This window comes from Cibotium barometz, chromosome 9, assembly GCF_041138505.1.
Source record: "Cibotium barometz isolate CiBa-2024 chromosome 9, ASM4113850v1, whole genome shotgun sequence".
NCBI classification, from domain to species: Eukaryota; Viridiplantae; Streptophyta; class Polypodiopsida; order Cyatheales; family Cibotiaceae; genus Cibotium; species Cibotium barometz.
This window is the reverse complement of record NC_141054.1, coordinates 33,456,474-33,528,562: the sequence shown is the minus strand read 5'-3', so window position 1 is coordinate 33,528,562 and position 72,089 is coordinate 33,456,474. Positions and strand designations below refer to the sequence as shown.

At 44.2% G+C, this 72,089-nt stretch overlaps 1 protein-coding gene and 1 pseudogene across 1 annotated transcript; both read right to left on the bottom strand.

Moving 5' to 3' along the window:
- Positions 1–21,941: 21,941 nt before the first annotated feature.
- On the bottom strand, positions 21,942–64,150 carry LOC147635498 (uncharacterized). The gene is made up of 9 exons (XM_086802198.1): positions 63,880–64,150; positions 63,765–63,782; positions 63,124–63,369; positions 23,674–23,787; positions 23,372–23,572; positions 23,091–23,267; positions 22,672–22,735; positions 22,427–22,516; positions 21,942–22,341 (listed from the first exon to the last, which is right to left on the bottom strand). Exons 1-9 carry the CDS (start codon positions 64,051–64,053, stop codon positions 22,226–22,228), a joined length of 1,200 nt encoding a protein of 399 aa, XP_086658324.1. The 5' UTR covers positions 64,054–64,150; the 3' UTR covers positions 21,942–22,225.
- LOC147635499 (uncharacterized) lies at positions 36,447–39,972 on the bottom strand (annotated as a pseudogene).
- Positions 64,151–72,089: the final 7,939 nt, after the last annotated feature.

The window sequence follows — 72,089 nt, the reverse complement described above, 5'->3', positions numbered from 1 at the left end:
GTACAGATCTCCAAAATTATAGGCAAATACAACAAAACAACTGACCTGTTCAATTCATTCAAATGTTTGAACACATTGATGCCCGGCAATCAAGACCAACTTTAGAACCTTGAAAACAGCCTTTATCCAAGGCTTTTCAAGACAAGGTGATCGGTGGAGTGTAGCGAAACAACTCTATTCAATTGAGCGTAAACCAAACGAAACCATTAGAGACTTTATCCTTCGGATAAAACTCTTGGACTCACGATGTGAGTCATGGGAAAAATTAAACGATTCTGAATTGAAGAGATGTTTCATGATGGGTTTAAAGAATAACAACTTACACAGCTTGATTATTCTATCCAACTCAGAAACATTCGATCACTGTTGTAAAGAAGCAGTACGTTTAGATGACAACATGCTGGAAGATGATCATGCTATGAGATGTTCTTCATCTAAACCAAGTGAAGCAATGGCAAAAGAAAGATTGATCTTGAAATTGTCTTTCCCAGAATTCTATGTAGCCTTGCTTAAAAGCTTTCAATCGACATCTCTAAGAGAGGATGAGATTCTTCAAAACCAACCATACTTAATGCCTCTACAAGTGAGGAGCGAAATGCCTTGTGTTAAGTGTAATCACTAACGATCATCCCAATCCCCATTATGCATACAAGGCACCTATCTTTATGTATTGCAAATATTGTAAATCCTTTGGTCATGATACTACAAAGTGTCCCAATTCATCAACAATTGACTCAAAACCTCCATCTCCTATGCACCAAACATAAATAATCGAAAGGGTAGAAACCGCTCAAGAAGCAATTAATCGAACACTTTAGTGTTTCTATTGTCATAGACCTCACAAAGTGGTAGACTGCATAGTTTGGAATACTTCCATGCCCATAGTCACTGACACTTTGCAACCCATGTGTGAACGATGTGACATTTATCACATGTTCTAAGATCGCCCACCAAGGCGAGTTGCTTCAATGCAACTTGTCTCACAAAATCCAACTACATCTTAAGTGTACAAAACGAGCAATTGTCCACGGCACCCTTGAATGTGCTTACATACTTACAAGCTAAGGCACGAGAGACAATAAAAAAGAATGCAAAAGATAACACTTCGAAATGGGTAGAAGAGCATGTCTTAAAGCAGAAACCACAAGAGAAAACAAAACCTTCTAAACCCAAGAAAAACAAGGGGAATCAAACTATCCAAACCAAAGCTGAACTAAAGGATAGGGAAAAGGAGCTTGTGGAGGACATAACCCAAAAGGAGACATAAACCCAAAAGAGCTAAAAGCTACACATGATGCAGAAGCATCCACCTCAAAGGCCACCACACAAACCATAAAACCCATATGTGCGACACAGGATACAAAAGCCCAAAATAAACTTTGATCTCGTTGCATGGGCAAACATAATGAAAACTTGACTATCCAAAGAAAGTTAGAAGATGAAACATGTTCTAGTACGTCGTTAAGTGAGGATGAAACAAGCTCTGACTCTTCACTCAGTGCACTTCCCAAACCAATCCAGAAACTAGAACCCATCCAACCACCCCAAATTGAAAATCATGATCATATGACATATGCGGAACGCAAAAGGCAAGCTTAGGAGAGCATGCTTAGCATGGTTGAATGTCTTACAGGATCATCGCTGGTTGTGATGGAACCTAATAATGCCAATCTTAAAAAAAGCAGCCAAAATACAAAACCCAGAGGAGTACCGCTTCCCCTTTCAAGAGGAATACATACTCTCTACTGAAGAGTCATTAGAGACAGATTTCATGAATTATGCGGTTAAGAAAGCACGTGAGGAATTTGATGAATCCCGTATGAAATGAAATCAAAGCAGTCTCTCAAAACCTCATTTGGAGGAATGCTCTTCTCTGGTGAAGCCAGCATAGCGTTAGCACTTGCACCTTTAAGGGCTCAACATGAGTTATACTAAGACATAAAGAGCTAAATAGAACAAGACTATAAGGATTCACAGGTTTCCAAACAGAACTCAGTTAGAATTGCCAGAGGACCAAGTGTGCCGTTGTACACATTGGGTACTCCTTAAAAAGTTGAGAGCCAAAAAGAGGACGAAAGTGAATGGGAATATGAAACAGAAACGAGATCTGAAGCTAAAACATAAACACAAACATCCATGGTTCCTCTTGAAGATTCTATCATGGTATGGTTAGATTTCCCTACAGGCAATGATGTTAAGTGTAAACGCACATTGATTAGTCCTTGAGCTAGTCATTAAATCATGACAATAGACACTTGGGTGTTTTGGGATAACCAAAACTCATCCCTACAGACAATGGTCTTGCAAGAGGAGCCAATGAACAAAACTTTGAAGTTCCTGGTTACTTTACCTATGCTACTCAAACAATCGGTGGAGATGTGGAAATTACATTCTATGTTATCCTAGATTTCCTTGCGTATGATGTCGTCCTTGGTGGAACTTAGATATGTGACTCGTATTCAATTAATGAATCCATGCAAACAATCAGCTTGAACACTCTTACAGGCATTGTACAATTGCTATTACGAGAGGAAGAGACCTTGGAGGAGCTGGAACTTCCAACATATCTTATTGAAAAGATCCCTTGGATTCTAGTTGGATTGGAACTTTCCAATAAAATCACCACAGCTCAAGCATAGCTTTATCCAACACGAGAACACAATCTCATGACCCTTGAGTTATGGGATTTGTTAGGTCAACCAACACTCACGGCTCAATCTAAAAGAATTACCTTTACACAAGACTTGAACATGCCATGTTTGGGATACTTTAAACATAAAATGTATATTGAAACTAAGCCCCTTACTTGCAAGTTTTTGTGGTTGATTAGAGGTAGATTTGATCTTGGGACGTAGATGGACTATTGCTACCCAAGCACCACTGTGCTTTGCCAGTGATAGGGTCATCATAATAGTCAACGACACAAAGTTGACAATACCATACTGCAAGGAAGAGGATCCAATCCTAATGGATTTCTATGATGCTGAATGCAAAAAATTATAAGCCTCTTCCACCACGAAAAACCCCTCTACATAATGACCTACCATCTGCATCAACGACCGACTTCGATAAAGTATCTACTCCTTCAACCCATCCTCACCAATGAAGTTTGATGCCAAAACCTCTCACTGAGCAACTATTCATGAAGAAGTCCCCCCCGCGCAACCATCAATCTCTAACAAAGGAACTCAAAGGAAAAGCCCCAAAGCCTATGCCTCTTCATCGACAAATCTCACTAAAGGAGATGGCAATATGCTCAAAAGCCTCATCATCGAATTCCACTCTGCAAGAGACTCGAACCTCATCATAACAACGCCCATGAGTCTCAAACCTGCAACCTCAGCACCAACTAATGTGAAGGAGGGCTCACAACCTCCCACTTCAACCAAAAAGAAAAAATCCAGCAAGACAACCAAATTCAAGGTATCTTAATGGTATCAAGATATGGGTGGAGAAGCAACTACTTATAGCTTAAGGCTACTACGAAGGTGCCAACAACCTTTGGATGCCTTGACAGTCAAAGCCTCTTCCTCAACGCAGTACTCAGGGCCAAGAAAAAAGAAAAGTACTCCACAACACCATGCACAAAAGCCTATGCGAGTTCCTCAAAGAGCTCAAAAATCTCAACAAGTGTGGATACCAAAAAGTTTACTGCAAGCACAAGGATACTACCAAGGAAATACCAAAGCTTGGGTTCCCAAGCACATCAAAAGGTCCCATATGCTTGCACAAAGGAAGAAGCCTTAGCACCCCAGTGTCATCCACCAATTTATAAAGTTCATCAAAGATGGGTGTCTGTACATGTGCTTCAACAACAAGGGTATTATGAGTGAGTAATCCCTTCATATGGTTACCAAAATCAAACAACGTGAATATAGATAGCCTCACCACGACTTCAATCCCAAATGGCTTCACCTACAGTTCGACAAGAATGGAGGCCCAAGCAACACCAAGAAAACCACTCAACCCCTCTTGTGTCTTCAGCACCTACACAAGAGCTTGTGTGTTTAATCAACCCCAATGGTAACCAACCAGAAGCTTTCCCTACAGTCTCTTGACAAATATTGAGCAACAAATTCAAGAATCAATACCCACATCTGCAAAACGAAGACTTATGAGCACATCAAAGAAAAAATAACAATGCTCTTGTCACCCCTCTAGATGTGAAGCATAAGTGCACAAGAACCTATTGCTCGTAAGTCATGCCCTAGCTGACCCATAGAATCATTTAAAATAAAAACCATCAAGTTCAAACCTTGCAATTTCACGGGTCAAAACCTGAAATTTCATAGGTCAAACCCTGCAATCTCACGGGCCAAACCTGCAATCTCACAAGCCAAAACTTGCAATTTCACGGGATCAAAACCTGCAACTTCATGGGTAAAAAACTTGTAATCTCATGAGTTCAAGCTTCTCAAGGGTTAAGAGCCCCACGGCTTAAGACCCTACACTTTCACGAGTTAAGCTTCTCATGGGTTAACCCCTCATGAATTAACAAGCTCACAGCTTAAGAACCTGCACTTTCACGAGTTAAGCCATATCAAGGATTAAGCCATCTCACACATTAACACTTTCCCAACGATCTTCCATAGCCATTATATATTTGTTAAGCTTATAATCATGATAAGATCAGATGCCCGATCGAACTTTCTAGTGATGAAGAGACTCATTTTTTAAATGAGGTGATCTCATAAGACAACTAATAAAACAACACATGGTTGAAAAGATGCAGGGGGGAAGAGAGCTTGAGCTCTTGCAAGCACACACACACACACACAACCCTAATAGAGAACACACAAGGTGAGAGGCTGAAAATCTTCTTCTTCTCTACTCAACACTCAACACACCATATACAAGATAAGAGTACACACAATATGAAAGGTACTCAACCAAATACATACACGGGTTCTCTATAGTGTGAACCCAACTAAATGAGTTGGGGCTATAACTATGCCAGTCTCTAGAATGGCTGTCGCACAGCCTGTCATCCCACTGGCCGCATATCACCCATGATCTCACCAACCATGCCAATGGTGTAAGTGTGGGGCCTATCCCCCAGGCGGGTCATCAGTGTCCACCGCCTCACTGGATGAGCTCGATATCTCAACACTCCCCCTCAAGCTCAACTCCATCTCATGTACACCAAGCGAAGCCTCCCAATGCTTTGGTGAAGATGTCAGCTACCTGATCCTCTGTGCTGACATAAACAAGGTCGAGGTCTCCTGCCAAGACCTTCTCTCTGACGAAGTGGTAGTGGACCTTTATATGCTTCGTACGAGCATGAAAGACTGGGTTCCTGGCCAACTGTATACTGCTAATGTTGTCACAGAAAATGACAACTTGTTTATCCACTGATAGACCCAAATCTGCAAGTAGCTTTCTCAACCAAGCTACCTCACATGCTGCCATAGCAGCTCCTCTGTACTCGGCCTCTGTACTAGATAGAGCAACCGTAGGCTGCTTCTTGCTACTCCAAGTCACAGCAGCACTCCCCAAAGAAAATATAAATCCACTGGTAGATCTCCTATCTAAGATACTACCAGCCCAATCAGCATCTGTGTACCCATGTACACATATCTCTGTCCCAGTCTCATAGAATAGTCCACAATGCAAAGTAGACCTCACATACCGCAGTATGCATCTCACTGCATCCAAATGCGGTTTCCGTGGAACCTGCATAAACTGACTCACCAAACCAACAGCATAGCTCAAATCTGGTCTGGTGATCGTCATGTAGATCAAGCTTTCTACTATGCATATAGTAGGATCCTCCAAGATCTCTCGTGAATCTGCACTCAACTTGCCATTTTGATCGAATGGCACTGAGATAGGCTTACAGCCTGTCATACCATACTTGGACAACATGTCCAAGCCATACTGTCTCTGCAATAATCCAATACCATGTGGTGACCTAATCACCTCAATGCCCAAGAAATATCTGAGTTCACCCAGATCCTTCATCTCAAACTTCTGTCTAAGTAAGATCTTTACATCAAAGATCTCTGCATCATGGTCCCCCGTAATGATCAAGTCATCTACATAGATGACAACAAGCACAACCCCTCTATCACCATGTCTCACATACAGCGAGAAATCTACATTGGCTACATGAAAGCCAATAGTGACAAGATATTCAGAAATCTTGTCAGACCATGCTCTTGGTGCTTGTTTTAAGCCATACAAGGCTTTCTTCAACCTGCAAACATGCTCGGGGTGACCCACATCCTCATAGCCAGGTGGCTGTAACATATACACCTCTTCTTGCAAATCCCCATGCAAGAATGCATTCTTTACATCCATTTGATGTAAAGACCATTGCTTTGACGCAGCCACTGCTATCACAACTCTCACTGTTGCCATCTTGGCCACTGGGCTGAAAGTTTCCTCATAATCAATGCCATATGTCTGCGCATACCCTTTGGCTACCAATCTAGCCTTGTACCTGTTTATGCTTCCATCAGTAACTGTTATGTTTTACTTTGTACACCCACTTGCATCCAATGGCTTTCTTGCCTTCAGGCAATTGCACTAAATCCCAAGTTTCATTTCCATATAGTGCATCCATCTCCTCATCCATAGCTTTCTCCCAACACACATTTCCAAACAACAGCCTCATCAATGCATGTGGGCTCAACAACCTGCACAACCTTTGCCATATATGCATAGTGATGTGCCACATAACCATCTTATAGGTAAATCTCTGCACAGGATTTTTCACTCTCCCAGATCTTCGCAGCTTTTCATTCATGGCTTCCATAGCCTTCTTTACACCAGGTGTTCTCATAGCTGGGATCCCAAGCTCCTCATCAAGGCTCATAGCTGAGCCACTAGACTCTCCATCAACATGAGAATGCCCTGCAGAAATGTCAGGCATACCAAGGGGCTCAACCACTTTCTCTTTTCCTTTACATGATGTCCTAATCACATTTGCAGGGCTGGTATTATGATGCAGCATGCCACTCCATGGTCTATCAACAGACCCACTAGATGAGGACTTTCCTGGTCCACTCAAAGACTGTGATTGCTGACCTGCATTCTGTGCAACCACACTTCCACTCACATCGGCCCCAATAGCTTCTTTTTCAGCAGCATACCAGCTGCTCATCTCATCAAAGACAACATCCCTGCTTACCCTCAACTCACGTGTAGCAGGGTTATAACACATGTATCCCTTTTGCTCAAGGGAATATCCAATAAACACACATTTTTCAGCTTTCGGATCCAGCTTAGTTCTCAGCTCATCTGGCACATGCACATATGCAATGCATCCAAAGACTTTCAGATGAGACAAATCTAGTTTTCTGCCAGTAAACCTCTCCTCTGGAGTTACATCATGTATGGCTGCAGTTGGAGTCCTGTTCATAATGTATACTGCTGTAGAAACAGCCTCAGTCCAATAGCTATGCGGCATATTTTTCTCTTCCATCAATGCTCGCGCAATCTCAGCAATGTGCCTGTTTTTCTGCTCAACAACTCCATTTTGATGCGGAGTGTATCTGCATGTAAACTGTCTCCGAATACCATTCTTCTTCAAAAATTCAGAGAATTGGAGAAGTACTCTCCATCTAACCTTAGGCACTTTACATATTTCCCTGTTTGCTTTTCAACCAAAACTCTGAAATTCTGAAAGTGACTGAACACCTCACTTTTCTTCTTCATGAAATATACCCACACTTTCCTTGTGTGGTCATCAATGAATGTCACATAATACCTGCAGCCTCCCATAGACATGGTCTTCGTAGGACCCCATACATCTGAATGCACAACATCTAGTGCATTTCCGCTCACATATCTGTTACGTGGAAATACATGCTTTGTTTGTTTTCCAAATCGGCATGCTTCACATATTCTCTGCATACCTTCCACTTTAAATTTTGGCAGCCCTATCACAATTCCTTTTGTCTGCATAGACTTCATTCTCTGCACATTCACATGTCCAATTCTTTTATGCCATATGTCTGTGTCTGCAACAATTATTGAACCATTTGCAAACATCGCAGCACTCATTTTAGGCATGTCTACATTCAACGTAAACATTCTGCCTACTCTATTGCCTTTTGCAACCACTTCAACATAACAACCATCAGGGTTAAACCGAACCTGCAAACCCTGCTCAATCATCTGGCCAATTGAAAACTGATTTTTTGTTATGTTCGGAACGTGAAGTACATCTGCAAGATACTTCACTTTGCCATCATGTATAGACAATGGCACATCTCCAACATGGGCAATTGGATGAGCAGTGTCATCCCCTGTTTTCATAAAACCTGGTCTTTTCGGGTTTTTCATCTCCTTGAACCACTCCCCATGACTTGTCATGTGGTTCGAAGCACCTGAATCCACATACCATACATCATCTTTTTGTGCTGCATCAACATTTTCAGACATGGCATTCACGACATGCTGCATAACAAACAACCTTTCATTATCCTCATTATTTCTGCTTGAGGATGCATAGTTGTTTTGCTGCACTTTTCCATTTTGCATGTCAGCTTGCTTCTTATAACATTTTGCCTGCACATGTCCAGGCTTACCACAATAATAACATTCACGTACATCATTATACTGCCTTTGCCAATTTCCACGGCCTTTTTGACTCCCCTTGCCTCTGAATTTTCCTCTTCCACCTGCGTGTTGTTGTTGTTGTTGTTGTATATTTTGGGACTGTTGTTGCTGCTGCTGCTGTCCATAATTTTGATTACCTGCTCGACCACCTCCTTGACCACGTCCACGACCTCCTCTACCTCTTCCTCTTCCTGAACTTGTGTAGAAGGCCTGTTGCTCTGAATTGTTTTTGTTTTGTGAAGACTGTTGGTCTTCACCCAAGCTCTTCTCTTTTATAATTAGCATAGACACCAAATCTGTAAAGTTGGGAATGTTTTCCCGAGTCTGAATAGACATCTTGAATGCCTTGTATTGTGGCCCGAGACCACGTAGACAAACCTCCACCTTATCATCATCATCTACTGACACACCAATAGATGCAAGGGATTCCACAATACCCTTTATCTTCAACGCATAATCATTCACAAACATGCTCTTTTTCTCCACAGTATGAAGTTCATTCTTCAACTGTATCTTGCATGCCTTGGTATTTGTTTCATAGAGCTTTACCAAGGTGTCCCATGCCTCCTTGGGGGACTTGGCATCCTGAATGTGCCCAATCATAGTGTCTTGTATACTAATGGAGAGCTAATACATAACTTTCCTGGCTCCTTGGTTCCAGTCTTTAAACTCTTTCACATCTGTAGCAGTCGGATTTATGTCCGGTATCTCCGGTGCCTCTTCATGCTCACCTTCTATGTAGTCCCAATAGCCCTTTCCCATCAGGAAATTCGTCAACCTGAACCTCCAAGCATGGAAGTTATTCTTATCTAGCTTCTCAGCCACAATCTGGGTTATCCTATCATTTGACATCTTGCCAAACACACAATTTTACCAGAAACAACACTCTGGTTTATCCTGCACAAACTGTTGTATTTCCTGCAGCGGTACTGTAGTACTCTCAAATGTCACAACCAATGACTTTAATGTGCATACATACACCCAATGGCAACTATTGACCTCTTTGCAGCACCCACAGTGTCTGCACAGTCAATCTGTCTTCCTGCAGTTCTTAAAACAGAGTTCTGCAGAGAATCGATGACTTACCCATAGTGCTCGAAATCGCCTGCTTTCTGAAAAACGGAGGTCCAGACGCGCCCGAAACACATTTTTCGGCCCAGAAAATTTTGTCCTATAGCTTTACTCTCGCGAAGAAAGCTCCTCAATCAGAGATCGTTTGCCGGTGCCTCCCGTAGAGCTCCCGGCAAGGGTGTAGTCACCAACACAAATAGGGAAGAGTAGTTGAAGCTCTTACCCTTGTACCGCTTCCTGTGGTTCTCTTGCTTGCAGCTCAGCCCTTAGCACGAACTAGGCTCTGATACCATGAAAAGATGCAAGGGGGAAGAGAGCTTGAGCTCTTGCAAGCACACACACACACACAACCCTAATAGAGAACACACAAGGTGAGAGGCTGAAAATCTTCTTCTTCTCTACTCAACACTCAACACACCATATACAAGATAAGAGTACACACAATATGAAAGGTACTCAACCAAATACATACACGGGTTCTCTATAGTGTGAACCCAACTAAATGAGCTGGCGCTATGACTATGCTAGTCTCTAGAATGGCTGTCGCACAGCCTGTCATCCCACTGGCCCCATATCACCCATGATCTCACCAACCATGCCAGTGGTGTAAGTGTGGAACCTATCCCCCAGGCGGGTCATCAGTGTCCACCGCCTCACTGGATGAGCTCGATATCTCAACAATGGTAATACATAAGAAGTTACAAATGTACTACCCATAAGTCAACGGTGGTCAAGTAGAGTCTAATGAGATGAATTTTGATCAAGACTATGAGAAAAAACTAGATAGATTGGGACACAAAGTTAAACTTTATATTATGGGTATTCATAACAGCTTACAAGATCATCATAGAATTCCATGGGAACCACTACCTCTAATCACTACTAACATATAAAAGGTACCCCGGCCCATTATTAGCCCACACATCACTACCATATAAATGGCTACAAATCCACCCTATACTGATAATGTGAACATGTATAAGGATTATGTGGCTGATCAATCCCAAAAAATTAATAAGCCTAAAGCTTTGCACAAAAAGCTTCGAACTTCTCTCATAAGAGAGCCTTCATGAACATATCTACCACATTGTCATGTGTAGAGACATAAGCTAGGCTAATCTCTCCTGCAATAAAGCCTCTCCCTAGCATAATGATAATACACCTCAATATGCTTTGTATGAGCATGAAACACAGGGTTCCTTGCATAGCCAATGTCGTTGGCTATGCACTATGGCGGTTAGTGAAGATGGATGTGGGGGAATTCTATCTAACACCAAGATCTACCAAAAGGCTTCTGAGCCATACACACTTCACAGTCATTGTAAAAGTTACCTCCTATACTCATCTTCACAACCTAAAGTGGCCCCACTATCTCACGAGATGTTTCTTTTTGCTGAGCCCTGATGATATACATGAATGACTAAAATGAAAGCAAAAGCCACGAATGGACACTCACATATCATAACAACATCCAACCCAGTTGGAGTCTGGAGTCACTGAAAGCGTGCAACTGAATGTCACCCCCCTTAGGATAGAATAGCCCAAGGGACTTTGAGTGTGCCCTGTAAAAGTGTGGGAATACTCACTTGGCAGCCTACCAATGCTTACTTCTAGGATTGTGCATAAACCTACTCCAACTGGGAGATCCCAAACTGAATGTTTGTCCTCGTATTACGTAGATAGATGAGGGACCCAATAGCTTGCTAATAAAGTGATTTATCAAATGGTTCATGTGCATCTTGGAGATTGAGCCTAGCACTTGTCTCTACTAAGGTAGCAATAGGCTTACGGTCTTCAAGACCAAACTGTGTAAGCAGTCTCTGTATATACTTTGATTGCAACATCACAACACCATCATTATTTGGACTGTTGTAAAAACCATTTGCAACCAAGGAGGCATTTATCTTCTCATACCATGCTCTGGAAGCCTGCTTAATGCCATATAAAGCTTTTCTTAGCCTACATACTTTAGACTCTTGTCCCTTTTCAACAAAAACACGAGACTGAGATACATAAACCTCCTCATGCAAATCACCATTCAAGAAGGAAGTCACCCAAGTGTGTTTGGAGTAGTCATTAATAAAAGTCATAAACTAGAGATATCCGCCAATCCATGGTGTCCTCATAGAACTACATATATCACTATGTATAAACTGTAATTTTTAGATCCATATTTTTGGAATGATTCTTAGTGCATCTTGCCTAAAATGTACCCCTCACATACATGTTTGATAGGGGCCCCAAGGGCTTACAATACAAGATACCGTAGTGATGTCTCCATTACTCTATCATGAACTGTACACCTATCATCAATAAATATGACCACGAGGCTTGCCCCCCTAGCAATGGTAGAGACTGAAAACTTGTTCTTTCTAATGCTTGGCATAAATAAGAGTTCTAAGAGAGTGATTATCTCACCATTTATAGTAGTGAGCACAACCGTATCAACACCTTTCAACTAGATATGAGGAGTTTCTTGCACATGTAGTTATGCCTCCTTGAGGAGCAGACTCAAGGGAGGAAAACAAATCATGTTGAGAAGTAATGTGCTAGCACCACTATCAAAATACCAGACACGCTGATCATGCACACATCACATGGACAGAAGGGTCATAATTGTAGTGTGTACAATAAATGCCCAATCATCATATGTATGGTTGACACTTTTCAAGCACTTGGTGCTCAGCACACCAACCACGCCTAGATTTTGATAATAGTTACATTTTCCTTTCTTCTTAGGATTCTTAACTTGCTTCTTAGGATTCTTAACTTGCTTCTCGATATCCTTGCCAAAACACTAGGTTGATTTTGCCTTTGCCTTGTAGCCACCCTAAGAGAAGGCTTTGCATTTACCTTTTTGACTGGCATCCTTGTTTGCAAAAACACTTGGCCAATTCTATCTTTGGCTTGTAGCCACCCTGAGAGAAGGCTTTGCCTTTACGTTTTTGGCTGGCAATAAATGCACGATCTCTCGCATATACAACACTTTGGTTTTACTAGATTACTCTTCTTGTAAGAAGAGAACTATGCTCAACTCATCAAAGGTAAGGGCATTGGGGTTACCCTTCATCATAAGCCAAAGTGTGCATGTAAAATCCTTATATGAATTTGGCAAAGTTGTGAGAGAGATAGAAACCAATGAACTATTCTAGATAGGCCTCATCAATGCATGCAAGTTGCTCTCTGAGATCTTTGATCCCTTTGTGAGAAACTCATCCACACCTAGTCTTTTGCTCATTCATATGCTTGGACTCTAACTGCTTGTGCAAAAATAGGTCACTTTACCACATGCCTCATTATGTGCCTCTAAAGCACAACAAATGTATCCCAAGCCTACTTAGTAGTTTAACATATGCGATATGAGAAATACTTCTCCTTTTCAATGGAAAGTCCCACAAATGCATATGCTTGTGCAACATCCCTGCTATCCCACCTAGCTTGTACCATGATTGGATGTGCAGAGGTGGATGCCATAGTTACATCTGAACTAGTATCAGCATCCACAAAGGACCTGTACTATCCTAAGACAGGGTGTGCGTCAATGCCAATAGTAACCTTCTAAAGTCTTTGGCCATTATATAAGATCACAATAGGTAGTTGGTCCCGTTAAGCTAATGCTCAGCAGAAAGCATCACAAATACATCACTACCTTCCATTTGAGCCTTACATTTGAGCTTGCAAATATTGAATCTAACACAAAATTCAAATATCCCAACAACTTGCAAGTACTATCAATGTAACCACTGAATACAACCACTACTGCATGGAACCACCACTGAACGCAACCGAGATGGCTGGTAGATCATCGATGATAAAGAGACCTTCAAAGTGTATGAAAAATGGCAAAGTGTGGTGTGTATAAATGTTACTAGGCAAGAATGCAAAAGTCGATGACAATGATGATGATGTTGATGAAGTCATTTTGATGACGACTATGTAATACTTGTGACATATGTACACAATGTCTACACTGTTGAGAAATATGGTGCTATGGAGCACAAGAAAAGTATGGAGTGAGTGTGAGAAGGCACATCACCAAGTGAGAATTATCCCACATGCAAGAGAAAAGCTAAGTCGTACTCTCCTCATATAAAAGGAGGACATTTCAAGCAATGGAATACAAGCACAACATCTCAAGTCTTTTTATGAGTACACGTTTCCATCTTGTAACCTAACTGAACTTGAGTCTAAACTTAATTAGCACACACTCATCACAATGAGTCTCCTTCATTTCTATCCACCTTAGATTAGCCATGTCATTAGATTAGATTAGTGTAGTAAGGAGAGCTCGATCCATGCTTTTAACATGGTATTAGAGCTTAAGCTTAGCTCTCCTAGTTTAGGTTTAGTTTATTAGAAAAGATTAGAAAATCTAGTAGCATATGATTAGGACAAAGGATTTCATGTATTTTTCATTAGGATTAGTGTTTTTCTTTCTCCTCTCATGACATTAAGGTTGCATTACTAAGAGGGGTTTGCATTCAGTGTTTTGTCCTTTATTTGGAGAGAAAAGGGTAGAGCTTGATTAAGCATCATTGTAGAGCTGCAGTGAGATAGCACATGATGGCACTATAAATAGTAGCTATGGAGCGTATAGCAGTGTAGAAGCAAAGAGCAAAGCAGTGCAGCTATAGTGGTGCAATGCAGCAAGCAAGAAGCCTACATAGCAACATGGCTGTTGGGCAAAGTAAGAAGCTACATCATCATCATCAGCATAGGTAGCAAGCAGTAGCAGCATAATAGCATCTCGCCGAATAAGTGCTAGAAGAGTTGACGGTTGCAGTCCTCAAGCAAAAAGAAGAAGCTCACAGCAAGAGGGAGAAACCTATAGAACTAGCACAACTACATAGAGAGTGTGTGGCGCCACAGCCAGCCGAGCCAGGGACCTAAACCACCAGCGACGACGATAGTTGCAAATAACCAACAAGTAGCATCGCCATCGCCAAGAAACACACAGTAGAAGACCACCAACGTGTGTGAGCGTGGGACAAGGTTGTGCGTAGGCTGCAGACCTGTTACTACATCAAGCACCTCGCCGAGTAAAGCAAGTGGTAGAAGAGTTGACGGTTGCAGTCCTGTAGACTACAAGCCCAAGTAAAAAGACGAAGCTCACAGCAGCAGCAAGAGGGAGAAACCTATAGAACTAAAACTACATAGAGAGCGTGTGGCGCCACAGCCAACCAAGCCATGGACCTAAACCACTAGGATAGTTGCAAAAAACCAACAAGCAGCATCGCCATCGCCAATAAACACACAGTAGAAGACCACCAACGTGTGCACGCGTGGGACAAGGTCGCAGCATCGCCATCGCCAATAAACACACAGTAGAAGACCACCAACATGTGCACGTTGTGTGTAGGCTGTAGACGTGTTACTACATCATTCCCACCTAGCGCCGTGAGGAGAAGGATCTGGTCAAGAAAGAAAAGGAAGCGGAACAGACACGCGATCGCCATCCCTTCTAGATAAAAAGATAAGGTTGATTTTTTTCTTTAAAAAAAGAAAAGAACAATCCTAAGGTTTAAATATATTCTCTCTTCCGAACATCCTCTTTCTATTGTTACATTAGAATGCTCCATGGATATGGGGGTGAAAAAAGAGATTTCTTTGCCTAGATGGAGGCTAGACGAGAATGGCCTTTGCACAGTGATTCTATAGAGGTGGGTGGAGAAGAAGCTAATGAGAGGGAGTATCCTATAAGTAAACCTATTTAAGCAAGCAAACTATCTAGCATGCAAGAATCCAACACAAGCAAGCAAGAGTAGATAAGAAGGACATCGCATAAGTATTCTACTGTTACAAGGAGGGAATGAAAGTATATTACTTAATGCCAAAATTAACTTATATACAAGCTTTCACACTAGGCCGTGGATAAAACTTAAAAATAGTCAATGGGTACTAGTTCTCATCTTAAACAACTATGTATATGAAGTTTATCCTTTCTCATTTAGCATTAATCTCAAGGTAAGGCTGCATTACAAAGTTCATTGCCATCTTACAAAATATGTGTTTTCGTCACACGACGCAAGTTAGTCCCATGTAAGATGGTAAAACCATCTTACACTAGGGTAGGAGGCGAGTGATACAATATTAACCTGCAAAGTCGTTAACATTAGGGTCACCATCATCAGGGTCTTTGTGACAATAGAGGATAGGCTCTATTTGGGATAAGATCACTTTATAGGACCATTAAAAGGGGTGGGTTATGCCTATATGGATGAATTTGTTGACTTGAAAAGGTAGACCATCTTGTCATATTTCTCAAGCAAAGAGAACCGTTTATAATAAATAGAGACTTCCATGGATTAGTACATGTACCCAAGGAGTTATCATCATCACCTTTGGTAAAGGAGTGTTTAGAATTCAATAAGTAGTTCCTTAGGTAAATCCAAAAAGGAAAGGATGAGGACTCATAATTTGTGATAAAATAGACCAATAGGATAGGTATGTTACCTTAAACAATGCTGAAAACACCTCAATAAAAATTGCTATTATGAATGGTTAGTAATCCTAATGAAGAAATCATATAGTGTGTACATAAATTACACCATCATGCGAGAGAGCATGAGAGTCCCATCGGAATTCCATTAGTTTGAGTGAATACTTGGCTAAATAGTTGTAGATGTACATTGTCTATGAGCCAATTATTCATTTCTATAACTTCCAAACACTTAAATGAAAAGACCATTGGAGTATCTTTTATTAGTTCAATTACCAATGGTGTAATGTGTAGGCATTTTACTAAATGCAACGAAAGTATGGGTTGTGAAGGCCACTTTTATCTAATGCCAAATGGGCATGTATATCTATGGAGCTTGAAAATTCAAAATAAGCAAACGAAGTTTCTCCTATGTTGAATGAGTTGTCTTTTACCATTTACACGAGCCCAAGCATCACTGAAGCTTTATCTTTCTCATTGATAAGGAGAAAAAGCATCTTCTCATTCAAGGGAGAAAAAGGTTTATCTTGTGACTTACTTAAATTGTCTTGATTGTAGGGAGTAATTTGGTTGCAATCTTGAAGTTTCCCTAGGTAAAAGTGTCCAAATCCTGCAAAGCCTATAAAAGAATGTAAAAGAAAAAATCATATTATAGAGCATATAATCAAGACTTACAAATCCATGACCCATTAGTTGTCAAACATGCCATGCTTATCACATGTGGCATGTCTAAGGCTCCCTTTGAATGCCATACCTACATTGCTTGCATGGGCATGATACCCTCTGATGAGCCTAATGTGTATTTCTCCCTTCATGAGGCCTTGCTGGAGATGCCCTCTACTAAATCAAGGTTGTCAAGAGAAAAAATTTAAACATACACAAGAAGAGAAGGAGATAATGTCACTCATTGTAATGGGTAAAACCCTCATCTATTTGGTTGCAATAAGCCTTATAAATTTTTATGGAATGATGCTTATTTCAAGGATTATAGCGAGACTTCTTAAGGTAAAATTTTTAAGCTAAAATCATTAGCACGTGCTAAAGTAGGGTTGTTTGTTTTTCTTCAATTTAAACTAGTTTTAGTGGCACAAAAATTACCATATGAATGTGCTTCTCTCTACTTCCCTCTCCTATTTTTCTATAGTTGAATATAAGTTCTCTCTCCTACCCTCACCCTCTCTCTTCCACTTCCATTAAGATCATTGATTAATTCTTTTCCTCTCCTCTTCTTCTTATATGCATGTTTCACTTCTCCTTGCTTTGAGTTTTATAATATCTCATATTACATTTTAAGAGCTAAAGAAAGTAGACAAGCAATAAAGCAATAAAACAAGGAAGAGCTAGAAAGCAAGATAAAACAAGCAAGAGGTACTACACAATCAAACAAGAACGAGGTATTAAGCACTATAAGTGTAAATTGATACTAAAACTTGCCTTTCTCTATTCTTTCTCCTTTGTTTTTCTTCTTACCATTGAGCTCATTCTTATTTTAGCATTTTTTATGATGGGTTAAACATATTATTTTATAAATTTTTTTAAGTTTTTATGTTCTTCTAATTTGGTTTTGTTGTGTATATTTTTCTCCATTTCTTGTAGCTTATTCTCCAACACGCCTTACTGGACACTTCCACTATTTTTACTAGGGTGACTTGTGTAGCTTGTCTGTATGCAAATGTATGCCATGATCTCTTCTTTGATAACTCAATGAAATGCAATGAAAGCTCATAGATTCGGGAAGGTTCATGCATAGCCTGTGTTGTATAAGGCCAATATTCATAGCGTATGCAAGGGCAATATGCATAGTCTAAACACAAGGCCATTATGCATAGCCTATGCACAAGGTCACTATGCAAGGGCAATATGCATAGTCTATACACAAGGCCACTATGTATAGCCCATGCACAAGGTCACCATGCATAGCTTATATATGAGGTCAATATCCATATCCGTGACTTGACAAGCCAACGAGATGTACATTTGTTAGAGAATATTTCCAAGAGGTATTTGTATTAATTGATTATGGATATAGAGATGTACATTATCACCATTATCCAAATAAACTCATATTCATGAAAATTTTGCCAATGGCAGCAAGTCCATCTTCACTACTATGGATCATTCCAAAATCGAAGGGTTCCAAAAATTATGATATATTTATATGCCCAAAAAGGGTTTTACAAACTTGTATCGTCAATACTACCATATGTAAGTAGCCCTAGGGTATCAACCCTACTTACAAAAATATCCTAAATTTTTTAGAATCATTTGGGAAAAATTTTAGGATATTTTTATATCCAAAAACCTAGGGGTGATGCACTTTAATACACATTTTTTTGCATTTATATAGACAAATTATCTAACTTTGCCTAAGTAAAAATCATTAAATGCATAGACATTCTTTAGATCCATGCAAATAAAAACAAAGAACTATACCTTGTTTGATGGAAAATTTATTTGATTATGGAAGCCTTTGACTTCAATAGTTTTGGATGCCTACTATAGGTAACAAAGGCTTTACCCTCATGAAACTCAATGCAAGGGACACCTAGTTGTTCTTTGTATTCTACCAAAATTATTTATCGTGGTCCATCAAACAATCATAGATTATGGTGATGAGAACACTGAAAATCTTTCTCCTCATCCAACCGGATATTCTAACTTGGTTCAATCTCTGTGTTCTATCCTAGAGTGATGCAAGCTCAATACTCTCTCTCTTGGAACGTGGCCATAGGCTCAACAATGATCCTATGATCAAGCAGAGACACCTCCCATGTCTCTCCTATTCATCCTCCCTTTCTACTTAGAGATGCCCTCATCCCTTCCTCCTTTTAACAGAAGAGGAAGCATAAGTGTTGGTGACAATTATCATCTCCTCAAATCAAAACCACAAAATTTTATTTGACTTATACATGGATCCTTTTATTCCTCCTAGGATTCCAGGTAATGCTTGTGGGGGAGGCTGTGGCCACAAAGTAATTTTTGGAAAGCAGTGGCAACCATCCACCCATATGAAAGTGTGGTTATATAATATATCTAAATATATATATTTAGATATTAATTGTGTATTTAGAAGAAATTGTGTGCATATTTTTTGCTATCTACTATTAAAATTTGTTTACTATAAAGCTCTAAAATTAATTTGTTGAAACAAATCACTTTGTAGATTACAAAATCTAAGATTATATCATTGGAGCCATTGAACTCAATTCGACATAAAAGATAGATCTTATCAATCTTTTGAAACCTTAGTTATTCATTTAAAGAAATTTTGATATTGTTGTGAGACCCCATACTCCCCTATCTATACAATAACTTAGCAATGTAAATCACACAAAGGGTAAAGCGACTTGCTCGAGGCAGTATATCAAAATGTCCTAACACTGGCTATTCCGTCAGCTCTCCGCGGTCTGACTCAAATAATCTTTATATAAGGAAATCTGAATGATTCCTCCACATATTTTTCCTTCTTAGTTCTCACAAGCCAATCACATTGAGCAACTCCCCAAGGCTCAAAAAGATAACCTGACTCCTCGAATATGAAGGTAACTTCTCTAGCCTTTTTTTTTCATGGCTATTGATCTAGACTACTCATCAAAAGTTTCACGTTCTAAAATGCAATTTGGTCTCATTTTAAAAAGTGCCCGACAAGCTCGGATCTACCTTGCCACCCACTTTGTAGTGTTTGATCCTTTTTCTCTTAAGACCAGTTCCATAGACTCAAGCTAGCCCCAACCAATCCTATGGGTCTAGTCTTCCACTCGACCACTAGACCTATGAAGAAAGTGTGAACTCACACACCCATAATTAAAATTGCTTCTTTACTCATATACGCACTTCTTTGAAAACAATCCTTTTATTTTTTTAAAACATAACATCATATAAATCTTTTCACATATCATGCTTCTATATGTCTAATCATATAACACAAGGTAACACATCAATGTCACATCATCAACACATCTCATTGCACCACAACTATGATCCTCAACAAGGCATCACGTACTGCCGAGCACAATCTCAGCATGGAGGAGTCCATAAATGTCCCACATCCACAAAAACCATGAAATCTCACTATGCAGCTTCACCTAGCCTTTACTAGTCCCAAAAGCACGTACACACCCCAATGCTTGGCATCAAGGACCACGTATGTCTAATCCTGGCATGCATACATAGTCACTCTTGCCTACAATCAATCTAGAGCAACTTCCTTCTTATCACACCAAGAGTCCACCCACGTTCAATCGAGAGAGATCAAGTTCTTAGATGACCATAGATGACATCCACACAAAAAAATCCATGAACCTATGTGGTACCTTCACAGAGCTCCACAAACAAACAATACATATATATCACATAAATACAGTGTCCAAAAAGCAATGTAAACCATCATAAGCTTGACAAGGCATCATGGCTCTCCAGTTCGATACTGTGAGTAAGCCGAATCCCTCCAACGACATATATATCTTGGTGAGGTCTTCTCAAGATGTTCCTTTCTAATTCTTAAGATCATACCAAGATTTCCTTAAGAGATTACAATCTTAGTCAAATGACCATTGGAATCTCTGTGTTTGAAGTCTTGTGAAGAGATTTAATCCCAAAAAAATAAACAAGATACTCTAAAATTTATCAAGATTGATTTATCCTTTGAAAAAAAAGATCTAAGTGATATAATTGAGCTCTACAAGCGTTATTATCAAAAAAAACTAAGATGAGTCTTGGATGCAACGCCTTAATTTCATAGAGAATAATTTATTCAAATAATTGACCTGATAGAAAAGAAGATTAAAACCATTCATATATAAAAATTAACAAGAAAAATACATAAATTGACTAATTGTACATGATGTACCTTGTAAATCTAGCTTGGGATTGATAAGAATGCTTATTTGCAAGATGTTATTGAGCCTCCAATATGCAACCACAAACTCCACGCACAGACTTTGAGGTGATTTGAAGTACCTAGTTTAAGTACCAAATTATGTACAAAATTTATTTCCAATCAAGATTCCAAAAAAATAATATATTTGCAATGAGAAAAGAAACCTTTTTATACATAAAAATGATGACTAAGAACTAATAATGCACTCCCACATGACTCATACATGTAGTCCACCAAAATCTATGCAACTCACCCTTAGTCTTCACTCCTCTCATTTTTATACATTCAACCACTCCACATACATCTAACCCTTGCATCAACTTAACTCTCTTGTTAGCACGACAAGTTTTTTATTACTTTTTTACCAAGCTTATTCCTTTATTTAATTCAAATTTTTTAACTTCAAAAATCAAACTTATACTTAAACCTAAAGTTTTAGGCTTACCCATTCAACCTTAGTCTACTAAATGTGGACTTTCCCATTTACAATTTACCAAGACTAAGGCTATTACATCTAACCACATGTTTTTTTAAAGTTAGTCAAAATTATTTTTATTTACTTAATTATCTCCAAATAATTTGTTTCACAATATTCTCTAATATCATTTTTCTCTTTCTAACCCTAATGTACAAAGAAAGTATACATATGCAAATGAGAAAACCCCAATTAACCTTGTAAACATACCAATTTAGCCAAATATTTCAAATTTTATTTTTCTCAAGCTTTTAAATTTATTATTATTAAACACACATTCTCTCACTGGAAAATGCATTCTAGACATTATTGCATAAAAAGAAGAAGCTTACAATCCCTATGCATACATAAAGAGAGACAAACACAAGAAAAGAGAATTTGGAATTGCAAGCTAAGATTTGACATGGATTATTCTTTTGGTTCTTGGATTTGCTCAACTAAGAAGAAAGACATCAGTAGAATCCAAGAGGGCAAAACAAAATAAACACCTTTCCAAAAAGGACACTCATCCATTCACTAGTGTGCATCAAACCAAACTAAATATGATAAAGAAGAAGCTCTGCATTCACATACTAACTCCTCTCATCCTCAGGCCTCTTCCAAATCCCAAGGGGGTTTCCAAGAATAACTTTAATTTGACTTCAGGCTTTGGTACCTAGATAACTACATCTTCAAAATATGTTACTAAAAGGGCACACCAATCACTTGTAGCTTGCAGCACAACTTCATGGTCCACTATCATGCACAAATTGAATGGATAGTTTACAATGGCATGTTACAGAAAAACCACCACCCCTTAGCCTTCCATTTTTGACAGATATGGATGTAGTGAAGGTGGCCTGAAGCGCCTTGACAAACCTATGACCCGGCGATGTAATAATGTGGGTGATTGAGCTTGAAAACCCAACATACCTGACTTGTCAAACCCACAAGACCTGTCATAATGCCATTTTGACAGGTTCCAAAAAAATAATATAGATACTGTTTCCAGTTTTACCTGAAGACTCACAAGAAGCATTGTCAAAGAGTGATGCCTTGTCAAATAGTGCTGCCTTCTTTTGCCTCTGAGGTTCTATAACAAGGGCAGCTTCAAAAAGGACAAACACGCTATGTGTGAAGTGGTAATGACAAGTATTTAGAGTAATGACAGGTAGTACTGACACAAAATTATAGTAATAACCAGTAGAAATGACAAATATTTCTCTGGCTCCTTTTTTTTGCTTGCCTCAAGGGAGTACCTACTTTGACAGTTTTTTGCAAAGCCTCCACTCTTTCCGGTTTCCTGGAGTTCTTTGGAGTTACAAGCCTGCACATCAATGGGAACCAACCATCACATAATCTGGTCAGCACTGTAATGAAGGTGTACATCACCTACAATTTAGAACACTTGTGGTTATCAAGGGGAAACAAAAGTTACATGTAACCCCAATCTATTCCCCTACGTGTAATCTTCTATTACACATGCGCCCATGCATGCATGTGTGCACGTGTGCATCAGAAACGGCAGTATCTCATGCATCATTACATGAGATCAATGTGGGCTTGCTGACTGCCACTACCATGAAATTAAGTGCAGAAGGGCTACGGTGCAACAAGGTGTACAGTGGTGATCTGCTTTCTCCTTTTTACCCTCACTCTCGCAGACTAAAAGAATGACTTACATGATTTTTTGGAGCCTTGTTTGTGGTGGTGGATGTATAACTTGTTGGAACATTTTCTTCGGCGTCTGCAGGTTTCACATGTATTACTGGTTTCACTCCAACTGGTTCAGGACAGGACCACTTTTTTGCAGACAACAAAGCCCTTGCTTTTGAGACAGGCCTTTCACTTCGAGCTTTCTGTAAATTCATGAAAAGCAAGTCAAAGCAACAGGACCAGGTAAGCTCGAAACACCCACCTGACAAAGAACTTTACAGTAAATGTAGGAAGCGAAAATAAAAACCTTCAGTTGGGCTGTCTTATCATTGATTGCTTTGTGGCCAGCAGCAGCCTTTTTGCCCTCCAGTGGGGGATTTACTGGCCTCTTTCTCTTGCATCCCAAGTCTTCTGAAACATCAGAGCTTTCATCTCCTGTCACATCCTCATCATCATCATCTTCCTCTTCACAGGACCAGTCTAGATCCTTTTGGATCATTGCTTTCTCCTAGATACAGTACAAGCAAAGCATCAAACAAACTGAAATCCTCCTACTGGGACATCTAAAAGTTTGCCAGAAACACTGCATTCTCCATCCATATACATTACTTCATCTCCAGAAGTTTCTCTGTTCTTGCCATCCTCTGGATCCACAACACACTTCACTCCTTGTCTTGATGGTTCTTCATCTCCATGCAAGGTTCCATTCAGAGGCATTGGCATCTGTTCCAATGGCAAAAAAGCATGAAAACAGCAGTACAATTAGCAGCAGAAGAGGCATTTGGTTTGAAAATAACAAGTGCATCATCTGTCACAACTCCTTTATGTCTACAATGATATTGTTCCATTGATGTGGCTTAGCTTGCTTGGCAACTGTAAGACCTAATTAATCATGGAAATTTCATAAAGAGGTTTCTGTGCTGGACAAATTGTGCCACCAAATTATCAAATGTGGCTCTAATTTAAAAATTGGTTACTAAGCTGCAAGGGATGATCCAGCACGGGAATGGGTAGGATGTGTGGATATGCCAAAAAGTGTCGACCAAGCCCATGCCCTACAATTGAAACACAGCACACTGAAAAGCAGGCCTTAACATAGCAGCATAGGCATTTGCATGTGGGCTAGTCAAAGTTTATTACTGAGCTACTGTTGCATGCCATGGCAGCATCTGAAGGATCCAAAAGTCTGGCACCACCCACTCAAGCACTATGGCCACAATGTAGAGAGCACACTGGCAATTATCTGCTTCTGCCTTTCCGTGCCACAGGCATCAAGCCATCTTGGCCTCTTTACTTGCTTAAGCTGAAGCTCCTGGTGGTCTCGACACAGCTCCCCACCCCTGTGCGCTTTCCCTGCTGTAGGTCAGCCCCCTTGCCTTTCTGCCTTCCACCCTTCCTTGGGTCTCACACTTCCCCTGTATCCCACCCCACCCCACCCTGCCCCCATCCCCCCCCTCCTGCACTGCTGTTCGCAACCCCCTCCCCAGCTCTGTTATGCCCGCTAGCCCTCCTTTGTGCACACCCCCCCCCCCCCCCCCCCCCCGATTTTCGTTAGTCCCTTCTGTTTTGCAACAAGCACACCCCCCCCCCTCCCCCCAATCGGTCATTGTGCTGCCCCTGTCCCTAGCCATTGAGCCCTTCTTTCTGCCCTGTTCCCCCGTTGCTTTCCCCTATTTTCAGGTCCCTCTCGTCCATCTTTTCCGTTGCTTCTTGTGCTCTTATTGACAATTGGCAGCTTTTGGCTCTTCCGTTTCGGTGGACTCCATGGCATCCAGTCCGGGCCCACCCTCAGCTAATCAACTTTCTGATGCAGACCTTTAGCTCCTCGCCTCCTCTATGGCTTCAGTTGGAACCAAAACCTTGGTTTGTAAGTACAGTGGTAGCAGCCCCATCCAAGGACAAATCTGAGACCTCCTGCAAGCCGCCTAGTCGGTGAGCAAGGACATCCTGTGGATGTCAATTCTTGGTAATGAGGAATCGCTAGGCATCAAGGGAGGTTTTCCGGAGAGAAAATGACGAATCACTAGGTGTCAAGGGAGGCTACCCTCACGATGGTGGTGGCCATTGTTCAATGGGAACTCAAGAACATGGCCTAAAGAGCAACCAATTGCCAGGAGAAGAGCCAAATACTCCTTGGGAAAAGACCGAGAAAGCAACCTGTAACCAGGAAGCCAGTCATACCCGCCAATAGGTCCAAGTCCAAAACAGAAGCAGTGCACACACTTGGCGAAGTACACAAGGGAGCCTTGTACTACAGCATGACTCAATGACAAGGTCTTCCCCCAAGAGTGGCCGCATTAAACTCTATCAGGACATGTCCAATTGGATGGCACCTACTTTTTGCAGAGGGTCAAGTTCTCAGAGCTCTCCCAGCACTATTTCGTCTGTCGCCAAACGGCCACCTGGATGGCACCTACTTCTTGCAGAGGATCAAGTTCTCAGGGCTCTCCCGGCACTATTTCTTCGCCCTAGAGCCTTGACAACCCACAGCGCCCAGCAACAATCACCTCGCCATCTGCAGCCTTCCCCAAGCCCCTCTCCGTAAACGAGGTGATGGGCCTCACGTCCCCAAGGGGATAGAGCCCGAGGTAACGATTCCCACAGCAAACCGTTACAAGCATTTACCGAAGGATATTCCCTTGAAGATGACAGAGTATACTGTGGGCCAGACACCAGCAGTTGATCCTGATAGCCTCTCCCTGTGCCCCCTTGAAGACCCACCCTCGCCCCTTCCCTCCTAGCGGCAATCCTCGGATCCAATGGAGAAAAATCCCTGTTCTTCCCTCATCTTAGCACCTTTCCTGAGACAACGGGAGCCCTACCTCACTTGACGTGGTATCAGGTGGATACTTTTTCATACTTAATAGAAGTCTCCAACCGATCCCAGATTAGATGATCTTTATGAGCGCACCATCTAGTGGTAAAGCGGCTATTCTAGGGCGGAAGGAGAAAATCTCCCAGGTCTCTCCTTGATATGAGTGTACACCTCGACGTCTTTAATAAGGGAGTCTAGAATCTTGGCCATCTGCTTGTAAGCCTGCCACTTTCAACCACAAATATGGAGCAAAATTGGGGCATGATCCACAAAGGTGGGGCTACCGTGCCAAGGCTTGCTCTAGATCACAAAATTGGGGCAGTATCCAAAAAGGTAGTGCCGGCTTGGAAAGCCATTGTGCTGCCCTTGTCACAAGCCCACTCATCCGAATAGAAACAATCAAAGTGGGCCAGATTTGAATTCTGAACATGGCAATTCGATTTGGAGAAATGTAAGCTATGCAGAGAGCGATTAAACTCCAGCAAGTGCCAGGCGTCCTGGTCTCCAATAGCAAAGAGCAGCTCTTCCCATGCAACACACTCAGCTCTTGTCAGTATGGAGTCTGTGTTGCCACCTCTCGAGACTCTACATGTTAGAGTCACCCCCCATCCACCAAAAGTTTGCAGGGGGCAGACCTTGACACCCTTGAATCCGAAAATCTGTGTGGTCTCTTGTTCCATTAAGGGCGTAAATACTGAGGAGGCCAACATGGTCCTCCCCAATGGAGAGTATTACATACGGGGCTTCGCCTGGGACAATGGTGCCTAAGTTGGTCACCTGGAAAAGAAGTTGGCTTCTAATGGGGTCCAACCACGGGAGACCAAAACATGTGGCTGTGTCCCGAGAGAAGTTGGCGGTTAATGGAGATGCACACTCCACCCTGGTTGTCCAAGGGTCCAACCACCGGAGGCCAAAACATGTGGCTGCATCCTGAGAGAAGCTTCTTGCAGCACATGGTCTTGCCTGCTATCAAATAGTGCTCTTGTACCATAAGCACATGGAGATTCCCCTCTAGGGCACGTTGAAGTTCTTGACCAATCATCTTGCGCCTACAAACTGTAGGTGTCATCCAGACCACAAACGTTTCAAGAGACTATGGGCATGTGGCCAGGGAAAGAGGCTGCAGACCTAGAAGGCCTCTCCTCAGCACACGAGGATTTGGGGACAGGTTTGGATGGGGAGTAATGACAGTACGTCCGAGGCCTCTAGGTGAGCATGGATGTGCACCACCAAATGTGTCTGGTATGTGAAGACCGGCTTCTGAGATGCGAAGCTTAGGTGAAAGAAAAGGAAAAGATGGACCTCATGCACCTGTCTCAAAGGCTTCGAGCTGGATCCTTGTTTCAATCAAGCCTAGCCAGTAGCATTTGTGATTTGAAGGTTGCTTAAGAGTTGAGAGAAACCGGTGGGTGCTATCCACCAAAGTCCTGTGACTCGCCCACTCTGGGGAGGACCAGGGCTACTCTCGCCCCCTGGTGGGGGAGGGGGTGATGAAGAATGACACAAATGTGGGGTGGGTGGGTAGAGGTGCGGGAGGGGGGGGGTGTGTGAACTGCTTTTTGTCCAGCCCTAAAAGGGAATTTTCTGGACATTTATTGGTTTCATTTAGTATTTTTGTGTCTTTGCTGCTGGCTGACCAGCAGTCCCTCATCATATATATAGGGTAGCCTCATCATTCACCACGGTGTACCACTTCTTGACCATATCCGGTACCATCTTCTGCTGCTGCTGCTGCTGCTGCCGGACTCTACACCACATTGCTTTATCATCATCGCCCGACAGGAGGCAATGAAAAAGATGCCATGATCCCACTCTCATAAACTGGCCACGATTTCTCTCCCGCAGCCCTCAAAGATCCTTGGATTCTTGCCTAAGTGGCCATGAGGGTGCGGATGATATCACTACAAACCCTACAAATGCTTTGTGTATCATACACCAATGTACCCTCCGTGGCATGCATTTGGCCTTCAAAATGTGTCAGGCTGCAATGCCAGCAATAATCTCCCATGCATTGTCCAACCTTTGTGCAGGTGGGACGTTTCCTATGTTGGATATCAATGCTCCACCCTCATATTGTATTGTCTAGGCACCGGCTGGCTCATGCTTGTACATCCCCCATTATGTAGAGTAGCCATGGTTGAGCAGCCCCCACCATCCTCATATTCACATGGGAAGGTGACCTAGGAGGCCATATGGTTTAGAGATGTCACATGCAAAAGCTATGGGAGTCTTCTTTCAGCCCTAAGCACCATCCTGGAACATGCTTGATGCAAAACGCATACAGAAGATAGAGAGAAGAGAGAAAGATAGCTGAGTATTCAGTATATTCTATAGTACAAAAGGGTACATCTTGGCCAGCCATAGGCTGCCATCAACAAGTGGTAAAACACCTAATCTAAGTCTAAATCCTTGACTCGGCTCCTAGAGAACTGAATGATCTAAGCCTTGAGCAAATGTGCCCTTTTATAGGGCTGAAAACCCCTTTATGGACTGGCCGACAACAGTCCAGGACAAAAAAACCATTAAATTCTGCAGTCGACAGAGAGTATGCTTTCGTAAGCTGGCCGACAGCCTCCTGTGTCCTCCATAAAAGTCTTCCTGCCCCAAACCAGTAACACGCTCCAAAATCTGGTCCTTAACAGGTTCTAATTTGGTTCTTTATCTGTTGCCCCTTCAAGGATTAGCCCTGGGATAAGCCAGCACATGTCTTGCACCTGACATCCCGCTCTACTAAACTTGCTGACAAGATTCCAAATTTTATTCTTGGATGATTGTCATCATCCCATTGTCCATTCTTGGATTCATTCCCAAATCTGTCATTCATCCTTCCCTTCCTGGCAACCTTTTCACTGAAAACCTGGCCCGGTCTACAAATCCACCTCGACTCCGATGAAGATCTATGCATCTGTTCCATCCTATTCGCTATCCCATAATGCCCTGTCCCTGAACACTTTCTCTGGCCTTCTATTCCTGAGTATTTAGTCTGGCACTATCACTCAACCCCTTGAAGGATCATCCTCCCTTGGAACCGTTGCCTGAAAGCCTTTCCTAGTGTGCCCCAAGTGGCACCCGACTCACAGAACTGCCATTCACCTTGGGTCTTGTGGAACACCACCAACCAACCTCCGAGGAACTTCTTCCATGTCTTGCGTTCCTTTCCTTGGACTGTGCACCTTCATCTAGGACTGAATCAACGTTTAGCCTTGCTAAGCCTAATGCTCTGATACCAATGTCACATGCGGAAGCTCTCGGAGTCTTCTTTCAGCCCTAAGCTAAACACCATCCTGGAACATGCTTGATGCAAAACACATACACAAGATAGAGAGAGAGATAGTCGAGTATTCAATATATTCTATAGTACAAAAAGGTACATCTTGGCCAAACATAGGCAAATGTCAAAATCTCAAAAATCAACAAGAGAAGATGAATGAAGGTGAAACGGTGGAGGTTTCTCACCACAATCACAGATCTCCGTGACCACATGGCTGCAGCAGCGTGAGTGTGCTCTCCTGAGATCTTGCTCGTCGTAAAGTATTGCCACCTAAGTGTGATAGTTTTTCTTGGTCCCAATTGACAGAGAGGACAAGGTGCACAACTGATGGGAGAGAGAAACTAATGTTGATTAGCAAGATAATCAACACATTAACAAAGGATTAAAAAGGGAATTAAGGAGGTTACACAAATGAGTCGTGGAAAGCATACTTGTGTTATGATATTGGCCATGTAAGATAAACCGGGAATGTGCCAACTGCACTAGGAATATATTGGATTTAGGATGTCGCAACCGAAATGCACCAAGGTCTAGACATGCACTTAAATGAGCTTTACTGCTCCAAAAATAGAGCACCTAATTGCTCTGGAGTGTGTGCTTTACTAGCACTGGGATGTGTGCTTTACAGCACCAAGATTGCGTTAAGTGCTAGAATGCCTGGGATGCTCCCACTTCACAAATCTTCTCCTTATGAACATGAATCCCTAAATTGATGCACAGAAGACTTTGATTTTGCTTAAATTTGATATATGCAAAAAAGCCCAAATCTGTTTACCTCTTCTTGGTAAGATGTTGAATTGGTTGTGCCTTGCTAAGAAGACTCTCCAAAGGATAGTGACAAGGGCTAAGCCACTGATGTGTTGTGGAAGACTAGGCAAAGGAGAAACACCGACGAGCAGCGCTTAGCACTGGACAAACAGGCAAAGTGGCGATCTCTGAGCTGAGTAACTGGGCAGACGGGAGCTGAGCACCAGCTAAGAAGCCAAGCAACTGGGTGGTGGCGGAGAACTCTACACTAGTGCCACCGCCGAGGAGCTAGGCGGCAGTGGTGTGCTGTCTAGTAGCGCCGCCCAAAATGGTGGCGAGAAAGGGTGGTGGCAGCTCTGAAGCGGGAACAAGCAGCACTGTGTGGGCAAAAGGTGGCGGCAACAAGCTATGAGCCGGTGGCAGTGGTTCAACTAACAACAGCTTGAAGCGACAGCTCTGAATCTATCGCCTGCAGATACACCACTCAGCCATCCACTATACCCTATCCCTGCTACCTGAAGTACCACTACACCAAAGAAACCTCACCTGTCTATACCGATCACCTCTACCATAGCCTCTTTGACCTAGATCCACATGGTCCCATGGATGACTTTACTACCTAGCTAGCCGACAAACTCCACACATCAGCACCCATAGCTTTCCCTCATAACCAATTCACTTATATACCTAGATGAATCTAGGAGCATGCCCAAATTCACCTTTTAGTAACATGCATGTTACACTAACATCATCAAATGCCCAATAGTGGGTGTCATAGTTGTTTCTCGTACCGGTACGAACAAGTTCGTACGATACGATAATGCCCGTTTGAGCTGCCCGTTTATGACCGTTTTCTGCGCCGTTTTATGACCGTTTTGTTTGCCTGTGACATGTGTTGGGCCAAGTCTTTGGCACTTGGCACTTGGCACTTGCCTATGCCATGGGCCATGGGCCATGGCCCATACTTATAAAATGCCCACCCCCCAAGCTTCCCTCAAGGCTCTCATTGCTCAAGTCTCAACTATCAAGCCCCAGACAGAGATACCCACACCTAGCACTTCTCTCTTCCAGGCAGTTAGCAACAGACGGCGATACACAATGTTGGTACACCCAGATGTGTACCTGGCTGAAATTACATGGCATGACGATTGATGCACTCCCTCCATTTGATTACAGCCTGGACTGCCTCTTCTTGGACCTTAGTCGCTCTGAGCAGAATAGGGTGATCAGGATGGACATCGTGATGCTAGATGCAAAAAGGACATGGTCCAGCCCCCCTACCACTAGGCACGAAGATGGCCCACTATCGGGACCATTTTCTACATCTCTCCCTAGATGGCTTTGTGACACGGTCTACATACATGGACACCCATCTCTCACATGGCATTCATAGTGCCATTGGACAGATCCGCACTTCATCACATCAGTTGAGGAAGCCACTCTCTCCCCTATCTCTCAAGCCTCTCTCTCTCTCAAGAGACAAGCCTCAAGGACTCGAGCCTCTCACTCTCTCATTTTCTCAAGCCTCTCTCTCTCTCTCTCTCTCTCTCTCTCTCTCTCTCTCTCTCAAGCCTATCCATCTCTTCTAACTTCTAAGCTCTCCTTGTCTCTCTATTACAATGACGAGGGAGAAGAATGAAGCCTTCAATGTGCATGCTATCCATGTAGAGAAAGCCGATGGAAAGTCCAAGTCATACAGGTGAGTGGACTTGTAAGTATTGTGGCAAACAATACACAAGTGGAGTTACTAGGCTTCTCCAACATCTCGAGAAGGTGGGGGGGCAAGTTGCGCCATGCAAGGAAGTCCCCCTTTCTATATCCGATGAGATCTTCAACAAGATCAAGGGTGGATTGGGTGCTCACCGTGATAGTGGTAGAAGCTCAAGGACGGATGATGAGGTCATTTCTCCACCTTGTGATACATCCTCCCCCGCCGCCTCCGCCTCCTCAAAGAGACAAAGGCTTGAGCCTCCCATGAAGCAAGCCTCTAGCCCAAGCCACCGGGATTGTCTCTTCTTCTCTATCACATCTCTGAGAACAGCAACGGTTAGCGGATATAGAGATTGCACGCACCATTATTGAGTGCAATCTCTCATTCCATGTGCTCAAGGTAGATCATTGTTGCACATCAATTGCACTACCTTTGCCTTGCGAGTTGTTGTTACACATTGACTCCAGTAACTTTGCCTGATGTGCAAGTTGTTGCTACACACGTCACCTGTTGCTACATACTGCAATTGCACACCGCTTCTATCGACGAGCTGCTCCCTTCACATTGACGAGCTGCTCCCTTCACATTGACAAGGAATTTTTAAGCCTTAATCCTAAGGCTGATCAAAAGCCTTTGCCAGTGGTTACTCATGCTCAGAACCAACATATCAACAGCATCAACTCAAATTTAGTATCAAAAAAATTTTAACAAATTAGGGCTTTTCAAATGTAAGGTGAAAAAATATCTGCATTCAACAAAATTTGAAATTTTATTGATTTTTTTGGTGAAAATCGGCTAATTAAAGGTGCATGCATCCGTGTTCTTTGGGGTTTTCTACAAAATTGAACCATTAACATCAAATTGAAGTCACAAACACCTTTAAATTTGGGGCTTTTTGAAAAACTCAGCAATTAAAATCAAATCAATCCCAAATATGCCTCTAAAAATTGGAGCATTGATCTTTTAAAACAAAACTAAAGACTCCAACCTTGTAGTTTTGAGAGTCATGGGCTTAACGGCCTATGCAACTGTTCTTGTGGACTACATCGATGTTATTTTTTGGGGCATTCTTGCCAAGAATTGTTGAGATATCAAGCTCAACACGAGTTAACACTCATGATGCGCCTGGGTGACCATTCCATGTTTACACCACTGGCGTGTTTGATAGCTGACACGACGGATCTTCGCTAGTGATTCTAACGCTGGACTACACCTACCTAGTCCAACCGAGTCATTGCATACTTATCTTGCCAACTCACCTACTTAGCATGTTCACATTATGGACCACTTGTACATAGTACTCTAGTACTTATGTTGGTTTTCACTTATCATTTGTAGACCTCTTTTGACAGCAACAAGGGAAGAAGATTTCAGCCTTCCATCTTTGTGTGTGTGGTATCCATTGCTGTGAGAGTGTGTGCACGCTTACACGAGCTCAAGCGCTCTCTCCTCCCCCGATCTTTTCATGGTATCAGAGCTTGGTTTAGGCCAAGGAGCTGAGTAACAAAGCAAAGGAGGCTACGAAGGCAAAGGAAATGGTACACGGGTAAGAGCATCATCATCTCTTTCCCTTCTTGTTTTTGTACGACACCCCTCCCCCCCCCCTGGGTAGCTCTGGGAGCTACATATCTCCGATTGAGGAGCTATCTTCGCAAACGTGGATGCATGTATGGTGCTTAGTACTTTATACTAAAAAAATTTGCAGCTAGATTTGCGTTTCGAGCGCATTTCAGCCTTTGTTCGGCCACTACAAGGTATTTTCAAGCACTTCTAGGAAGTTCCAATTTGAAATTGATTTTGTCCAAACACTAGTTGTTGTAGAGCAACAGCGCATTTTAGGTGTTCAGACAATGATTGCACATGTATTGCGGATTGTGTTGGGTGTTGGACTCACACACTCACACACACAAGCCTGCACATTAGGGTTAGGTGCAGGGTAGAGAAGCTCACACACAGAAATGAGGGAGAGAGAGAGAGAGCCAAAAGTGTGGTATCCACAAAATGCAAGTCAACCCTTGCATGTGTGCCACATCCATATAATATAAAAGTACAAAATATTATATGTTAGAGTGTCCTTTCACACTTGATGTCCAAGGGGAAAAACCACATGGGAAAAAGTGCCCTTGGTTAAGCCCTGTTCACACATAGCACTACCATAAGTGAGCATATGCCTACAAATCCCCCCTGTAGTGGAAGTGTGAACATGTACAAGGTAGCAGATCACTCTCTGTATGAGAGTAAGCCCAAAGCTTTGCGGAAAGCTTCAAACTTTTCTCGAGGTAAAGCCTTTGTGAAAAGATCTGCAACATTCTCCTGTGTAGGGCAATAAGATAAACTGATCTCCCCTGCATGTAGCCTCTCTCTGACATAGTAATAATGAATCTCTATGTGCTTGGTACGTGCATGAAATACTGGATTTCGTGCCACGGCCATAGCACTCTGGCTATCAGTGAGAATGGTGGTGGGTGTCTGCTGACACTCACGAAGATCAGCCAATAGTCTCCTCAACCATACACAATCTACTATAGCTGTAAAGACTGCCCTGTACTCAGCCTCACAAGTAGATGTAGCAACAGTGGGTTGCTTTTTACTCAACCAAGATATGCATGAACTGCCAAGAAAAAAACAATTCCCATTGGTGGATTGTCTGGTATCATAATCACCAGCCCAATCTGAATCACTGTATGCATAAAGCTGCAAGCTGCCCCCCCTGGGATAGAACAAACCAAGATCCAGGGTACCCTTAAGATAACGAAAAATGCGTACTGCTCATTTTTGCGCCGTAGCGCACACCCCCTTTTTTGCTTCAATTTTTGCCAACGGTGCACCGAAAAGCGATTCGATAGTGATAATGGGCCGGGGTGGACTGCTCATTTTTGCGCCGTAGCGCACACCCCCTTTTTTGCTTCAATTTTTTCCAACGGTGCACCCAAAAGCGATTCGATGGTGATAATGGGCCCAGTTGGCTTTGTAATGGGCCCGGTTGGCCTTAATTATGCCGTCCCAAACTTCAATTTTTTCACTTGAAACGTGATTACGCTTAGCGTACAAAATGTGTGTGCACTTGAAAAAAAGATGAAAGGGTGAGAGACCAAAACATTGAAATTCTATTATAAAGCTTGATTACATCACAATAGAGCAGGGTACATAGGGATACAAAAAAGAGCAAAATGAGTGGGGCTCTAAGTGTTATGTCCTCCCCTCTTGATACAGTCATCCATTCGAAGCCGCATAGCAAGTCCCATATCCGACATGGCAAAGCACGGAGTCTTCGAAGAGCGAAACTATAACTTCTTCCGCAACCTCCTGCAATGCCTCGAGTGCAGCACTTTGTACGTGCTCCACCCTATCACTATGTTCTGGCATTACTTCTCTGACAAGACAAGAGAATGGGGCTTTGCGGATGAGGAGCTCAGTGCTTTTCTGATATTGCCGGATTTCTCGTAAAGCGACTGTGCCGGGCCTAAACTTGTACTTCTTGATTTTAGGGGGTGGTGGTGGTGGTGGTTGTGGTCTACGCTCCCAAGCTGGTGCATCATTCTTGAACTTTTGACTTTTTTCTTCCCTTTGCTACACATCCTCTTCCTCGCGTCTTTGCTGCGTAGCCTCTTGCCTTTGCTGCGTACCCCCTTGTTGTGCTTGAGGCCTCCCTTGAGCAAGCGGTAAGTGCGTGGGCTTCCTCTTTCTTGTTGTCTTCCTGGCACATTCCTTCTGGCGCTGCTTGATGGGCGTTCTTTGCTCCAGCTGCCTTTGAAGGTCTTCTGCAACCTTGCGGTTCTCCTCCTCCGCAATCCGCTGCCGCTCTCCCGTTTCCTCTTGGGTCTTCCTCTCCGCTTCCACCCTTCACCCTTCCTCCATAGCACGTTCTTGTCGTGCACGTTCCTCCTCAAGTGCGAGAAGCCTTGCCTGCTCCTCCAACACCCATCGTCGTTTCTCCTCCTTTGAGACATTTTTCGCAAGGTATGTGTCAGGGAGGGGGGTGCGCTGTGCCATCAAAGGTGTGGCATGCCCATGCATGCCCTCATTGAGTATATTGCCGAGATCTCTGAAAATGCTTGGGTCGTAGAAGGCCCTGTCCACAATATTCGACCCAACTTCACTGAGCCCCGCCCCTTGTGCTCCTTGTTGATCCCCCCCGCCTTGTTGTCACCCCGCTGCTGCCTACTGATCCCCCCCGTCTTCTTGTTGAACCCCCCGGCCTTGTTGGCCACCAGCCGCTCCCTGCTGATCCCCCACCGCTCCCTGTTGATCCCCCCCGTCTTGTTGCCCCTTCGCCGCTCCTTGCTGATCCCCCGCCGCTCCGTGTTGATCCCCTCTGGCTTGTTGGCCCACATCGCTCCTTGTTGCACCCCCCCCCCACTTTGCCTCACTTGATTCTCCCCTTGTTCCGCCATTGCTCCCCCTTGTTGATCTTGGTCCATTGTTGGAGCTTGTCGCGTACGAGAACGAGCAAGAGAACGAGCACGAGAAAATGATTGCGCCACAGCGACGACATACCGCAGTGAGTGGTTGGATAGTGTCGCCCTCCTTGGGAGTCTTGCGAGCGGTCTGTTTAGTTTGTGCCATGCAAAGCCATAGGGTGAGCTCTCTCGCAAAGCATAAGATTATAAAATGAACTTTTAAAGTGAGGTTGAGCTTATATAGGACTTATAAGTGTATTTTTAAAAGAACTTCTAAAAAAAACTTTAAAAAAGCTTATAAATTTTAAATTAATGACTAGTACCATTCAAAGAGCCATCTTGAGCCACATCGACGCCGCGTGGCCACCCAATGCTATAACCCTTCCCTTGCGCGTGAATTGTGGTAAGCTTGGGTACGCGACGCATTCACTGTCTTCACTATTTTGCGTCGTTGTAGACAAATATTGCCGCATGACTTTTGGTTGCCCCTGTCGCCCAAGCTCCTGTAAAACCAATTGAACATTTCGTGCAAGGCATTGCTTTTTGTGGATCCACCACCATGGCGTGTGTTCTTGAAATAAACAGCCTTGGCCTAATAATAATGGGATTGTTCCATGCCTTGGGTGCTCCAAAGAGCCAAGGAGCCATACTTGTCCAAAAAATAGGGTGCTTGCGCATACAATATATGCTGTAAAGAATCAAATGAGACCCGGAGACCTTGAATTAGTGACAACCATAAAGAAGAGCCAGAAATAGAGATTACCATGTAATGTGTGATGTGAATTTCTCCCCATGCCTCAACCATGCGCTCAGTGAATTTCTTGATTTCTTCTTTCAAAACATCCATTTCATCGTTGTTGAGCTTAGGCTTCTCCAATAATTTTACCATGTTGTCTAATGATTCCCAAACACGCGCACGTTTCAAGCCAAGTGCTACATCATTCCCTTTGTACGTGGTTACATCACAAATTTTCTTCCAAATTCCAAACTCAGTGTGGCTTTTCGATTCTGAATGGTTGGATAGGAGATGCCTTGCCTTGGCTCCACCCATGCAGATTTTGCTGGGATTATCTTGTGTTGAACCCAAGGTTTCTGTGTCCTTTGTAAGGGTCACTATTCCACCATGCAATCCCACACCTGATAGAATCGCTTCCAAAGCCCATACACATTCTTCATGTCTTTCTGCAGGCTCCATATTCCAAGCGTAATTCACATGCAACTTCAATAGCTTATCAAGGATTCTAAGTCTTGCATGCAATGATCAAACATGGACACGGCTCAAAGGAATATTTAAGACCGGTTTCCAATCCTTGTCCCACTGGTCATGATTAGGTGGTGTAGTCCTATCACAACTCATAATGCCTTGAAACCACTGCATAGAGCTCTTGTTTGTTGCACTAATTTTAGTGCCCTCTAGTTTTGTACCCTGTGACTTGGCATTATCCTTGGTACCACCCTTAACAACTGTACCCTTGCCACCCTTGCCATTTCCACTGCTTGCCTTTTGAGACCCCTTCAGTTTAGTACTTGAGTCCACTTTGGTGTGGCAACAATAAATACAAGGGTACATGGTGTTTGCACCTAGTTTGCACCCTAATGCATTTCAATGTCTTCAAGTCACCTGCCATGTGCCATTCAACATCAAAGCTTGCAACACCTTGTACATGCAGCTTTCACCCTTCGGTTTGCTGGGAGATTATGTTTGGAATGCTCGTTTGATGAAAATACCATGTGAGTGTGTCATGTGTCTCATGTGGGAGCTCAAATGCTACTAGCCACCAAATGTTCTTCTCAGTTTGAACACATACTCTTGTGCTAGCTTCTTCTTCCTTCTTGTTTGAACTCTCGAAGTTGATTCCTCATCTTCAATATGGATCATTGGGAACTTGATGTTCCTCCATATCTTCACCTTGTAGAGCTCTGTTCATGAGGGTTAGGCTCACTCGTTCAAGTCAATGACCCTTCACTATTTGGCATTCGTGTAGCTTCAGAACAAAAATAACTTAACCGTCACATTCCTCATGTGTTAGTCCATAATACATGATCATTGCCCTTTGGAGCATCTCAACATCAACATAAGCATTGTTGAAGTCGTTCTATTGAAAGCTCTCTGTCTTCGAGAGTGGCAAAGTTTCTTGGACACACTTGAAGCCCCCTAACATGCTTGCAACATTAGAGTTTCCACATTCCTTTGCCATTGCAACATTGTAAGGGGTTGGGAGCAATGGCCGAAGAAGTCCTTTGGCCCTATGGGCCAAGGTAATCAAATTGTAAATTGCTTCATACCCTTATCTGCTCACGCCTACTGCATCGCATGTCTCCATCATTCTTCGAGGACAAACCAAATTCTTAAGCTCGCCAAAAATGGCATTTTATGCATTTATTACTGGCCGACCAGCAGTCGGCCAATTTACCAAGTGTCCAAGGGACCTATAAATAGGCCCAAGTGCTCATTGTGTTAGCCATTCACCCCCTCTAGGGGTGTTAGTCATTAGGGGTCCCATAGGGGACTGTTTTGGTGAGTTACCACCTTTTTATGTAAGGCAGCCCATGGCTGCAGATTTAGGTACCTTTTTGTACCATAGAATATACTGAATTTCCAGCACCTCTCTCTCTCTCTCTCTACTCTCTCTCTATATCTGCGTTTTTGCATCAAATGGTTTCCAAGAGTGTTTAGGGCTGAAAGAAGACTCCCAGAGCTTCCGCGTGTTACATTGGTATCAGAGCATCAGGCTCAGCAAAGCTAAACTGATTCAATCCCAGATGATGGTGTACAAGTCCAAGGTACAGGAAAGTACACAGATTCGAAGCCCAAGGCAAGAACACAGATCGGGAAGAACTCCCAGGAGGTTTGTTGGTGGTGTTCCACAGTGCCAGATGGGGATGGCAGTTCCGTGAGCCAGATAGGTTCTCAGGTAACGGTCCCAAGGGAGGTTGATCCTCCAAGGGTGATGTGAGAATGCCAGACTCATTTTCCAGGAAAGAAGACCAAGACGGTGTTCAGAGTCAGGGCAGGACTGGATTGTGGACTAGAGGGAAACCAGATGCATAGATCTTCGGCTGAGACAGAGTGGTTTGGAGAACAGGCCGGGTTTTCAGAGAAAAAAAGGTTTGCAAGGGATGGATGATGATAGAGGGACTTCGGGACAGGATTGGGATGATGACAGTCATCCAAGAGCAGGTTGGAATCCCGTCATCAAGTTTAGCAGATGGGGATGTCATGTGCATCATAGATGCCATGGACATTCTCAGGGCTAGATCCAGAAAAGGCAACCAGATAAAGAGTAGAACCAGGATGATAGAGCACAGAGCACTCTTGGCAGTGAAGACTGGAGACAAGCGTGGAGCAGGACAAACTGAAGTTCAAATGACTGTCGGCTGCAGGCTGCACATATGGCTGTCGGCTGATCACGGGGCGGACGTGGTCGGCTGAAACAGAAAACAAGGGCAGCAGCAGCAAGCGCCATGAGGAGGAGGAGGAGGATGTATTAAATGGCATTTTATGCATTTATTACTAGCCGACCAACAGTCTGCCAGTTTACCAAGTGTCCAAGGGACCTATAAATAGGCCCAAGTGCTCATTGTGTTAGCCATTCACTCCCTCTAGGGGTGTGAGTCATTAGGGGTCCCATAGGGGACTGTTTTGGTGAGTTACCACCTTTTTATGTCAGGCAGCCCATGGCTGCAGATTTAGGTACCTTTTTGTACCATAGAATATACTGAATTTCCAGCACACCTCTCTCTCTCTACTCTCTCTATATCTGCGTTTTTGCATCAGATGGTTTCCAAGAGTGTTTAGGGCTGAAAGAAGACTCCCAAAGCTTCCGCGTTTTACAGTTAGGTCAACAACCTTCTGATTAAGGCTCTTCACTTCCTCTGTGTACTTGCATTGGAGCTGGTGAAATGAAGATTCCACTTGGATCCTTTTTCGGGCCTCGTCCGAGAAGAGAGAATGCAACCGCATGCAGTAACCAAGCAAGCCATTGTAACCATCGCTGAAGCTCCCCGCCTCACCCTGCTCTGCGCACCCGCGCTCCCCCCCCCTCCTCGCGCCTGTTCTCCTTCCGCCCCCCGCTTGCTTCCCTCTGCTCGCCGCTGCGCCCCCCCTCGCCTTCCTCGCTGCTGCGCCGCCCCCCCCTCCTTCCTCGCCGCTGCGCCCCCCTCTTCGCCTTCTCGCCACCACCCCCCGCTGCCGCCTGTTCGCCTCACCCCCCCGCTGCCGCCTGTCCCCCCCCGTTGCCGCCTGTTCGCCATCCCCCCCCCGCTGCCGCCTGTTGTCATCCCCCGCTGCCGCCTGGTCGACCCCCCGCCTCTTCGCCTGCTCTCGCCGCCTCCATTCAGCAGCGCCCCTCCTCCCTCCTCCTCGCGTTGTCGCCGCCCCCCCCCCCTCTGGGCCTCTCCTCTTTTCGCCGCCCCCCCCTTCCCTGCTTTTCACCCCTTGGGGGTTTTTGTTTTTTTTTCCCTCTTCGTCTTCCGTCCTTCCGCCTCTTGGTGTGCAGCCCGCTTCTTGCAGGTTTTCCGCTTTCGCCTCGCCTTCGCTTGAGCTTCAGACTCTGATGGAGACTCCTCCCGCCTCGTCTCAGAGGGACTCTTCCGCAGCCCCCTCGCCCGCCACCGAGGTCCTCCCCATCAGGCTTTCTCTTTCGCCGGAAGAGGAAGCGAGCCTCACCGCAGAGGTGGAACGCCTTCAGGCTCACTCCACCATCTGCCGTATAGTCGGCACTCGCCCCAGCAGAGGGGAGATCAAGGATCTACTTCAGGCTCGCCTTCTTGCAGATGTGGGCAAGATCCTTGATGTACAGCTCTTGGGCCGGGGACATTATCAGATCGAGTTCGAGGCCGCCCAGAGCGTTGCCAAGGTCCTTGCCATGAGTCCTCTGGATATCAGGGGTGCTCGGGCTTTCTTCAGGCCTTGGCAGCATGGATTTGACCCAGCTGCGGCGGAGCAGGGAGAGCGCCTCTTCCATATTACAGTTTGTTTCCCTGGTCTCCGCCGGGAGTATCTTCCGCTCCTCTCCAGGCTCGGAGCCCTGGTGGGCTCGGTTCTTGAGACGGGCCCCTCAGCAGCTTCAGTGGTGGCCAGAGCAGCTGGGCTACCTTCGGTCAGAGTGTTAGTATCTGACATCTCCTCCCTTCCTAAGGTCATTCAGCTACCTAGGATAGGGGGGGGGTGGATAGATCAGAGAGTGGAGTTCTCGGGGCTCCCGAACCAGTGCTTCATTTGCAGGCAGGTCGGTCATTTGGCCAAGGCCTGCCCTCGCAGGAGACCTCGGCCCTCACCACAGCAGCAGGCCACGGATGGCCCGCCCACAGATTCGGCTCGGCAGGCTGCCTCAGGGACACCTGCTCAGGCCACAGAGACCTCGGAGTGGCAGCCTGGACAGGGGCGCCGTCGAGGGAGACAGCCACAGCAGCACGCCCAGGTACCGCTGCAGCAGCAGCCACAGTCTCAGCCTCACTGGGTTCCCGTGAGGAACAGATTTGCTCCCCTTCAGGAGGAGACCCCTGCAGCGACCGAGGACCAGGAGATGCCAGCTCCCCCTCCTTCACCTCCCCCACGCCCATCCCCTCCCACCGCCTCGCTTCCACCATCGCCTCCTCCCGCCCCCGCTCCGGTCTCGGCAGCGGCTCCCTCTCCTCCTCCCTCGCCTCCCCCTCCTCCCCCTCCGCCCGCCTCGCCTTCCCGGGAGGTCCTGGCAGCTCCCTGGCGCTCACCTGCAGTCCGGAGGGCACTGAGCACTGACCTCGCTCGAGCATCACAGAGGAGACCTATGCCGATTAGGGCCTCACGGATTTCATCTATTCGTAGTCGGCTGAGTCGCCTCGGCATTCGACAGCGCTCGGCGGCGTTTGATTATACCTTCACACGGCTTTTTGGAGCAGAGGGCCCCCATGAGCCAGCACCCATCCGAGTGCATGTAGTGATACCTCCGGCCCGCGGGGAGGAGGCACTAGACTCAGCAGTGGCCTTCTCGTTCCCTCTATGTGGACCTTGTGACCGGGAGTGGACTCTAGAGCTCGCTCTCAGCACGTTGAAGACTCAGGCAGTTGAGTTTTCACATCACATGAGCGATTTGGAGGTTACAGATGTGCTAGGCCGACTTTGGGAGTTGGCTCATTTTGTCTTGGATCCCGGGGGTGTGGATGCATCCGGGATTCGGCATTTGGTCGTGCGCATAGTTGCAGATTTGGCGCGCGACCCAGGATATGTGAGCATTCACGAGGTTACTATGTCAGAGCAGGAGGCAGTCGCCATGGGTCACAGCCACTGGCGCCTGATCCGGGATTCTTGCAGTACACCGGGTGGGCAGACTCGCAGCCGCTCGGATGGGGACTACTCTCCATCCAAGCCGCTTGCGAAGGCCCGCCGTACGGCTGAGACAGCATCCACCTCAGTAGGACATCCATGAGGATCATCTCATGGAATGTACAGGGCCTTGGCGGAGCACACTTTATACGCTATCGAGGCTGCTTGAGGCAGGAGCTACAGAGATGTCTGGTTGGTGGCAGCATTGACATTCTGATGATGCAGGAGCACCACTTGGGTGAGAGCAGGATCCGGAGATATGGTTCGGTGATGCCTGGTAGATGGGACACTTTCTGGTCTGCAGGGTTTGGTCCGTTGGGTGGACAGGGAGGAGTATGCATGGTTATTGCAGATGCATGGCGGCAGGCCATTGTGGACCGTGGGATCATTGTGCCTGGTAGAGCACAGTATGTCATTCTGAGGATGCATGATGAGCTATTGGGTGTGCTCAACATCTATGCGCCCAATCATGCTAGTGCCAGAGCAGAGTTCTGGACTCAGGTTACAGATGCATTGCCAGAGGCCGCACATTGGTGTGTTGGGGGAGACTTCAACATGCTTGAGGACCCGGCAGATAGGGTGGGAGGCAGTCATGTTACAGTGCACGGCACGGAGCTTGCAGCTTGGGACCGGTTTTGTATGACACTGAGGATCACTGATGCATGGCAGCATGGGGCTTTCTCCCGGTCTCAGGACAGTCTTAGTTTCTCTCGGTCGGATCGCCGGCAGGGAGGGACTAATCTATCTCGGATTGATCGCTTTTATGTGGGCGATTGGTTGGGGGAGCGAGGGGGCTCCGTCGGCATTCTTGCTGGCACCTCATTTTCAGATCATGCGCCAGTTATACTGACATATTGGAGGAGGGGACACGGGAGCCCAGCTTGCAGTTGAGGATCCCAGAGAGGGTACTTGCAGACCCCAGTCTCGCTGAGGACATTGAGAGGATCTGGCATGATAGTCAGTGCTCTGACCAGGATGCAGCGGGCCAGTGTGCCCAGGGACTCATTGATCTTAGCTCTTTTCTACACGCTGCAGCTTTGACACGACTGGGAGAGATTCGCGAGCGGGAGCAACGGCTGAGACGCAGCCTTGCTTCGCTACAGCGCCTTCAGGAGCAGCAGCCTGCATGTGAGTGGGTGGCGTCCCAGCTGAGCCAGGCACGCCAGGAGGTTAGAGAGGCAGAGGAGCAGAGACATGAGTTTTACTATCGCCGTCAGGCCTCTCAGTGGACGCAGCTTGGTGATAGAGTGACTGGGGAGTTTTTTGAGATCACTGGACCCCGTCATGCGCGAGCAGGGGTTCGCCAGCTTGCTAGACCGGATGGATCGATAGCTACTGAGCTCGGGGAGATCAGAGCCATTGCCACTGCTTTTTATCGTGACTTGCTTTCAGCGGAGCCAGCCACTGAGGATCGAGATGTATGCAGACAGACTGTGTGGGCCCATGTGCAGAGGAGGGTCACAGACCATATGCGCACAGTTCTAGGTGCGCCTCTGTCAGAGATTGAGCTTGCCGAGGCCTTGAGGGTCCTGCCGCGACATAGTTGCCCAGGGGAGGACGGACTGACGCCGGCCTTTTTTATGCGCTATTGGGACCTTTTGGGGCCAGGCCTCCGCAGGGGCTTTCAGCATGTTTTGGACACTGGGGTGATGCCGCAGAGCTTTTCAGAGGGCTTGATCTATCTTATCCCCAAGGGGGAGGGAGTATCGGATGACATTCGGCATTGGAGGCCTATTACGATCCTCAATACTGTATACAAGGTCTTGGCAAAGGCCTTGAGTTTGAGGATCCAGCCCTTCCTGGGGGAGTTGATTCATGCTACTCAGACAGGATTTGTCAAGGAGCGCAGTATCCTTGACAACATCTTTACTTTCTGGGAGGCGACGGCCCGAGCTAGGTTTCTTGGCGAGGACTTGGTCGTGATGCTTCTCGATTTTGAGAAGGCATACGACAGAGTTGATTGGGGATTCTTAGAGGGCACTATGCTACGCCTGGGCTTTGAGCCAGGATGGATCAGAGGGGTGGCAGCTTTGTATTCCACAGCTCGCAGCCAGGTGCTGATTGCAGGAGGTCGGGGGCCGAGTTTTGAGCTGACCAGATCAGTCCGTCAGGGGTGTCCTCTCGCCCCTTTCCTTTTTCTCTTCTTTGCGGAGGCTATGAGTATGTATTTGACGGCAGAGGAGGTTGGTTTGAGAGGACTTCAGCTCCCAGTCCGGGGGGAGGATTTGCTTGATGCTGAGTTTGCAGACGACACGGGCTTATTTTTGCATGGCCAAGAGGCCAATCTTATTCGGGCAGAGCAGTCGCTCCAGGTTTTTAGTGCAGCTTCGGGAGCATTGATCAATTGGCGCAAGACAGTGGCCTTTTGGATCAGTAGTGCTCCCACTCCGGCATGGAGTCCGGACCCCGGTTTTAGATGGATTCCTCCCGGCACAGCAGTGCGGTATTTGGGATGCCAGATTGGCCTCGATTTGTCACCTGAGCAGCAGATTGCCCCGCTTCTTCTGAGCATTCGGAAGAAGCTATTGTATTGGAGTACAGCTCGACTATCCTTGGCTGGGAGGGTGGTGGTGGCAAATCAGGTGCTGTTAGCGACCATGTGGTACATTACGTCTTGCTGGATTTTTTCGAGCTCTTGCATCAGCCAGGTACAGAGGCTGATCAGGAACTTTCTGTGGTCTGGGCGGGACGGTCAGCCAGCTCGGGCAAAGGTTGCATGGGCAGTTATTACACTTCCGCTGGCTCAGGGCGGTTTGGGCATTATAGATCCAGTCGATCAGAGTAGAGCCTTATTGGGGAAGCTTATTGTTCGGGGGTTGCTTCCAGGCGCTGAGCCTTGGAAAGAGCTCCTCTTGCAGCGATTGCAGGCCCGGGCGCCTCCTGCAGGGGGTACTTGGGCACCAGAGATTCGCTGGATATTCATAGAGATGAGGAGGACAGGCCTCAGTAGAGGATGGGAGGACAGATTTGCTTTGAGTATCCTGAGAGCTTGGGAGCTGCTGAGACCGGGGCTCTCTCAGCGGCCTCCGTCTTGTGTTGAGGAGCGGGCCAGGCAGCCGCTCATCTGGAGCCCAGCGGTTCGTACAGAGCAGGGTCATATGCTGGGCTCTCGGCCTCGTCTAGCCTGGGGACCTTTAGCGGCAGGCCCAGCTCGTAGTTTTGGAGACTGGCAGGCTTTCTGCAGTCTACCAGAGGAGACCCAGGTGGAGAGGCTGAGTCACTTCAGAGGGGGGTTGATTATGAGGGATGATATTCAGGAGGCACTTTCAGAGGAGTGGTTCACACCTCTCGAGCCAGTGGCCCCACGGTGGATGGGTGCCTTCACACAGTTGGAGATCCTGATTGCTGTCAGAGCTAGCACAGAGGATGGCAGATGCCTCTATTATGAGATTCAGGATGAGGGCCGACTCCAGAGAGTGGAGGTGGAGTCGCCTTTGGTTGCAGAGTGCACCTTTCAGAGGATTCGGGTAGTGGCTGCCGCTTCTCGGAAGTGGCATATTGACCCCGACCCTGCTGATGTGCTCCCGGATTGGCGTATATGGGCATATGCAGCGCGCCCCTTGGCCCGGCTACAGTGGGACCCCGGAGAGTACGAGTGGCATGATCCTTATGCATCCCTTGAGGCCACAGAGATCACATTTTTCCAGTATACTGTTCGGCTGGGACGGCATATTTTGACGGCGAGGAGGACGGTTTCTCCAGCGGCAGCGGGGCATTGGCGATTGCAGGGACTATCACAGGAGTTCCTGGAGGATTTCTGGGCTCGACTCTGGGCTAGTCGACAGGCCCGCAGGATCTCGGCTTTTCAGTGGCTGGTCGCCCACAGGGGCTCAGCAGTTGGCACTTGGCTTGTTTATAGCGGTCTTCCGGCGGCCTGCGTCCGATGCGGCCACCCTATGGAGACACAGAGACATTGCCTTTGGGACTGCCCTCAGGCACAGCAGATTTGGCTGCGGATGCTGCGTATTCTAGCCCCCCTCTCTCCAGAGGGTATGTTTACGTGGGGTGCCGCTGCTTGGTCGACTTCGTCAGGGCCTGCTATGGGCTATGAGATGGAGCAGGGCAGTCAGGCCATCAGATTTATTAGGGGCCAGTCTCGCCTGGTTCCGGCACCGGATTTCTCGTCCGACAGCTGGACACAGGAGAGGGATCTACGATGGGAGCTCCTCAGCAGCCTCACCATCTGGTTCACCTGGAGGGCCCGGTGCTTCACGGCCTTTGAGGGGAGATTAGAGCCACCAGCAGAGACTGTTCGGGGGATTTGGCAGGAGTTGATCCACACCCTGCGAGGACAGTACGACCGCATCCGGGGAGACTCGGATGAGGCGATTTTACGGCGCCAGGCCTTTCATACCACTTGGCGCTGCGGCCCGTTCTACACCCTACACACGGGATCCCCCCGTTGGCACTACAGGCCACCTGTTTGGCTCTTCCCCCCCCCCATTGTATGATTTAGCCGCTCAGTCCTTTAGACTGATGCTTGTATTTTGCAGCACCTAGGGAGAGTCTCCCGGGCTGCCATGATGTATTCACTGCTCTTCTCTCTGTTAGGAGCAGGAGAGATCTCTTGTGTAGCCCTACGGGCGTTTTTTTTACATAACTAATGAAAGGATCTTTTCTCGGAAAAAAAAAAAAAAAAAAGCCATTGTAACCATCGCCAATAAATCAAAGGAGCATTGTTATGTTCTGAAACAAAGGTGGAGCACCGAAGAGGGGATCCATTGGATAGGGAGAGCCATCTCTCCACAAATCAAGTGCTTTGTGACCTTTCATTCAAAGTTGATGCAAAGCTAAGGGTGCATTCTGAGTCACTCTCGCACTAGGCAATGTAGCATATTCCTGATCAAGGTCAACGTGCAAGCCAAATTTTCGTGGAGTGTTTGTGATATCTTGAAGAAGCATTGAAGAAGGAATAGAGAAAGTAGAGCAAAGATTGAAAGATAGTTGGATATGGAGGTAGTACCTTCAAGCCTATGAGCAAAGATGATGATGAAGAGAGAGAATGAACAAGTTTTAGTGAGATTGTAAAGAAAGACTGTAGTTCTACATGTAGCCTCTCTTAAAACTGGATATGAGGAGACAATATGCTCCAATGGTGTTTTAGAGAGAGGATGTACAAAGAGAATGCAAATTTGCAGTCTCTCTGCAACCTAGGATGAAAAAGAGAAGGGAAATGATGGAGGGAATGCAACATGAGTGAGGGAAAGGAACATAGGTGAGGGAGATCTGAGAATGAGAAAAGGACGTTTTAGAGAGAGAATGCAGATCTACAATCACTCTGCAACCTAGGATGGAAAAAAGTAAGAGAGAGGAGGGAGATGATGGAGAGAAGGCATCATGGGTGAGGTGTCATATGCAGCCCAAGTCTTTGTATTGGGAGATCCTGACACACAAATGCTCACACCGTCTTCTGTATCCTGAGTTTCGTGAGTTTAGCAATCCATTTCAATACTTCAAACTTTAAAGAGATGAGAGAGAGATATATGAGAACTGTACACCAGATTGGGTCCCGAATTACCCACTAAAGGGCCCCCTATCCCGATAACGAGATAGTATTTGCTTTATTTCTTTAGAGAGAATGACTGTGGACTGTAGATAAGCCAAGCGCAAGATCTCGGAGGATCGGAGATTGGCTGATCTGTACATGGCTGTAGAAACACCTCGATGACCTGATCTCGAGCCTATGCACTCTTCCCAAGGGCATGAGGAAAGGCTGCACACCTGAGGCTGAGAAAAGAAGATGGTGGACTGTTCTACGCTATGTTAGAATGCTGAAAACACTTATGAATGCTGTGTTACCTTCACCAGATGACTGCTGCATGTATGGATGATGCACAGAAGGCTGGATACTGATGCAAACTGTTGATTCAGGGCTGGAAACTTCTGTGGACAGAAACGCAGACCTACAGGGATGCTGCTGGACTGAAACGCATGTGTATTCTGATGCTGTAGACTGTTGCTGTACGGCTGGACAGAAACGCAAAGGAGTTGCTGCTGAATTCTGGCGTTGAACTGAGGCTAGGCTGTAGACTGAATCAGGGCTGATTGGATGTTGAAGGCAGGCGCCTAGGGCTGACTAAAGCAAGGGTTCTCAAGGGGCTGGAGAAACAAGCTTATGAGCTCCAAGGGCTGGATTAGTCTAGGGCTGAAGGCAAGGATACTCCTAGGACTGAGGAGGAGAGCTCTTAGCACAATGAAGACTGAATGAGAAACTAAGCCCTATGCAAGGCTATTTATACTAACTGGAGGTTGGTCATTTAATAAAGTTTATATTTATAAATACCCAATAATGCAAATAATGCTAAATAAATACTATTAAATATGAAAAAAAATACCAAATAAATCCTAGTAAATTCCCTGAGACTTCTGGGATGTTCTAAATGATGCACAGGCATATGAATGCATATTATGCAGGATGCAGAGTGCTTTCTGATGCAAACCCTAAGGCTTCTACTGACTCTACATGCATGAATAATTCTCTCCAAGTGGGTTAAGGGACTTGACTGACTGACTGACCCGCTAAGACTGAGGAATGACCTACGTAGCTCGTGCCTGACTTATCCTGGACTGAGGATGTACAATGGAGTCACGGCGTACGATAATTATCATCCTATTGGGTTCTAAAACTGTACAACTGTTGCACTTCTGATGATGAGCCATCTTGTCACCATGCACTGAGTGCAGAGTGCATGTGACATTCCCTCCTGATTAGCTTGGCGGCAAGTTCATGGCTTCCAAGTAGTCCGCCAATAACTGAGAGTACTCCTGGAAGAACTCCTCGTCGAGCCATACGGCTTCGTGGGTGCCTCGATCTCGGAATTTCGTATAGAACTGACGAATCCGTCAACCAGAACCATGCTTCCATCGATGAAGAAGGATCTGCTCAGGCTCAATCACTTATGCCTCGTCTACCACGTCTGGCTGTTGTTCATCTGAAACATCAAACACTTCTGGACCAACATATGGTTTTAGCCAAGAAACATGGAAAACATCATGCATTGTCCAACTGGCAAGCAACTTTAACACTAGTTTGGTACCAAAACAGGACACTTAAGTGTCTTTTTTTGGGGGTTGCGAAAAAAAATGAAACTCCTAATGTAGGCTTTAAAAACCAAAATGCTTCCTTGGGCATGTAGAACATAACCCTATGCTTATGTAAAAAATGCTAAACATATAAAATGCCTTTTTATTTGGAAGTACATAAGCAACAAAGTAGCATATGTCTTGAAAATGAACATTTTTCAAGATTTTTCTAAATATGCAAGCATCATTCTCTCAAAAAAAAAATCCAACATCAATAGCATTTTTCCCAAGATATTTTGATAGCATACATCAATCCAAGGAGGTAGAAGTTCACCAAAAAATTTATTTTCCTTTCCTAGAATTTTTTCCAAAAAAGTTCCATAAAATCAACAAAAGTAACGCGTATTATCAAAACTCAATCACGCCACTAAAAAATAATGTAGCTCTGACACTGGATGAATGAGTGTCGTTTAAGATAGCTTGGACCAATGGAAGATAGTGCTCCCACTTGGACTGATGGTCATGAAAATATGACTTGAGAACATCAAACGCCAACTGGTTATAAATTTCTGTCTGGCCATCTGTCTGGGGATGGAATGCACTAGACAACTACAACTTAGTTCCGAAGTTTTCAAATAATGCCCTCCAGAAATGTGAGGTAAACTTGGAATCTCTGTCTGATGTTATGATGCTAGGCAAACCACAAATTGGATACCAATGCTTGAGAAACAGACGGGCTACGCCCTCGGCCGTGGCCGTATGCTTGCATGGGATGAGCATGCAGAATTTACTAAAGCGATCCACAATGGTAAAACACTGAGTGTTACGGGATCTAGTGGATGCTGGTAGAGGCCCTACAAAGTCCATAGATATGTCGATGAAAGGTCCGTCGGGAATAGGCAAAGGTTGAAGTAAACCTGCCTTCTTTGTATGGGGAACCTTGACTTTTTGACAAATCTTACAGGCCTGTATATGTGCATAGACATCACGCCTCATCTTTGGCCAATAAAAGCACCGTTCTAATTTCTCGAGGATACTGTTGATACCCCTATGTCCTCCAACTAAGGAGTCATGGACATCGTGGAGAAGAGCAGAACGCTTTTCCCGAGTAACACAGAGACGGTTCTTGTAGAACAACCAACCGTTCTGTACTGAATAGTGGCCAGGCTCAGAAGTGAGGGCCAAACTATACTGAGTACCAAACTCAGGGGAGTCGACATATTGGTCTTTCATACTATCCAAGTCCTTCCCTGTGATTTCGAGAATGGTAGCTTCGTGGACTGCCTGGATGCTGGACTTTCGACTGAGAGCATCTGCTACTGGGTTATGCTTACTAGGGATGTATTCAATCATACCTCCAAACTGTTGGAAGATTTGACTCCACCTGGCCTATCGATCACTCCACTGGGCACTTGGCATAGTCTGAAGCCACTTAAGTGCTTGGTGGTCTGTTTTCACTGTGAAAGCTTGTCCATAAAGAAAAGGCTTCCAATGTTTGAGCGCTGTGATCACACCCAAAAGCTCTTTGTCATATACCAAATAATTCTTTTCGGCGACATCCAACTTTCTGCTATAATATGCCACGGGTCTATTGTCCTGCTGGAGGACTGCACCTATGGCTACATTGCTGGCATCGGTGATGACCTCGAAAGGTTCGTCCCATGATGCTAACTTTAATACAGGTGCTTCTGAGGCAACTTTCTGGAGTGCACGGAATGCATCAAGTGCCTTACCTGTAACTGAGACTTTCTGCTTGCGAGTCTTCACCCCCTTGAGCAAGTCGGTAAGAGGTGCTGCAAGGTTGGAAAACTGATGGACATGTGTGCTATAGGCCTGACAAAGACCTACGAATGAACAGATTTCTTGGGCGGTCTTAGGAATGTCCCAATCTAAGATCTCCTGAACCTTTGATGGGTCCAATCGAATCCCATCGGAACCGATGATGTAGCCCAAATACTGAACTTCCTTAACACCAAAGATAGACTTTTTGGCGTTTATGTAGAGCTGGTTATCTCGCAAAAGTTGCAAGACTTTCTCCGCATCTTTCTCATGCTGCTCCGCAGTGGCTGAGAAGACTAGTATGTCATCATGGAATATGAAAACACACTTCCCAATGTGGACTGCGAAAATCCTAGACATCATCTTATTGAACGTTGCGGGTGCATTTGTAAGCCCAAAAGGCATGACTACGAACTCGTAGTGACCACGCTCTGTCCGAAAAGCTGTTTTTGGAATGTCAGCTTCAAAAATGCGGACCTGATGGTAACCACTCTTGAGGTCGATCTTAGTGAAAAACTTAGCACCGTCTAAACGCTCCAAAATGTACTCTATCCTGGACATAGGAAACTTATTCTTGATAGTGAGTTTGTTTAATGCCCTGTAGTCTACACAAAGCGTGCAGACTTGTCCTTCTTTTGGACAAATAGGATAGGTGCAGCAAATGGGGAGGAAGAAGGCCGAATGAATCCGGCTCGGAGAAGCTCAGATAACTGCTTTTCCAACTCGCCCTCTAAAGTCTTGGAAAGACGATAGGGAAACCTGCTAGGAGGATCTGATCCAGGGACCAATTCAAAGTGATGGTCCTCAAGGCGAGAGGGTGGGAGACTGGGCGGGAGATCGTCCCTAAGCATAATGTCCTGGTGTCTGGATCAGAGGTCTGCTAACTGAGGGACTGAAGATGTAAGGGATGCTACTACTGAGGGAGGGGCTGTTTGAGTACGAACATAAAGGAGTGCTCCTTTTGCTCCCTTGCGGATAGCTCGTCTGGCCTGGAGATGTGAAATTAATGGGATGCCAAGAATGCTTCTATCCCCACGAATCATGACAGGCTCAGGAAAACCTTTACAAATAGTAAAAGTGTCCTGCTCATATTGACGGAACCACTGAATTCCTAAGATCATGTCACACCCCAACAAAGGTGAGACGATGAAATCTCGTTGAAATGAGGCCTTCTGAACTTCAAAGGCAAATTGTTGTGCCTTCTGGGAAATGTGGGTGCAAAGACCAGGTGTAAACCCGTCCACATCCAGATGATATGGGACTAATGTGCAGTTCAATTTATTAGCCAACTGGGGAGAGATGGCGTCTTCAGAACTACCCATATTGAAAAGGACTACAAACTGTCGGCCCTGGGTAGAGCCATAAGCTCGGATGAGGCTTTTCTGAGCAGCATCGCTCTCATCCTCCTGCTTAGCATCAAATACCACGGATGGCATAGAATGCATGGAAGGTAAAAGTTGAACTGCATTTGATGTAGTAGGCGGGGCTGGAGGAGCTGGGGAGGCTGTGGTGGCAACTGTGGCAGAAGGAGCTTTGGCGGCTTGTGCCGCTTGCCATTTGTGGCAATCCTTCTTACCATGCCCTATAATATGACAGAAAAAACATCTATTTTTTGACTGGTACTTCCTTTGCTCCTCTGGAGGAAGATAACCTCCAGTAATGCCTGCTTTAGCCTTCTCATCAAGGGTTTTCTTAGGTTCTTTATCCTTCTTACCCCCTGAACTGGAGCTATTACTGCTGTCCTTCTTAGCATCTTTAGAAGACGCGTTACCTTTCCCTGTCTGTGCAACTGATTGCTGCTGCTGGGGTTTGGTACTCGACTGAGATGCCTGCTTGGGCTTGCCCCCGTTAAGCTTCATTTCTTCATTCTGAGCAAGAGTCAGAGCCTGATCATATGTACTTGGTTCAAAGTTACGAACTGTGAACCGAATGTTAGAGTCCAATCCGCAAATGAATTGCTCCATCTTGGCCTGTTTAAATAACCCTAACTGCTGTGCTAAAGTAATAACCTTATCGAAAAACTGAAGCACTGGGGATACGTTCTGTCTGAGTCCATAGAACTCGTCTTTCAGACCGGTCATGTACTGGGACGGGAGAAATCTGGTCTTCAGGTCATGGACAAAGATACCAATGTGATATGCAACGGAAGTCTTTGTATTGGGAGATCCTGTCACACAAATGCTCACACAGTCTTCTGTATCCTGAGTTTTCTGAGTTTAGCAATCCATTTCAATACTTCAAACTTTAAAGAGATGAGAGAGAGATATATAAGAACTGTACACCAGATTGGGTCCCGAATTACCCACTGAAGGGCCCCCTATTCCGATAACGAGATAGTATTTACTTTATTTCTTTAGAGAGAATGACTGTGGACTGTAGATAAGCCAAACGCAAGATCTCGGAGGATCGGAGATTGGCTGATCTGTACACGACTGTAGAAACACCTAGTTGACCTGATCTCGAGCCTATGCACTCTTCCCAAGGGCATGAGGAAGGGCTGCACACCTGAGGCTGAGAAAAGAAGATGGACTGTTCTACGCTATGTTAGAATGCTGAAAACACTTATGAATGCAGTGTTACCTTCACCAGATGACTGCTACATGTATGGATGATGCACAGAAGGCTGGATACTGATGCAAACTGTTGATTCAGGGCTGGAAACTTCTGTGGACAAAAACGCATGTGTATTCTGATGCTGCAGACTGTTGCTGTACGGCTGGACAGAAATGCAAAGGAGCTGTTGTATGGCTGGACAGAAACGCAAAGGAGTTGCTGCTGAATTCTGGCATTGAACTGAGGCTAGGCTGTACACTGAATCAGGGCTGACTGGATGCTGAATCAGGGCTGATTGGATGCTGAAGGCAGGTGCCTGGGGCTGACTGAAGCAAGGGTTCTCAAGGGGCTGGAGAAACAAGCTTATGAGCTCCAAGGGCTGGAGGCAAGGATACTCCTAGGGCTGAGGAGGAGAGCTCTTAGCACAATGAAGACTGAATGAGAAACTAAGCCCTATGCAAGCCTATTTATACTAACTGGAGGTTGGTCATTTAATAAAGTTTATATTTATAAATACCCAATAATGCAAATAATGCTAAATAAATACTATTAAATATGGAAAAAATACCAAATAAATCCTAGTAAATTCCCTAAGACTTCTAGGATGTTCTAAATGATGCACAGGCATATCAATGCATATCATGCAAGATGCAGAGTGCTTTCTGATGCAAACCCTAAGGCTTCTACTGACTCTACATGCATGAATGATTCTCTCCAAGTGGGTTAAGGGACTTGACTGACTGACTGACCCACTAAGGCTGAGGAATGACCTACGTAGCTCACCTACGTAGCTCGTGCCTAACTGATCCTGGACAGAGGATGTACAATAGGGTCACGGCGTACGACAATTATCATCCTATTGGGTTCTAATTTGCACTTCTGATGATGAGCCATCTTGTCACCATGCACTGAGTGCAGAGTGCATGTGACATGAGGGAAGTGAATATAGGTGAGGGAGATGTGAGAGAATCAAAAAAGGACGTTTTAGAGAGAGTGTACAGAGAGAAAGTAGATCTACACTTTTCTGTAACTTGGGAGGGAAAAAAGTAAGAGAGAGAAGGGAATAGAATCTGAAATTCAAATCCCAAGAAGGAGGGAAGTGGAGTAACCATTGTAAAATCTAGTAAAATCTTCAATCACTTTTTGGAAAAGAAAAAAGAAAAAGGCTTTTTTCTAGGCACCTCTAGGCTGGATGCCCCACCACTCTAGCCTTGGTCAAAGCATGATTAGTATTTTAAAGCAATTCCTTAAACTGCCAAATAAAAGGGCCCCTATAGACTCCACCCTTCCCCTAATGTTGCCACCTTGGTTGTTTTGGCGATTCAAGTTAGTGGGTTGTTGCCTCTATTTTTCTTGGCTTTAATGCCACACTCATCAACATGACCAGGCATTTGGCAATGAGTGTAGAATCTATTCTTTTTGGAAATATTTTGCCAGTAGGGAGTGGGTGTTGAGGTAAGGTTTTTGGGATCAGTATTGTTGCCTTGAGGTTTGCCTTGATTACGTGAGTTGTTGTTCCCCTTCCATTGTTGCCCTTTTTGAGTAGAGGTGGTATTGGACACAAGGACCCCCTCTTGAGTAGAGGAGGAAGATTTCTTGGGATAAAACTGGGCATGCAACCAAGCGAAGCGTAAGAGTTTCCACTCACACTCATATAGGTTAGGCATAGGTTCTAGACTAATGGTCTGTGTGACAAAAGTAAAGAAACTAGGAGGCAACTTGTTCAGTAAAGTGATAACCTGGTCTTCTTGAGACTTGGCGGAGCCAATGGTGACGTACTCCACGTTAAGGCATCGGTATTTAGCAACCTTCACGGTCAAGGCATCACTCTCTTTTATAGAGAAAAGTTGGATTTGATGTTCGAGATCAATGCGACGCGTGCAATCACATGTTGCATCTCTCTGCAAGGTGTGCCCATCTGTCAGAGACATAGGGGAACTGCTGGAGTTATGAAAAAGACTCCGGCAACAGAAGGCCTTGCATGAGCTCCACTATGGTAGTGGCATTTCTAGCCTGCAATACCGGATGACTTCAAGAAGTGCTAGTGAGGGGTGGGGTTTTGGTTCAAGTCCCTTCACCACATTTCAAGAACCTTGGGAAGTGAAAACTTGTTCCATAAGATTAGCCTGGGTGATGTAATTAGACCCATTGAAACGAGTCTTTTCTATGAAAGCATTTCTGGACATAGAGACGTGAAAGGAAGGAGGTGGGGGAGTCCAAGATGATTGGTAGCCATATCCGGAGTGTAAAGGGTGAGGAGGAACTCCAGAAAATCCACTAATACCAAGCACAAGTGTAGGACCTGGCAAGGGTACTCCATAAGTTGGAATATAAGGTTGGGCACTTGGCATAGGTGGAATACCTAACTGAGGCACAAATCCTTGAGCGGGCACATAAGCAAGAAAAGCATTAGTGCCAAAGATGGGTTGGTAAACAACCTGATACCCCGGAATGTTGGGTGGCACCGCAGTGTCAAAAGGCATAGTGCTGATATATACTTGTGTTGGGTAAAACCCATACGCAAGACCCAATGGGGGTGCAGCCAATAATTATCGGCTGCACGCCAACACTAGCAAGAAAAAACATGGGTTGGGTGGAAGGGATTTGTGCTTGAGGTTGAGCAGTATTCCAAAACACATTAGAAGCAAGAACAAAAGGTGAACCAGAAGAGAAAACAATGTTACCTCCTTGAACACCAAAAATCTGGGAGTGAATTGTACTCCTAGACCCTCCTCTATTTGGGTTCACATAATTCCAAGGATCGAGGGTAGTTGATGGTACCATATGTTGAGCCTGTGCTACAGAAGAAGACACCCGGTAGAATTAGCAACATAAGTACTCAAAGGCACATACGAACCTGACGCGATCACCGGCACGGTTGTTGATGATGGATCTCCGAACGACTGAAGAGATACCTGTCCTTCCTGAGAGAGAGTCCCATACCGAAGTCAGGCTGTCGGCTAGACTAAGTAGCAAGGCTCTCCAAATGAGGATGGATACATAGGTCTAGTATTGGCACACTCGCTGTAGGCACGTATCCTCCTCTGGAAGTGACGTTTGATAAGCTCGGAGAAGAAAGACGAGATGCCAAGGGTGTAGAGGGTGAGTAGGTGTAAATGGGTTGGTCGTCTCCCAATGAAAGACCTCAAACGGGGCTCTCCAGTGAATAAGGAGTCCCATCCTCCGTGTGATCTATATCTGAATAATGAGAATCAACATTTGGTAAGAAAGGCTGGTCCTCCGGAATCGTGGGTATACGATCCATGCTGTGTGCTCTCAAGGTCTTCAATCCTTTTGCTCACGATAGCTCTGATACCATGTGAGGGCAAAAGAACGAAAGGACCAAATGTATGAGAGATCAGAGCAAATCAACACAACATGAAATGAGTGAGTGTATATATGATAAAATCCAATACAAGAGCTCAGTGTAAGACTCTAAAGGAGTAAAGAGAGCTGTTGTCCCGTGATAATGAAAAGGGTGGAGAAGGCCACAATCCAAGGCAAATGGTAGGCTGTTGTCCCGAAGAAATGAGCACAGAGGATTGCCATCCCAATGTCGAGGTAAAGGAGCAAAAAGGATTGTTGTCTTTGATGATGAATGAGGGCGGAGAGGGCCGCGATCCTGAGGTAGTAGATGCTACAGTAAACCTATTGGAAAGCTCTACTGTAGCAGAGAGGGTTGCTGTCCCATGTGCTGTAGATAAAACACTGATATACTATAGGCGAAAAGCTACTGCAGATCTGCTCTTGAGGAACGCAGAAGTGCAATAGACGAAGGTTGCTGTAGAACAGTAGCTGTAGGTAGGTAAAAACGCAGATAGAAGAGGATGCTCAGCCTGTAGTAGCAGCACGAGAAGATACTCAACCTGTAGCAGCAACAGGAGAGGATGCGCAGCCAGAAGATTCGAAAATACCAGCAGCAGCAGAAGGTAACGATGCACTGCTTGAAGATGGAGGAGCATCGGCTGCAACAAGACTCGGGGTTGTGATATGCTTGTTGAAGTGAATAATGTTGAGTTTCTTTTATATGTTGTAGGATTGTTGGTCGGTCAAGGTAAGCTATCGGCCAACAACAAAGACAAATAAAATGCCAAAAATACCCTTTTGGGTTGGATAAAATGGCAAGTAAAGGCATGTTTTCACACATTCCAACTATCAAGACACCTGGTGCAAGAAAGGCTAAAGCAGCCGTAAGGACACCAAGAACAGATCCAAGACCACGTAGGTCAAGTAGGATCAAAAATCCTATTCAAAGATTGATGTATGATGGTTATGCAGCTCACCATTATGCATACATGGCAAAGGTTATGCAAGAGTTTGAAGCCACATGTTTTGAGGATGCTTTGGCCATGTACATTGAGAGAAAGCCAAGGATAAAGAAATGGTTGCATTGGATGCAAATAAGACATGGAAATTGGTGCCTTTGCCTCAAGGTTAAAAGGCTATTGGATGTAAGTGGACCTACAAAGTAAAGCACAACTTAAATGGAAGCAATAGCAGGTATAAGACGAGATTGATTACCAAAGGTTATACTCAAACCTGCGGCATTCAGCCCCATTGCCAAAATGGCAACCATGAGAGTTGTTATTACAGTGGTTGTGTCAAGACTCAAAAGGTTGGATTTTGCATGTGTTCTTACATGGTGAGAGCTCATGCATTATTGTTTGGGAATTGAGGCCTGGTAAAAACCAAATAACGTTTTCATATCTCAGTAGAAATATGCAAGTGAGATAGTCGAGACACTTGGCATGACCAAATGTACCCCAATAGAGGTTAATTTAAAGTTGTCCGTAAAAGGCACTTCAGACCTTATGGATGACATCTTATACAAGAAACTAGTTGGTAGTCTTATCTTCTTGTGTAAGCAAGTATGCGAGTGTTGCGATATATCCAAGGTAATTAAGTATGGCATCACCTATGGTACGGACAAGACCCCCAACTGAAGGCAGAAAGGACCTGTAATGATTGTGGCGAGAAAGGCCACTATTGGAGGCAGTGTCCCAAGCGGAAGACCGAGAAGGGTGAAGACTCCTCAGCAATCATGAAGACTCCGGCTTTTGTGCACCTGGAGGTGATGGACACCGATGCTTCATTTTCTTCAGGCAGGGAGGAGATTGGAGGACTCTCCGCAACGGATACTCGGGAGTGGATTCTCGATAGTGGTGCTTCCAGGCACATGACTCCTTCCCGTTCCGGTTTACAGGATCTCTGCAGGCTTTCTGGTCATATTCTTACTGGTGATACGTCCACTATCCCAGTTCACAGTGAGGGCAAGAGATAGTTCCCGATGGCAGAGGGGGGAAGCATTCCTCCCAGGTGTTGTATGTTCCGGCACTTGGTTTTCATCTGTTGTCAGTGCATCAGGTTTGCAAGACTGGCGTACGGGTGGAGTTTGATGAGCATTTTGTTGCTCTCCAGGACAAAGCAACGGGCCAAGTGGTTTGGGAAGGTGGAGTGGAGAATGGAGTCTACAGGCTTTCATCACTCTCTCTCCCAGGTCCTCAGGATTGTGATGAGTGGCAGTCTGGTAATGGCTACTCAAGTGTGGATACGCTGTAGGTGCGGGCTTTCCGAGACCAGTTGGTGGATAGCTTGCCAGTAGATGGCAGCAGTTGGCAGGAACTTTCCAGTACTGAGGTTGGTAGTTCTTGTGTTCGTGAGTCAGAGGAAGCTGAACAGGTCACTTATGCTCTGATGTCTCGTCGTGTTCGGGACATAGAACTTCCAGTAGTTGAGGATGTTCTTTCCACGGGGACCTTTCGGAAAGCCAGGCAGGTGACAGGTGATTACTTGCAGAAGGAGGTGGTTTCTCCCGGCTTTGTGGTTTCGGATTCAGAGGGGGTGGTTGACAGGTTTCATCAGGTTTCCAGGACTTGCTTGTGCACCGTAACAGGTGTTGATCCTTGTGAGCAGTGTGATGTCTCTTTGACTCAGAAGCTGTATGGTTCATTGATCTGGTTGATGGACACCGGATTGGACGGGAGCTTCCTAATGAGGCAGGTGAGCTCTTGGTTGCAGATGTCTCTTTGTGAGGCAGGATTGCGTTTCCTGTGGTTTCTGCAGCATGCGAAGGATCATGGACTCTTGTACACAGGAGGGGGATTGTTGGATGTAGTCCGACTCCGCGGTTGGAGTGACTCGGTTTGGGGAGGAGATCCGGACACGAGGAGATCTACTTATGCCCCAGGAGCAGTTTTACGGAGCAGGAGGAGGTTACATTGCAGGTTTGGGCTTCCACTGGAGGAACCCTTGGTCATCCAGAGGCACTTTGTTCGTGAACAGATTGTTGCTGATGACATCTTGCTGGAGTTCTGTTCGACCGAGGACAGTACGGTGGACCTCTTCACGAAATCGCTCTCAGGATTTGCTCAGGCGGCACCCCAGCTCCCAGTGGTTGGTTACACAACCAGGAGCTGAGAGGGGGTGTTAGAAGTCATCTCCTGTCTAGTTTTATACACCAGGGCCTTTGTTGTGGGTGTGCCCGCCCTTATGAGGTGTTTTCCCATTTTTCCCCCCTCTCCGTATTTTTCCCCTATTTTTTCCCATTTTTCTGAGGCTTGGGAGGGCTGCCAGATGATGCCGGGAGCACCCCAGTGCTGGCCGACTGGATCTTCATCAGTCGTGGGCTTCAGGGCTGCTGGCCGACTGCCTTTTACCAGTCGTGGGCATCAGATAGCTGGCCGACTGCATTTATGCAGTCGTGGACCTCTTTCTTCAGTCGTGGACACTTTTAGTGCTGGCCGACTGCCCTTCCAGGGAGATATATATAGGTCCTCAGCCCCCATGCCTTATTTGTATCATTACTCGGGATCTTCTTGTGTATATAGAGCAGAGTTACACGCCTACATCTGTCTCTCTCTTGTGCTGTTTTTCTGCCTGCGTTTTTGCTTTTGCTCTTGTGTTCCCAGATTTGGTCATCATCTCCGCTGCATATTCTGACAGTAAGAAATAACGCATTGTTGCACTCTCATCGACAAAGGTTATGAGTACAAAGTTGCATGCTTTGCATCATGTGAGGCATAGTGGCTAAGAAGAATTCTATAGGATATGGGAGTGGTGTGGAAGCAACTTACAATACAGCAATGTGACACAGAGTTAACTTTGACAAAGTAATTTTGGAGGTTATAATAGTATTCAAGGGTCAGACAATGTCTCGTGTCTGACTAAGAAGGTCGAGATGGTCTACTGCTCAACGCCAAAGAATTGTGCAAACATCTTCACAAAGGCTCTTAGTAGGGACCAACTAGAGAAGCATCTTTAATGATGTGACATTGGACCACAAAGGTACTTCATCTTTGAGTGGACATTGAGAGGAAGGGTGTTGGATATCAATACTCCACCCACATTTTATTGTCTAGGCACCAGCTAGCTCATGTTTGTGCAGCTCCCGTTATGAGGAGTAGCCATGGTTGAGCACCCAAGCATCTAACATCCCCGTATTCACACGAGAAGGTGACCTACGAGGCCAGATGGTTTAGAGACAGCCTGGATTAGATTTTGCACATTGCCAAATAGGCCAGATGGTTTAGAGACAGCCTGGATTAGATTTTGCACATTGCCAAATAGGCTACATTCTGCTACACTGGACCGTTATAACGGTCCAACCATGGAGTAGGTAGACTTTACTCTTGGACACACTCTCCTAACATTACAGACCCCAAACAAGGTTCAAGATGACCTCGGATGGCCGTGGGAGGTGGAGTAACTCCGTAGGAGATCTAGTTCATCTTGATGGGCCGAGTATACACCGTGGACAGTGGCATCGACTATAACCGCAAACCTACGCCGTCATGTCATGGCCGCCCTACATATACAAACCTATATAGATACACGGCCAACTCCTTCCCCATACAATCCATCAATCATTACTCTTTGCCATCTATTGTCTCACTTCAATAATACACTATTCTTTTCCATCCTTGTATTGTGCAATTTGAGTTTTAAAGTTTTGTGCTATGATAGATCCTACTTTGTCATGTGCATCCGTTAATCCCGATGCTCATAGACATGTATATTCTCATCGGCAAATATATGGGCTGATTTAGGAGTAGATTTCGTAGCCCTACAAGCTCTCGGAAGTACCCAAGACATAGCCCAATCGTTGGAACACCTTTTGGGCATTGTTTGGACACAAATGACTTTTTGGACAATATTTTGTGGAAAAAATAGGCAAAACCGAATTGATTGCGAATTCATACCTTTTTCCCTATAAATAGGATCATTACGCATTCATTAGAATCATCATTCAAAGATCAAGAAGATCCATTTGTTAGAGTCTGCAACGCAACAAGGACACAATGGTGGATTAGCAAGAGCTTCTCTTTGTGCGTTTTCAAGTAGCGGGCTACAGGGATCTTTGGTATGCATCATGAAGCTGTGAATCAACAAGATCATTGTATATATAGCATGTTTTGGCAATATGCAATAGATTAGGTCTATCACTCCTTCTCTTTGTGTCTTTGCTAAACATAGAATTAGCATTAATCTTCTTTGCTTAGCATTAATCATGAACACGCTTCCACAATGCATGTTACATACTTCTTGTGAGTATTGTCTTGTATATGCCGCACGTTGTATCCTCTTACATCCGGACTCCACCAAGACCTGAAGACGACACCACTGAGTAACTCCCCTTGACTAACCATAATGACCAAATCCCAATCGTTCCCCTCATACCTAAGTTGTGGACCCAACAATGTCACAAAATGATAGCACCAAAAGAAATATAAGCATCCCTCCTCATCCTTCCATGGAGATGTGCGTTCACAATTCCATACACTCCCATAAGCAATGGTAAACTGTCTCTAAAGCTCCTGCACATCTCTGGCATGTTGGGCTAACACCGACGATCGATCTCCACTGGTTGGTGGCAAGACCACCAAGTAGACAAAGCCAAATAAAGAAAGATATATATGTCCTCCTTAAGAGTGCCACAATCTCCTCCAAAAAGTCCTCTGAATGTCAGGTGTGATACCATAAGCCTCCCAATAAGGTCTAAGAGTAGGGACTCTCTGAATGTGCTTGGCATTCCGCACAATATAACTATGAAGAAGGGCATGCTTTTGTTCGTTTTGGATTGATTCATGGTTGCATTTCCTCAATCAAGTTAGCTTTGATGGCAGGTCAAAGGTGTTAAAGTTAACTTGAACTAATCACTTCTCGCCTAGAGAGGGTTGAGTGCCATGTTGAGCTAAGAAAAGCTCCAAAGTGCATTTGCAAAGCCAGCTCTAGCGAGCACCCATTCAAAGGGCAAGCAAAAGCAAAAACTGGTAAGGTGAAATATATTTGGATTCTTATCATGCTCATGCTTGTGGAGGCTTCCTTGTTGACAAGTTTTAACAGAGCTTAGAAAATTATCATGAGCTTTACAGCACATAGCCATTCAAATCAAATTAATCCACATCAAAAATATAAAAGAAAATTTATCAGGAACAATCAAGTGAATGCTGTCACCTCATCAATATCCACTTGTTTCCGGGGTAGTGCTTCCTCTGTAGACATGCTTTCTGATACTCCTTGGGCAGGGCCAGCATTCAAACACTGGAAAGCAGCTGCATCAGTGGCACGAGTGCTCAGGATCTCATCCTCTGAGTCAACAACTTCTCTTGAATTGTCACTTGCATGGCTGTCTGCATTCACTGTATTCTTTGAAAGGGACTCCTCGATGGCTCTTTGAAGTTGTATGGCTTCAGCACGTTCCTAAAGTCAGAAAATTTCTCATATATGAAGTTTTGGGTTAGACTTAAAAGCTCGAATCTGCAGGTTTAAGTGATTAGGATTGAGGGTTGAGGGTTGAGGGCTAAAAATTTCGGTCTGCAAGTTAAGTAGTTAGATTTTGGTTAGGATTAAGGGCTAAAAGTTTAGATCTTCGAGATAGATGATTAGGGTTGAACCAATGTTTTGAGGTTAATATTTTGGTTTAGAGTTTAAATCAACCTCTAGGCTTGAAATTTTGAAATTTGGAATGCATGGTTTGATTCAAATTTTACATTATGGATTGACATTTAAGATTTAGGTTATAAAATTTAGGGTTTATTCTGTTCTACTTAACCCAAGCTGCACATGCATAGTAATCGAAGAGAGAAGGGCCTAACCTTTGCATTTCCTCGCTCCTAAAAAAGAAGAGAAAAAGGCAAAAATCAGAGAGGCGAATGTACACAGAAACAGAAAAAGAAAGCAGGCAACAGGAAAGCAGAAAAATCACTGCACCTGCGATCTGGATATCCTCTTGAGGGCTAGGTTCCTTCTGGTGGGATCCTTGCTTTCTGAAGGCTTGGCGTTGGTGGGCTCGGTTATGAAGAAGTCCTCGTCCTCAGAGAAGGAGTCCTTGTAGGAGACTTTAGCAGAGCGAGCTTGGCGATGGGGTCTGGACGCTGAACCCATGGGATCTTAAACATGGGGGAAAGAGGAGAAGCTGAAATGATCATCCAAAATCTCTCCAATCAAAAATGGCGCCAAATTGTAAGAGGTTCGGTTCACACACATTAATAAGTAACCGTGGCCTCCGTCCCGCCCATGAACCTATCACCAAGTGGCTTCTGCCCACTCTTCAGTGATGAGCAAGTCGCTTGTTGAAGCTGTGTTTGCGTCTGACATATGCACATGCACATAGAACACGTGCAAACACACATATACACAGAACACCATACATGCACATAGCATGCACATCCACACAGCATATGCCTGCACGTACATGCATAGACACGTGCAACACAGATTCATGCATGATGGGTGAGTGTGTGTGCACATGCCATTTTTTGAGGTCTTACACATGCATGCAAAGAGCTACCACGTTATAGATGCATCAAATGTTTAATGCAACATTAGCCAAAAGCATACAAAATAACATACCTAAGATACTTAAAAGCATATTAAACACCACATGTTTGTGATATAAATTGATAAAACAATAAGCAACTAATCTTAGTAAAATCTCTTGAGCCATTCGTGCATGAGCACATCAATGTGCACAATCCATAAAATCTTTGTTTGCAGCAAAAATTAGTTACAACAATAGCATTTTCATAACCTAGTCCAATTCACATGTAGCACAGCGCAGAGAGTAGAGAGTGTAACATAATATTTAAATAGCAAATAGACATAATATTCGTTTTGGTATACAACAAAGAGCGGGCACCATCTAAGATCACCCAAAATGTCATGAGAGAGAAAAGAAGATCAAAAAGTCATAAATCTAAGTCGATCTAGAAGATGTCTAGATTTAGCAATTGTTTATGATTGTGTCATGATCTTATTTTACATATTAAAAAAAAAGAGAAAGAGGGTGAGAGGAATTCATGTTGGGGTTTTGCAATAAGACATCATTCACAGTTGCAAACAATGTTTATGTACAACATGTCGTACAAACCAATAAATAATCGACATTTTCTATATTGTGTGGTGAAGAGTTTGTAGACTCGAGGATCTGTACATGAAACATGAGTTAAGTATGTTGTGTTGAGAAATGAGAAGGAACTATATATATATATACATATATATATACATATACATACATATATATATATATATATATATATATATATATATATATACATATACATACATACATGTATGTATGTATACATATATATGTACATATATATACATATATATATGTACATATATATACATACATACATGTATGTATGTATACATATATATGTACATATATATACATACATATATATATATATATATAGAGAGAGAGAGAGAGAGAGAGAGAGAGAGAGAGAGAGAGAGCAAAGAGAAGGGTAGAGAGAGAGAGAGAGAGCAAAGAGAAGGACATAAAGATAGAAAGGGTGAGAAAGAGAGAGCAAAGAGAAGGGTAGAGAGAGAGACAGGGAGAGGATAGAGAGAGTGAGACAGGGAGAGGACAGATAGAGCTACAAAAGAGAGAGAAGGATAGAGAGAGAGAGAGAGAGAGCCAAGAAAAGGATATAGAGAGAGGGGGGAGGATAGAGAGAGTAAGTAAAGAGAAGGATAGAGAGATTGAGCGAGGGAGGATAGAGAGAGTGAGAAAAGAGAAGCATAAAGAGAGTGAGATGGGGAGAATAGAGAGAGTTAGCAAAGAGAGAAAAGGATAGAGAGAGTTAGCGAGGGAGAATAGAGAGAGTGAGTAAGAAGGATAGAGAGAGTGAGCAAAGAGATGGATAGAAAGAGAGAGAGGAGGAAATAGAGAGCGAGAGAGAGAAGGAGGATAAGAGGTAAGAGAATGATAGAGAGAGAGAGGGAGGGAGGGAGAGGGAAATGAAGGAGAGAGAGAAAGGGGGGGAGGATAGAGAGAGCTACCAAAGAGAGCAAAGGATAGAGAGAGTTAGCAAAGAGAAGGATATATATATATATATATATATATATATATATATATATATAGAGAGAGAGAGAGAGAGAGAGAGAGAGAGAGAGAGATACCAAAGAGAGCAAAGGATAGAGAGAGTTAGCAAAGAGAAGCATAGAGAGAGAGAGAGAGAGAGAGAGAGAGAGAGAGAGAGAGAGAGAGAGATACCAAAGAGAGCAAAGGATAGAGAGAGAGAGAGAGAGAGAGAGATACCAAAGAGAGCAAAGGATAGAGAGAGTTAGCAAAGAGAAGCATAGAGAGAGAGAACGAGAGCCAAGAGAAGGATAGAGAGAGTGAGTAAAGAGAAGGATAGAGAGAGTGAGATACGGAGAATAGAGAGAGTGGGAGGGGGAGACTGAAAAGGAGGGAGGGAGAGGGAGATGAAGGAGAGGGAAGACGGTGGAAGAAGGAGAGAGAGGGAGGGTGGGAGAGTGAAAGGAGGGAGGGAGAGGAAGGGACGGTGGTAATAGATAGAGAGAGAACGGAAGGAGCAAGGTTGGTGGTGTGGGCTAGCTTGGGTAGTGGAGGGCGGAGATGGTGGCGGCAATAGTTAGAGAGAGATTGTTCAAGTAGAGAGAGAGGGTAGCCAAGAAAAGCTCCCTCCACCAAGCTCTCTCGGTGACCATCCCCACAAATACATCAAAGATTAAAGCATAGACTTGAATCAAATTGATACGATTGAGCATAACACAGCATAAAAACAAGAGAAATAGAACAACATCACCCCTCATGCGTGTAGCTCCACTTCCACGGCATAAGTATTTTGAGAATTTTATTTCAGTATATAGCACAAGGAGCTATTAATAGTTGCACATACAAAATTGGGCTTGATTCTCCACTTATACAAAAATAGCTCAAGCACTAGAGCTTATTCACGCACTAAGTGTAAATAATCAAATCTCTTCTAGCATATATGCTAGGAATATAGCAATGCCTATAAATAATTTGTACAAACATTTGGCACGTGGCCAATAAAAATAACTCATAAAATAATCTTGTGCACATTCGCACATTCCATTTATTAAGCTAATTTCTACACACATTAAATCAAACATATTTTTCTACAATTATTATGCATGAAAAATATGATAAATATATACCTCTAAAATAGTCCTCCATTTGACGAAACAACTGTCCTCAGTTGTGCAAAATAAAATTCTACAACAATAACATCATGCTTGTTGCTATCGACGCGACGGGTGGACATCCTTTGGCTTATGAGAGTAGAAAATTGACACCTTCCGAACTTATGTATACTACATATGGCAAGGAGTTATTAGCCATTGTCCATACCTTACACATGTTGAAACATTATCTTATGGGTTCTGAGTTTATGATTAAGTCCGACCAACGAAGTATTAGATATCTTCTTAATTAACCTCTTATCTCAGACTGCCATATTGAATGGACACCTTTTATTCAGAGTTCTCATCCTCTTATCCAATATCAACCTAGTAAATAGAATTCAGTGGCTAATGCACTTAGTTGACGACCTTCTATTTCTAACATTTCCGTGCTTGACATTCATTCTTTGCATGATATGCATGACTCATATGTTACCGATCCTGATTTTTCAAATGTTTGGCACAAGTTAGAAACTAATAATTGGTTGTCTCTTCATGATTATGCATGTAATGATGGTTTCCTTTTCTTTCGAAAGCATTTATGCATTACACTTCCTTATAGATCTTTTATTCTTGAAGAGATGCATCGTCCCCTATATGTTGGCCATCGTGGCATTCTCACTACTCTTCACACCATAGAATGATATTTTGATTAGCCACAATTAAAACACGACGTTGCTTCTTTTGTCGTGGAATGTGTGACATGTCAACGAGTTAAAAGATGCCAAGGAAAATAGTAAGGGCTACTCATGCCTTTACCTATTCCTGTGACACCATGGAAAGAAATTTCTATGGATTTTATAACAGGTTTACCTACCACATCTTCTTGAAATGATATGATATGGACAATTATTGATAGATTTACTAAGTAAGCTTATTTCATTGCATGTCGTAAAACATTGAATGCTTCATATGCTGCACAATTGTTTATCGAAACTGTCTTCACAAATCATGGTTTACCTAAAATCATTATTTCAAATCGTGATTCTCATTTTTGTAATCACTTTTGGATGGCATTGTTTTCAGACTTAGGCACTAAGATTGATTTTAGTTTTGCATATCATCCAGAAAATAATGGACAAAGTGAGGCCACAAATAACACTATTTTAGATCTTTTAAGGTCTTACGCTATCTCATCTCCTGCAAATTGGGATCAGTATTTGCATCTTCTGCAATTTACATATAATAACACACCTCATTGGCAAAGCTCCTTTTGAGATTGTCTATGGTAAGAAACTTCCAACTCCAATTACTAGACTTTCTCATGAAGTTCCAGTGTGGCCGATGATTTTGTTGTGACTCATAACCGTATTTTGGCCGAAGCTCATGAGTCTATTCTTAAGGCTCAATAAGCTTACACTAGACATGTTAACAAGCATAGAAGACCCAAGAATTTTGAAGAAAATGATTTAGTTTGGCTTCGCTTAGAAAAGCGCATATTAAAGTCTGTTGAAAACCATCCAACCATTAAATTATCTCCACGATTTTATGGGCCTTTTAGAATTACTGCTAAGATCAATGACAATGCTTATCGTTTGTCCCTTCATGACCATTGGAATATTCATAATTCCTTTCACTTTAGTCTACTTAGACCCTTCAAAGGTACACCATCTTCTACCCCCATTTATGATGACCCACCTCTCCTAGAGAGTGATATAAAAAATTTAGTTCCTGAAGAGCAATTGTTGATCGTGAGCAAACTACAACTTGCAATGGCAATTTTTATGTCAGATAATTGGTTAAGTACAAGAATCATCCCCTGTAGAAGAATCTCAGTGAATTCCATACCATGCCCTTGCTACACACTCTACCTTGATCGACTCCTTTCATAGACAGTTGCAATTAATTTTACACTTGGTATTGAGAGCAGCGTAGTCGTGTGAAGATCACCAATTTGAGGTATCATACGATTGGCAGTTTATTTTGGTATTTGATATTGATATGTGTGAAGGTCACTGATTTGAGGTATCACACAATTATTTTTCCATGCAAAGGTCACCGATTTGAGGTATTGCATGAGGTTTTGATATTGTGAAATTAGATTTTTTGTGATGATGGATATTTTGAACTTTATATTTTCTTCCATGCAGAGGTTACCGAAAGGTATTGCAAAAGGTACTCACTTTGAGGTATTGCACGTTTAGCAACTTGAGGACAGTTGCTAAACGTGCAATTCCTCCCTGGTGAAAAGCATGAGGTTTTGATATTGTGAAATTAGATTTTTTGTGATGATGGATATTTTGAACTTTATATTTTCTTTCATGTAGAGGTTACCGAAAGGTATTGCAAAAGGTACTCACTTTGAGGTATTGCACGTTTAGCAACTTGAGGACAGTTGCTAAACGTGCAATTCCTCCCTGGTGAAAAGCAACTTGAGGACAGTTGCTAAACATGCAATTCCTCCCTGGTGAAAAGCAACTCGAGGACATTTGCTTTTCACCAGGGAGGAATGTTGGAATTATTTGAATTATTTGACATTTATGGATTTATTCGATGGATATTTATTTTAGTGATATGATGGATATTTGAATTATTTGACATTTATGGATTTATTTGATGGATATTTATTTTAGTGATATGATGGATATTTGTGATTTGATGATGAGTGCGAGGGTCACCAATTTAGGTGTCGCACGAGTTTTATTGTTGCAGTCCATGTTCACGTCGAGCCTCTAAGCCATGCCTTTATGCCTTTGAGCCATGCTCAGTCAATGAACCTCTGAGTCTGTTTGTGGTATTTCATGTTCATAAGAACGTTTAGGCCATGCCTGATCAGCCTTTGAGTTATGTTCAGACCTCTAAGTTTACCTTGCAGGTTATGGCACGAGGCCAATACTGATTCCTGAGCCACTAGCATTAGTGACTACGAGGAAGAACAATCGAGTAAAGTCTAAAAGTTGGAGGATAGGCGCATGAGACAACAAATATTTTAGTCTATCAAATGATTTTTATTGGTTTTCACCCCATCAAAAAACTAGACCATTCTTAAGCAACATTGTCAAAGGAAGTGCTATCGATGAGAAATTACGAACAAAATTCTTATAAAAACCAACCAAAGCAAGAAAATATCTAACTTCTTTAACACATGTTGGAGTAGGCCAAGTCTCAATTACTTTTACTTTTTTTGGATCAACTTTAATACCTTTGTTATGGCTCACCCTAACCCTCCTTGAAACACATCTAAAAAGAGATTACTTGGTGAACCGCAACAACAACTGTCGTGAGGATCTTTCCAATGGCCGAGCTCGTAACCCTTGAGGTCTCCAAGCTCTATAACTCCTTGAGAAGCAATTCCACCGCCCCTCCCGCGAGCGTTGTCACACCGCCACGTTGCACTACGGGTACTCGTCCCTCATCTCACCTCACTTCACTCACACACACTCACTAGCATGCATTAGCAAGAGCAAGACTCAATTGCACACTCAATTGCACAATGGGAGAGTATGTTGTATTATGAGAGATATTCACTTATATACATAGCCATAAGTGTTCACACTCACTTAAACTGTGGCCGACCGGGCACTTTAGGCTCATAAGAGGCCTAATGCTATTACAATGACTACTCTCATAATATATCCATGAAGTACATCACTTAGGACTTCATCCTAACTTGCTACCACACTCTCTTGAAGTGGGAATCGCCATAAATACTCTGTCACACAATTACGGGCGCCCGTCCAAGTTGTAGCTTTGGACACTATAGCTTCATATCTTGAATGTATAACCCTTAACATCCCCCCCTTCTTGATGGTGAGACGATCGCGTTGAAGACCTTTGTGTGGGGAGAGTGGACAAGCTTTGTTGATGGCTTTGATGTTGAGTGACGTTCAATGGTCGTTGTTCCTCCGCCGAAAGAAATAAGAAAAGCTAGTTAGTGAATGAAAAGGTTAGTGGTTTATTGGGAAATCCTAATGGGGTGGGGGGTGGGGTTTTTACGAATGATTGCATATTTGTGTGAGCATTTTTTTCCTTTTTTTTTGTTCAATTTGTTTTTGGCAATCATCGGCAAGGTTACATGTGATTTTTGTTAGTGGGGACACTAAGAGATGTTAATAATGGAAAAGAAGAGAGGGAAGGATCCGGCGGAACGTAGACTTAATCATCAGAACGAGATTGTGATTCTCAGTTCCTCATTTGATTCATTGAAGCGACATTCATCATTTGAAGTAATTGGCCTTTGGGGTTATACCATTGACCAGGCTTTCACCCACCATGGCCCCCCCATCCAGAGATTTACCTGGAAGTTGTTGATGGGGTGAGGCTTTGGTGCAAATGTTCTCCAGTGCATGAGTATGGATATATACTCATGGAGCGATTGCTACATTAATTATTGTGGGCCAACCGGGCACTTTAGGCTCATAAGAGGCCTAATGCTATTACAATGACTACTCTCATAATATATCCATGAAGTACATCACTTATTAAGACTTCATCCTAACTTGCTACCACACACTCTTGAATAAGCGGGAATCGCCATAAATACTCCGTCACACCATTATGGGCGCCCATCTAAGTTGTAGCTTTGGACACTATTGCTTCATATCTTGAATGTATGACCCTTAACAACCTTCACCTCTGTAACAATGTGGCCTAAGTACTCAATTTTATCTTGGAAAAATAGACTTTTATCTAGATTAGCATAAAGTTGATTTTCTTTAAGAAGATTAAACACTGATGCAAGATGCTCTTCATGTTCTACATGATTCTTACTAAAGACAAGAAAATCATCAAAGAAAACAATGACACAATTCTAATGGTTAAGAAATATAGATTCATTATGCGTGCAAAAGTAGCAAGTGCATTGGCTAGACCGGAAGGCATAATCAAAAATTCATAATGACCAGTTTGTGTATGAAAAGCAGTTTTATAAATGTCAGAATTTATCATTCGAACTTGATGATAATCGGATTTCAAATCAATTTTACTAAAAACAGATGCACCTTTAGGCTTGTCCAGCAAAT

Bases quoted from the DNA above. Each gene is read 5' to 3' on its own strand.
- LOC147635498 (XM_086802198.1), bottom strand. From the start codon at position 64,053: ATGGGTTCAGCGTCCAGACCCCATCGCCAAGCTCGCTCTGCTAAAGTC. The intron at 23,573-23,673 runs GTAATGTATATG...TACTGTATCTAG, and splicing joins GAGAAACTTCTGGAGATGAA to GAGAAAGCAATGATCCAAAA. The intron at 22,342-22,426 runs GTAAAACTGGAA...TTGACAAGTCAG, and splicing joins TGCTTCTTGTGAGTCTTCAG to GTATGTTGGGTTTTCAAGCT.